The 72,089-nt window shown below is 40.2% G+C and overlaps 3 protein-coding genes across 3 annotated transcripts in view; all 3 read left to right on the forward strand.

The window, feature by feature from the left end:
- The window catches only part of LOC148216615 (F-box and WD repeat domain containing protein 10B-like), an 18,774-nt gene extending 3,425 nt beyond the window's left edge, over positions 1-15,349 (forward strand). Inside the window, 9 exon segments of the mRNA XM_088133698.1 lie at positions 4,859-5,062; positions 5,945-6,072; positions 7,378-7,481; positions 8,055-8,180; positions 10,861-11,064; positions 11,311-11,432; positions 12,352-12,500; positions 14,025-14,181; positions 15,234-15,349. Of these exon segments, the coding sequence (XP_087989824.1) occupies positions 4,859-5,062; positions 5,945-6,072; positions 7,378-7,481; positions 8,055-8,180; positions 10,861-11,064; positions 11,311-11,432; positions 12,352-12,500; positions 14,025-14,181; positions 15,234-15,349 (1,310 nt within the window).
- Positions 15,350-24,118: 8,769 nt separating this feature from the next.
- Positions 24,119-34,638, forward strand: LOC103054375 (cytochrome P450 2C4-like). The gene is made up of 9 exons (XM_088133464.1): positions 24,119-24,315; positions 26,115-26,277; positions 27,532-27,681; positions 29,111-29,271; positions 30,327-30,503; positions 31,320-31,461; positions 32,606-32,793; positions 33,060-33,201; positions 33,328-34,638. Exons 1-9 carry the CDS (start codon positions 24,142-24,144, stop codon positions 33,528-33,530), a joined length of 1,500 nt encoding a protein of 499 aa, XP_087989590.1. The 5' UTR covers positions 24,119-24,141; the 3' UTR covers positions 33,531-34,638.
- Positions 34,639-42,527: 7,889 nt separating this feature from the next.
- LOC103054127 (cytochrome P450 2C5-like) lies at positions 42,528-58,657 on the forward strand. The gene is made up of 9 exons (XM_088133465.1): positions 42,528-42,980; positions 45,696-45,858; positions 47,725-47,874; positions 48,506-48,666; positions 51,803-51,979; positions 52,664-52,799; positions 57,413-57,600; positions 57,872-58,013; positions 58,147-58,657. Exons 1-9 carry the CDS (start codon positions 42,804-42,806, stop codon positions 58,347-58,349), a joined length of 1,497 nt encoding a protein of 498 aa, XP_087989591.1. The 5' UTR covers positions 42,528-42,803; the 3' UTR covers positions 58,350-58,657.
- The last annotated feature ends 13,432 nt before the right edge of the window (positions 58,658-72,089 follow it).

Here is a 72,089-nt window from a genome sequence, read left to right on the forward strand (position 1 = left end):
AGGAAGAGCAGCTGCTGGAACAACATGGCAGGCACCTGTGCTGCCTTCTCTCCCTCCCATTGAGCCTTTCCCTCAGCGACAGCAGGCAGAGGACGCGGGTGTGGGAGGAGAACGGAGGAGATGCGTGTTTTGGAGCTCTGCACCCGCCAGCCAATTGAGCTCAGCAGCCAAGGGAGAGAAGGTGTTTTCCCTGCAGAGGGAGTGGATGGTCCAGAGGAAGAAGTATGGAGGCCCAGCAAGGCAAAGCACAATGTGGAAAGGAGCAAGAGCTCTACACACTGGCCATGAACAGAGGAGAAAAAATAGAAGAAACCCCACAGAGAGGAACTAAGGCAGAATAGGTTGTATAAGAAGAAATCATTGCTATATAATAGTAATACTATAGAGTGAAGTACGGTAATAGTAAAGAGGAAATGTTGTAACAATAATAGAATAGTAAAAAGCACATTTCATATTGCTTCTAACAGTGCTGAAAACAGGACAAGATGGAATCTGATTATTTCAGAAGCAAGAACAGTTTCCGAAGAAGAGAAGGAGCCAAAGGACTGTAAAGCATCCTTGAACGTTCCGGAGCCAATGGGCATTCTAGAACCTTCCAGAAAGAAATGGGGAGGGAGATAGTTGTCTCAGGTATTTTAGAAAAAGTCCTACCTGAAAGAGAATCCCAGCTCTCCTGGACCATCTTTCCTGGTTCTAAAGATTCTGCATATCTTTCTACTGTACAGAGATAAGAGATCACGCCACATAAGTCTCTGCTAGGGAAGGGAGAATGGTGCTCTTTTGCCTTGTATGTATCACAGGTACTGTAACTTATTCTCTTTCCTTCTATCCAGTCCACATTTTTATTGCAATATTCTGCTGCAAGCCATCAAAGAGCTTTAAAAAGCTCAAATGCCAATTAAACTAGGGCACATATCTCAGTTTCAGAAGAATTAATGCCAGTATACTGTCTCAAGTGTTTGAGTGCTGCTCTAGATCACCTGGCAACCTCCACAGCTGGATTATGCCTCCACAGTTTCTTGACATTGGTCATGCTGTATGGGGTTGACAGTTGGGATCCAGAATATGTGAAGGGTACCTGGTTGTTTATTTCTACTTGTAGCCCAATCTTGGCGGGAGCGCTGAAAAACAAGAGGTCGGTTGCTCCTGTCTTCCCATCTAGAACCATATTTTGTGAAATTGTTCTGTTTTCACTTTCATTTTGTTCCTACTCAATTATTGTCATCTTTCAATCTGTGACAGAGGAGACCCAAGAAGAAGATGTAATGCAGAGCAAATCTGACACGCATCCTCTGGTCCCTCTGAAGTCTGCTCTTCTTTCTCCAGTGGCTGAAAACCAGCTTCCCTCAAAAGCAAGCAGTGTATTTGGTATTCTTTGATTTTTATATACAGTATATATAATATGTAATATAAGTCACTTTGAACATGCCCATGTTTGGGGTATCCTCTTCTTTGTCATAACCTCATTCATAACTTCCAATAGTTGAAGGCTCAATATGTCCTGGAAGGTTTTGTAAAATTCCACCCCAAACATGGACTGAAGCATACATCACACTTATACCAAAGGAGGACACTGACCCACAACAGGTTAAAAATTATAGACCTATATCTTTATTAAATTCAGATTATAAAATTTTTGCTTCAGTATTGGCAGAAAGACTAAAAAGATATTTAAATAATTTTATCCATGCTGATCAAAACGGATTTTTGCCAAAGAGACAAATTAAAGACAACATGAGAGTAATTCTGGACACACTGGAATACTATGAGGCACACCCTGAAAAGCAAATGGCCTTGATATTCTTAGACGCACAAAAAGCCTTTGACAACGTGAATTGGCGATTTATGCTATTGCAATTGGAACAAATGGGCTTTGGTAGAAAATTTACCCAAGCCATTGAAACAATATATCATAAGCAGACCGCAAAAATCATGATAAATGGAGATTTAACAGAACAGATAGACATAACAAAAGGGACGAGACAAGGCTGTCCACTATCGCCCTTGTTGTTTGTCTTAACATTAGAAGTGTTGAACAGGAATATAAGAGAAGAGAAAGAAATAAAAGGAATGAAGATCAAAAAGGAAGAGTACAAATTGCAAGCCTTCGCAGATGACCTAGTATTTATACTAGAGGACCCATCGGAAACAGCACCTAAATTAATTGAAAAGATAGAAGAATATGGAAAAGTAGCAGGATTAAAAATAAATAAAGATAAAACAAAGATATTAACAAAGAATATGCTAGCAAGGCAAAAGAAAGAATTGGAAGAAGTCTTGGAAATACAGGTCACAAACAGGGTTAAATACCTAGGGATATATATTACACCAAGATGTAGTACATTGAAGGAGGATAATTATGTTAAACTTAAACGTCAGATTGCAATAGATCTGACAAAATGGGAGAATTTACAATTATCAATGACTGGGAGAATATCCACTATTAAGATGAATATATTGCCTAGGATGTTATATCTATTCCAGACAATTCCAATTCGTTTAGGGAAAGAGTTTTTTGATGATTTAAATAAAATTGTATTGAAATACATCTGGCAGGGTAAAAAGGCAAGAATAAAGCTTAAATTACTACAAGATGCAAGAGTAAGAGGTGGGTTTGCCTTGCTTAATTGGGAATTATACTACCAGGCGACAAATCTGATGTGGGTAAAGGACTGGATAACTTTAAGAAATAATAGACTATTGACCTTAGAGGGACATGACCTGTTGTTGGGCTGGCATGCTTTCTTATGGTATAAGGGAACGAAAACACAGGGCTACTTTAGAAGGCATATACTATATTCGAGAGGCATTGCTTTTAAACTGGGAGAAGACAAGAAGACAATATTATTTAAAAGTTCCACGTTGGATATCCACTATTGAAGCCTTTTCTTATTCAATAACATATAAAAAGGAACAAACAGTTAGATATACTGAGATATTGAATGAAAAGGGTGAACTTAAAACTATGCAAGCGTTGGAAGAACAAGGTATAAAAATGAACTGGTTTTCATATTTGCAAATACAATCTAGATTCAATAAAGATTTTAAAGCAGAAGGTATTTATGATGAGCTGACTGTTTTAGATAAAATTTTGATGGGTACTGATGAAAAGGTGATTAAAAAACTTTATGGACATTTACTAGAATTTAAGATGGAGGAAGAACAGGTTAAAGATACAATGATTGCATGGGGGAAAAATTTTGGATACGGAATTGATTTAGAGAAGTGGCAAAAATTATGGTCTCAAAACTATAAAATGACAATGTCAACTGCATATAAAGAAAACTTGTATAAGATGTTTTACAGGTGGCATTTACCTCCAGCAAGGATTGCGAGAATGTACAAGAACAAGTCTGATAAATGTTGGAAGTGTCATCAGAAGCCCGGTACATACTACCATATGTGGTGGACATGCCCAGAAGCTAAAAGATATTGGATTAAAATCCACACATGGTTGGAAAAAATGATAAAACAACATATAGACTTTAAACCAGAGACATTCCTATTAGGAATTATACCTGAAACATATAGTAAAGAACTGAAATATTTGATTGTAAATGTTCTGACAGCGACTAGAATTGTATTTGCTAAAAACTGGAAAAATGAAAAAGTACCTATGCAGGAGGAAGTCATTAAGAAAATTATGGAATGTGCAGAGATGAGTAAATTAACATTTGAAATTAGAGAGCAAGAAGATAAACAATTCTATATGATATGGGATTTGTTTTATCAATGGTTGGATGAAAAGATATAGTAATGTAATAGATCAGCAAATTATATAATAGAAACTTGACAAACTGATATAAATTATAATATATATATATATTATATATATTATATATATAATCAATGGATAAAAATGATATAAATCTTATTATGAAAGCTGGTGTTATAGACTAGTAACAAATGAATAATAATTGATAACTGATAAATATATAAATATGTGTTGGATAGATGACATGAGATTCTATATAAATGATGAGTGAAGATTATGAAAGGATGGCACAAATGATCGGTAACTGGCTGACACACGGTTTAAAATGGAAGATGGTTTTTTTTTATGCTTTTTATGTTATTGTTTGTTTGTGTTTGTTGTAAAAAATAAAAAAATTATTAAAAAAAAAAAAAGTCACTTTGAACATGCAGATTTCTTCAACGCATTTATAGCCATAAGAACACTCTTATTTGCATTGAGTAAAGGAGATGGAATGGCCAGCGCAGTATGGTCCATCTATGACCACGCCTGGATTTGTTCTATTTTTCTCAGCATGAACTTTCCATAAGGAAGTAGAAATGCAGTTTTGGATTAGACAGAAGACCTGTATAGATCTTGTTCCACAGTGGCTGACTACTGCACGTGCAGAGGTGAAACCTGTGCATGGGAAATGGATTATGTAGCTTACTTCTCCCCACAAGCATTCCTCTCATGTTCCCCTATCACAGATTTCACATAGGATGATAACAAGCGGAGGCAGGTGAGGTAAATCCTGTGGATTTGGACAGTGTTTTGCAGTATTTTTCAAACTTGGCAACTTTAAGATGTGTGAACTTCAACTCCCAGAATTCCTCAGCCAGCATTCTGGGAGCTGAAGTCCACACATCTTAGAGTTGCCAAGTTTGAAAAAACACTGTTTTATTGGCAGAGGTTTTACAGGATGATAGCTTGCTTTCCTCCCCAGCCTCTCTTCTAAGAGGTATAGACCTATGCCGCTTTCCTCTCCTGCCCCTGGTTTACTATGCGGGCTCTGGTAGTTCATCTATGAACCACTCAGGTTTTGCCTTTGGGCTCAGGTTAATGTATTATTGCCACTGCAAATTACAGCTTGTGGCTTTGTTTTGTTTTTTATCCTTACCACAGGTCATCTCCATCTACAAAAGATTTGGTCCAAACAATCAGATATGCTCTTCAAAAAAGCACTACAAGACCTGCAAAATGATAATGACTATCTTTCAATACTGACTTTGCACCCAACCATTTCTCCTGCTTTTCCTCAGCAGTCCCCCAACAAATTCAAAGACTTCATCCGGTATCTGCCCATCCACTTATCAAAATTCATTTTGAGTAAGGATCTCATATCTCCTGAACCTTTTTAGAGCTTCTCTTCTTTATGTTGTAGCCCCCAGTTGTGGGATGCTTTGCTTTCTGGAGCCTATTCAATCAACCCAGCTTCCTAATTGAGGGAAACAATTCTGAAAAGTTATTGATACTCCATGTTCCTCAAAAGTTAACAGGTATGCAGGTCGATAAACAGAGCAATCAGAGGTGGCCTGAAGACGGAAAAGCAGGGAGTGAATTGTCCAATATTTCTACCAGACCCAGAGAACTAAAAGGGCTGTCCAACACAGGGTAGTGGTGAGAGGATGAGAGGGTAGAGGATGAGAGCTTGCCAAGATGAAAATAATCCAGGTTATGTGGAGGTTTAGGAATTCTTCAGTGGACATGCCCAACTATTCAGCAAAAAGCCCTAAGATACTCTAGAATCAAGTACCATCACGGCTGACTCTGAGAAATGTGGAGTCCCAGTGTGAAGACTGTTCAGACTTGCAAGACTGATGGATACCTTCACTGGTTGCATTTGTTGTTTTAAAACTGTTGATGGCAGATGGAACCAATTTTTAATTTAGAATCTGGAGCATATTGTGTTTATCTCTGATTTGTTTTTGTCCCTATTGCTCAAAAGTCTCAGAGATCCAGAGGTAGAAGTTATGATGCAGTTTGCTGTCTGTTTAATGAACTAGCTCCCTTATCGCTCATTCATAAACCTCCACATAACCTGGAGGATTCTGCTTATAATCAAACCATTTTTAATTTATTCTAAGTAGAGAACATACTGGCAATCTGAATTACCACCCCATTCTCCTGCTGGGCTGATGGAGCCTATAGCTGATGAAATGCAGTAGCGTTTTGGTCAAAATCAATATGCTTCTTTTTCGGATTTTCCAGGAATGTTGGACCTGAAAACCTTAGCACAGTGTGCTTATGTAAGTCCACATTGGAACTTTTTGGTCAAACAACTTAAGTGTGATGTAGTAGCAAATCACGCCCTCCGAAGTCAGATTTCATTTTTCCAGGTATGTATAGGAGACTCATTTCCTCTTATCCATAGCACTGAAGTAGGTGGAGAACATTCCTTCCTTGTGATTGCTTCCAAGACCCAGAGAGCTTCCTTTCTGCTTAGAGCTATTGTCCTCTTCTTCTTCCTCCTATCTGCATCTGGGAAGGCAGCTTTTTAAGCTTGACAATTGACCAGCTTAACATCTGTAACAGCCTTCCCATGGAAACATCTGCCTGACTTATTGGTGTATACTCTAGAAAGGGTTCAATGACTTGCTGTTCATATGAACTTTCTACTCATTTACAACATTAAATACTTGCCTTGTATTCTGGGATCTTCTGATGATCCTATTATCTAGAGTGGGTGTTTCCTTCTTCCTATGAACACTGGAAACTGTGGTTGCAGGACTGGTATTACCATTAGGCAAAGTGAAACAATTGCCTCAGGCAACAATCAGCTCTATCCCCTCAAATTATTATGCTCCCTTCAAGTGGGGCAGAGGGTACTGTTTTATTGCCACTCATAAAATAAGAGTCAACAGCCAGCCTAGTTGACTTTTCTATTTGGGATCTGCAAGAGGAGACAGTCTAGGATAATCCCTGTGGGACCATTTATTTACTACTTTAGAATAGAAAGAACAGTCAAAGAAGAGCAAACTTCTTGCAATTCTGGCATACCTGTACACTGATGAAAACTTGTTTGAGGAGCAAATGAAACTAACTGGGCATGCAGACTGGTTCAGTACTGTATGAATGGAGAACAGTGAAGGCGAAGTTCTTTGGTTAGGGTGAGACACGTACCTGCATATATTTATGTCTGGTGCAAATGGAGGTTACATAAACTGATATTTATCAAGACCCAGGACTGTGCAAAATTCCTTTGTGCTCTTGCTTTCAACCTGGGGAAGGCATTTAATTAATGTCAGTTTATAGATTAAAAGTTGCCTATAATTTCAAGATTACATGCTCGTGGAACTTTGAACTGGCATACATTTCCCAGGAATCTGCCCATCTCTCTTACAGTAAATGTGATGTGGGAAACTTTGTGAAGCCCCAACCATACCTTATTCCTCAATGGCTTATTTTCTTGCTCTAAATTAGATGGATTGTTCCAGATGATATCATTGCTGAAATGTCCCCGCACCACTAAGTACCGTATATTGAGCAAAACCATCTCTACATCTGTTCCTTACCTTCCACAAAGAGCCCTGTACTGTACTATTGCAGCATTCTGAATTTACCATTTCAGGGACAACTTCTTTATTTAAGGAACGGAATCCTGAAAAGTATTATGGTTTTGCAATTTTGCTTATCTCTTGCAGGGATCATGTCCTAAAGGAGCAATTGCCACCTATGCCAGAATAGTAAAGGTTGCTATTCCTCAAATCACAGCAAATGGTGACATCATCCCAAGCAGAACTAAGAAGCAATTCAAGGTAGATTGTGGGTGCTTTGCATTCCTGGAATTCTATGGACTGGCCGGTGGGCAATTCCAGGACTTTATGCAGTTATCATGTATAGGTGGCAGTGCCTAGTGGATTGTGCCTGGGCTTGAGAGCTAAGCTTGGATAAACATCATTTTTACTTGCATGGGAGACCACTCCAGGGAATTCTAGGGCTGCAGACTAAATCAGGAAGTCAAAAGATATCCTGGAAGATGGCAGTGGCAAATTACTTCTGTACTGTTGCCCAGAAATGAATGAGTCCGTGCACAAGTTAGTCTCAAGGCAATGTTACCATTATTTAATTATTCATCACTGCTATGTGACAGATGGAAACTTTTGAACACAGACAGGTAGAGCTTTGCTTCCCTGGAACTATATTGTTTCTCTTTCTAAAGGAAGAAAAGTCAATGTATAATTATGGGAATATGCATATTCTTTGTTCTGGTTAAACTGCTGAGGAGGAGAAGGGGAGGGGAGAGAAAGAGATCCAGCACCACTTCTATCTATCACCATTGCTGTTTGCTTTGCTTTAAGGATTTTGACTTCCAACAAAGTTCATATCAAGACCAAAACATTGAATACTTGCAGAAAGCATACCATGGCCAAGAGACAGAGGCTGTCAAGTTAGAGGAAAGGAATATCTTCTGCAGTGGCTACAATGTTCGTATTCTAATAGACAGGTATGTGTCTGTGACAGAGAACATACATACCCTCATCCAGTTCTCATTCATCTCACCAAACCCCCACAAGAACTGCCTCACAAATATAGCCCTACAGCACATGGAACCTTTTGCGTCCAAGGAACTATCCTTCCAAGGGTCTGGGATGTGGCTGATTGATAGATTGATATGTTAAATATCTCACATTTCTTCCAAGAGCTCAAGATGGCTTATATGGAGACCTTCCTTCATTTTACCCCCACAACAGCAATCCTGTAAGGTAGATTGAGCTGAGAGAATCACCCAGTCTTAGTTCAACACCTTACTAGTACACCACACTGTCTCTCACTTGTCTTTCAGGGGCCCTTCTTGCTATGGTGATTCCATGTCAATGTGCAGCAGACAATGAACATTTTTCACCTTCCCTCTCCTTTCTCCTTCCTTCCTTTAAAATAATTAAAAAATAATAATCTGGCAACATTTTTGAAAGACAAAATGAATATAAATACTATATGTTTGTCCTTGGGTAGCTCAGCCAATTCAGTAGATGTAACTGGGAAATTACTTGTCCTGGAGCATCATATTGTCTGTCTCAACTGGTATCAAGCTTCCTTAACTCCCCTCCAATATCCACGTCTCTCAACCATGTACTGTATATTTCAAGTTTGTTTTATCCACCCCATAGATAAGGCATAGTAATTCATTTCTGGACACATTCATTCACAAATAAGCATCCTGCTGTTTTAAAATGTGTCTTAAGGTTCTAGCAAAGAAACGATTTTGTGAAACAAGGCAAAAAGATCGGAAAGATGAGAGACCAGACAGAAAATAAACAAACTAGGAAACTGGAAATACTACTTTCTTCCTCCTTCTTTCCTGGAGCCAATATATCTCCTCCTAATAAGTTTGCAAAAAACATATTCATTTACAAAGCCTACTTAAATCTTGCCCATCCCTGATGGTTTTTGCCCATCCCACCAGTTCTAGCAGAGTGGGTGTGCTCCAGTTCTCCTTGGTGAAGCAGTGTCACCTAGTGGGTCCCAGGAAGTATATTTTCTCTGCCATGGTGCCTGCCTTATGGAACAGCCTCCTCCCGGAGATTCCGACAGCCCTGACTCTGGTGGCCTTCTGATCCTGGCTTTTCCCTCAGACATTGGGGCCAGGATGTTGATGGAGCCCTGGCATTTGTGTACTGCCATTTTGGTAAGATTTTTTTAAACGGATTTTTTAATTGGTTTTGATTGTGTGTGATGCTTTTACCTTTGGTTCACTGCCCTGATGTCAGCCTTGTGGGGCAGACCAAATAGGAAACACAACCAGATGAGCTAATTCTACTTCATTGTAAAGCTGCATTGACAGAACCTTGCAAGTCTGAAAGTACATTTCTCCCCCCATCTCCTTTACAGCCCGAGAAACTAGGGAGGGTCTCTTCTGAGCCTCTTGCCCTACCCAGTATCCAGCTGCGGGCTATGCTGCCTCTTATCTGACCGTTCTCTTGGCAGCATCGCTTTGCCCAGCCTCCCAAGGTCAACCCCACATGCCATTACACCAGAGTTCCATTGGTTGGATAGGCAGCCATATACATTTGTTTAATAAATAAATATAAGGAAACTGAATATCTGAGGCTTTTCTGAAATAAAGACACTGTACATCAGAGCTCCCCATGTGGGCATATTTTGGTCTGGTGGGCATATTTGAACTTTTGAAGACATGTGATAGGCACAAAATGGTCAATATGGCCAGCCACAGTACACCTGTATGTCAGAATGCAAACAAAGCATTCAAGCACAGCAGCCCAGTATTTTATTTTCCAAGATTTTCTCTGGGGTCTATAAGGTTACGCTTAAGGTTGGTGCTCTCCTCTGCAGCCTCCTGATCTCCAATTGACTATTTTTTAATTAAAAGAATTTTAAAAGCATAGCATTAGGTACGCCAGGGAGCTTGGCAAGGAAGAAATAACATGACAAATTGTTTTCCTCTGGGCACCATTTGGGGATCCAAACTGTACATGTTTAAAGCCTATTGAAAAGGGGGGTGCTGTTTTCCTCATAAGTTTAAATGGCCTCAACCAACTGTGGTTCATCCACATCAGATCCATATCTGGGGAGAGAGGCTGAAGATAATTCTTCCTCACATTCTTTTAGGCTAGAATGCCTATACCCCCAGAGCAAATGGTTATATTCTTAAGATCAAGGAAGATTAGGAGTAGGGCTACCAGATATAGGCTATGAAAATTGAGAGCACCAGCAGATGGTAGCACAGAGATAAAGTTGTCTGTACATCTGTGCTGCCATCTAGTGATTATTTCAGTATTTGCAGTTCCAGAGGCTTGATCTGAATCCTACTACTTTGTTTTGTTATGGGGTTTGGGTTTGTTTTTTTTTCCCAGCAAAATATGGAAAGTCAAATCATACCAAGTTGTGATTCTGCTGAACTGTGACCAATCTGAAAATCTTTGGTAGAACCTGTGAAACACAGTATTTATTGTTGGTGTTTGGTGCATGCCCTTAAGGGGAGGCATTTTTCTCACAAAGGTGTTGGAGGATACATTTGGAGGCCCTGCTTGGGAGCACCTTTGTCTGGGAATGATGCATTTTGGTTTTTTTGGATCCCACCAGTGGAAGCAAGGCAAGGGCAATACAGAAATTAAGTCTGTTAAAACAAATCAGGTTCCTAATTCAAGTTTTGCTTTCTATTTCAGTCGGGATTCCAACAGAGTGATTCACTACAGTGGTGGAAGCATGCTGTCCATTGGTTCTCTGGATCAAAAATTCTGCTTTCTGGATATACAGAAGATTAAATATGTCCCTCCTGTCCTCTCTGGTCACGCTGGTAGTATTAGAGCGTTATATCTCAGTGAACAGAAAGGATTCCTCCTGAGTGGCAGCTATGATCTCAGTATCAGGTGAGTGCTTTCGTTTTAATGCTCTGAGCCTTTCTTCACAGCAGGATGGTTTAATCTCCCTTTTTCAGAAGTTAGTTTCTGCTCTTTGGGTTGAATGGTGCTGCATCAGTGACACATGGCACATGAGTATGAACTCATGTTAAAAGACAACAAGGATCAGCTCATTTTATTCTAGTTGTATTCTACCTTGTTCTAGTCCTGTTTGTAAAGTTGTCTGCTTATCATTCTCTCGAACTCCTTTTTTAGAATGTGGAACATCAAAACTGGGGCATGTGTGAAAATGTTTATGGGCCACAAAGGGAGCATCACTTGCTTGGATGTGTACAAAAGCAGATTTGTGTCTGAATCCAAAGATTACTCAGCAAAATGTGAGTAACAGCTTTAATCCCTCTTTGAGAAGTAGGAAAAAAATCAATGACTTTAGCTAAAATGCTAAATTTTGTAAAATAAGGTCACTAGTAGGCTCTACGATGAAATAATGCTCACCTGATAACAGACCAGCCATGACTTTTCCCAACATAAATCAGGGGCATGTACTCAGCCCAAGACCTACACTAGGCTTGGCGTACCATGCAGAGAACCACACTCCAAAAGTCAGTGGGGCCATATTTCCCCTTGTTTAAAAATGTTGCTTTGTTCATTTTTACTTTAAAATGGTAGTTTTTCTGGAGTTTTAGGAAGCAGCTCCTTCCACCCTCATCAGCAGAGGGTGAAATTACATTCTTGTTTTTCCAATGTTATAGCACCCCCAAGAGATAAGAAGAAAACTCAACAGCTCTTCTCTTCTCTTCTCTTCTCTTCTCTTCTCTTCTCTACTCTTCTCTTCTCTTCTCTACTCTTCTCTTCTCTTCTCTTCTCTTCTCTTCTCTTTAGCTTAACAAAACAGAAGAGAAAAGACATGAGATTAGGTGGGACCAAAGGGTGTTTCTTTTCCTTGTTCTTTGAGCAGTGGGTGAGGGGTGGGGGTTTAAGGGATACTGGTACCTTAAGCTTTGAAATATAAATTACTCTGAAGGGGGGCTGGGTGGAAAAATGTTATGGATGCTTTGTGCTTAAGGAAGTCACTTCACCCCTTAACACTTCCCCAAGGCCCCAAATGTGAAAGGAAATTGCTTGAAAGACCCACCCTCTCTAAGTGACCGCAAAAGGTTTGCTAGCCAGAGGGAGTGTTGGAAATCAAGATTATGCTTGAAACTAGCATTTGGCTTTGCAGATACACCAGTTTCTCATCTAAACAGGCTTAGAGATGTACTGAGAAATTACTATATCTTCGTGTGTTTCTTACAGTGTGGGACATGAAAACTGGGCGATGTATTAAAACCTTTACACACAAAGGTTATGTTTGGGCTGCTAAAATTAATGACACTCATATTGTGAGTTCCTGTGACAAGGGCATTGTGAAAGTGTGGCATGCTGAGTCATATGTACTAATCAAGGTATGGTTCTTCCAAAACAACATTGGGCTTGGAAAATAATCTGGCCCAATTTCTCTCACATTTAAACTAAGGGAAACAACCAGCAGTGCAATTGTAGTGAACAAGCTGGCAGGAGTAGTGGAAGAAACAGAAAAATCTAAAAATATATTTCAGGGCAAACTCCCTTTTAGGCATCAGGCCATAAATTAGATATGCCAAGGACAGATTAATCTCAGCCCTGAACCAATTCTCCACTACTGATTTAAGCATCTTCAGCCATCTTTGAAGTGGTATAAAGTCTGTCCTCATTACTGTGATTTAGGTCAACCCTGGCTGGATAATTCTACAACATGCTATAATCACAAATTTGGAAATAATCTTGGGATCTTGTGGTTTGTAGAGTTTTTGGAGGTTCCTAAGAGAATCTAGGATTAGGCCCTTCAGAACTGTATCAACAGTTTCCTCTCTATTTCTTCCAGCAAAGGAAAAGTTCTCAAACAAGCAAACAAATGAAAAAAAAAATCCCCAAATAAACAAAAACTTGATGAGCTGATTATCAAAAACAGGTTAAAGGTTTTTGTTTTTTAAGTTTCATCTTGGACAATTAACATTTTGTAAGGGCAAAAGACTAGCCCTTAAATTTCCAAAAAAAAATGGGGAAAGAAAAAAGAAGAAGAAATTATCATTATCATTATCAATATTATTTCATTCCTGGATCAGAGCAGCCTGAAAACAGGCCCAAAGAGAAATCAAAAGGATTTCACTACTTTCTCTACTTTTTCTCTAACAAGTTCAGTGGTTAATATGCGAAAGTTGAGGCCGCCCTGCTCCATGGAGGTACCAAGGAATGGAATGCTTCACATTTTTCTGTGCCCACCCAGCCTATCCAGAGGGCTGATTGTTCTCCACCAAGACTTGTCTTCTCGGTCATAATACTTATTTCTAAGGTATAGGTCCTTAGAAATAAGCATGTGTGAGACATCTGCTGGGGATATTTTTTTATCAGCTCTGCATATGAAAGACCATCACGATGTGATTGAGTCACTTATGGACATTTTTATATTACTGTGTATACTTTATTATTTCATTTTAAGAGGTTACTACTGGGTTATTATCTTATTATGTCTAATATTTTTTGTTTTGTACAGTGAACGTCCAATTAAATTTAACACACAATAAATAGTAATCATTCAAACCTTAAAAATACTTCCTATTTTCTTCTCTTTGAGTAGGAAAAAGCAATACTATCTTGCTTATTTTCCAATCCAACAAAGAACCTAGCTTTAGTGATATTTTTCTTTTTGGTTTAACAAGAGAAATCCATGGAAAACCTTTCACACTTTTAGCTGTAAGATTTATTGGCAAAGCAAACAATTAGCCACAATCAAAGGATGCCTGAAAGTATATCAAAAGCCCACAAAAACAAGCCTTTCTCCTTCTCCTTCTCCTTCTCCTTCTCCTTCTCCTTCTCCTTCTCCTTCTCCTTCTCCTTCTCCTTCTCCTTCTCCTTCTCCTTCTCCTTCTCCTTCTCCTTGTTTTTTACAGGTTTTAGAAGGTCACCTAGGTCCTGTAAAATGTTTGACATATGATGAGTGGCATCTTGTGACCGAAAGCAGTGATGGATATATTTTGGCATGGAGCATGCTGGGAAAACACAAGTGATGTTTAATGGCTTTCAGACACCCCATGTAGGTATTGTTTGGTATAAAATACATTTTGTATTTTACATTTCACCAATCACTCTATTAAAGAACCAGTTTGTTCTTTGAAAGCACTGGGAGAGATATTCTGCTGGTATGAGGGAAGGTATCATCCCAGTTGCACGTCTCCATCCTGGCTGAACAGGAGATGCAATCAAGGTCGTGTCCCAGAGACTGGAGGCTGGAACCAGATGGGAAAAACAGGAAGCGGCTCCGCTGTTAATTCAGAAGCCAGCTGATTCGAGGATTATGCCAATCCTGACTCTGAATATGGTTCTGCTGTCCCTGGAAGAGGAGGCCTGCAAACTGGGAGTGTTCCTGGATTCATAGGTCTTCTCAGAAAGCAGATGGAGGTCATGGCCAGTACATACATATTACAAAATAGATATAGATAGCTTTACTAGGAAAGCTGAGGGAGAATGTACCAGTCTCTCCTTGTCTGCCACTTCACACTTAAACAGCTCACATAATGTGGATAACTAACTGGTTTCCAAACAGGAAGGAGATAATATTTCTCTTTTAATCTGTCATCACTTGCTTCAGCCTGGGAAGGCAATAGGTTACTGACTAGGCCCCATCTAATTTCCTCTTCTCTGCATCCCACTTCCTCATTACTCTGATCGTTCCTTTTGTTAGTGTTTAGAATAAGATCCCACTGGAACACAGGTCTGAAACCAATATAAGTCCCTAATTCAGGCAGCTCCCTATTCAGCCCACATAATGTGTAATTAATGCCTTAATGCTCAGACTTTGTTTTGGTATTTATTTTTTCACTCTAGACATTCCAATTTTTTCTTTGGAGTTACTTTCTTAGTAGTCCAATCATTTTTCTTCTTAGAATGATTTGTGAGGACAAGTGACTTTGAACATTTTTAAGTTCAAAATACTGAGTCTGGATGGTAACTGGAGGGCTGCTCACAAAGGAAGCAAGGATGAACTTGGAAGATCAGACTTGGAAGATCAGAACTGGACTCCAAGCAGATTCTGGGCAGCCCAGAGTTATAGATGGCACCTAAAGGAATGTGAATTTTAACTGTTCACATGTGTTGTGTAGAGAGTAAGGAAGATGACTTTGACAGAGATATGCAGGTTCCATTGCCTAAGCAAAAGGTACTAAATCATTTCTCAAGTCCAGAACATCCAGATAACATTTGGACGTGGCTCACGTAGACCTGTATCTCAGTGAATTAGGGAATTAGCACAATCAGACTTGAAAGATTCTGTTATTATGGCCAATGTCAATAAAAGTAGTTTTAGCCGTCCCGTGGAGTTGATTTCATGACCTGGTCTACCTAGTGGGGCTGACATCAATCTTGCAAGTCTGATTGTGCTATATCTCCTTCTCCTTCTGCGAATTAGGGAGGTGACTGTGCCACCTCCAAACATTATCTGAAATTTTACATCCATTTTATCATACAGTTTTTGTTTGTTCTCTCTCTGTGTCCTGTCTAATTAGAAGTTTTTATACTCAGCTTTGGATGAAAAGTGAAATAACCTTATGCTTGTAATGCTGAGGTCCTAGATGGCGATTAATACTTTTCTCTTTACTTTTCTATTTGTGCTTTCAATACTTTAGGCTTTTTAAAGAATAGAATGTTGATCATTTTAATTGTATTATATAAACATTACTGCACTGGAAACTGCATTGAAATGATACGATGTATCAAGATTTATAACATTACAATAAAAGGGAAAAAAGAATAAGCCTTCTCTTTTAGCTACTGATCTTGTTTGCACTAAATAGAGAGGTAGCTTAACCAATTATAGAGCCAGGAATGTCCAACTTGTAATATGTGTGAATGTGTTAAGCAAACATCAACATTAGTGGGGCAGAAGAGAATCTGTTTCAAAGTAAGACAGCCTCTGTTCTTACTGGGGTTTGCTGTTCTGCAAACACTAAAACCTAACCAACCATGAAGTGGTTTTTCAAATTCCACCCCGTTAGCCTTTCAATAGCAGAATCAGATATCAATCAACTGAAAAAGTATGTCTTTCCATTATCTGGTGGGGACTGGGTATCTCACAAACACTGTTTGATATCAGCACACAATCAAGGACCAAATAAACATTTCAAGGTAACTCCTACTGTTTGAACTACCCTGTTTGTTCATGACTCCAGTAGTGTCAGTGAAACATAGTTCATTACTCATACATGGTAGACCACTATAAGGGCAAGACACATTCTAATTTGCCGCTTGCCAAGATTACAGGTCAAGGAATAGTCAAGTAAGTGGCTAGTGGTCTGCACGTGACTTGAAGGGTTAGAGGAAGCAAATGATTTAAACATGTTTTTCCAAAAGTGCATGTGTGATCCTAATCTGGGCCTTAAATTCTGAGGAAACATCCCTAATCACAAAAGACCATTGCTACCAAAGAATGCGTAATGAATTGCATGTAATCTCTTTCTGACTTTGCTCATTGATCCTGTGTGTACTGATGATCCTGTGTGTACTGATTATTTTGGGTCTAATCTTGTTGCTGAATTATAGGTGCCTTGGATGACTGGGCTGAGGTTTCTTTGTTTCTGCTGCAAAAGCATCACAAGTATTGGCTGAGAGAACCCCAAGGACTCCACAGTTCGACCCTGAGCTCCATATATTTTCTTCTATTGGCATGACAAATATGGCAATTGTTCCTTAAGATAATTATTTTAAAGCAAATTTCATTGTTTTAACTAACCAAGCTTCCATATGATTCTTCCTTTAGTTCCTGAGAGGAATTATCCTTACCATATAGACTGAATCAAAGTATCCAGCCGTGGTTTGTGGATCTGCCGTAGTGAAAGATCTTTTAGTGGCTAATATTTAAAACGATGTGGATAGTTTAGAGAAATTGGTTGGAAAACACAATAAAATGTCATTTTCCTTCACTTTGGTTCCCCTTTCTGCTCTGTCACATCAGGGGGAAACCTTTGTTCACGTTACTTGGTCAGGGATATTATTCCTTAATAATAAGGAGACTAATAAAGGGATGTGGGGGTGGGGCGGGTGCTAGGCTGTGTAACCAATTGCAACTGGAGCTGTCGCTAATGTAGAAGGAAGCACTGCAGATCATCTGCTCAAGAGGGCTTAAGATGGGTAAGATCAGAAAGCAGTCATTTTGAACTAAAATTGGAGAACGTGGGCATTTGCAATGGTTTGTGAGTGTTATAGGACAATAGAAAATATTAGAAAATATTTAGAAAATACAGGGTTATAAGATTAAATGCTATTTACTCTTTTATGAATAAGTTACTATTATAGAAAAACCATAATTTAACATTAGCTGGTGAATTATCGCCTGCTGGGCACAGTAGACCTTCCTTTGTGGTGTCACTTTAAACTACCTCAAGTCTACTGAAGCAAATTTAAAACATTTGGGGAACTGAACATTGAGTTTAGTTTATCTCAGGGGCTTCCTGGTAATTTATTCAATTGAAACTGTTAACTATTTGCACTATATTTGAGATAATGAGTATGAATGTCCCTTCCTTACAAATAAGTAGGTGTCCACTTTAAAACAACAACTCTTTTTTAAGAAAAAAAATCTACTACATATTAGTTGGGGACCTCAAAAAGTGGTTAAGGAGCGTGCATTCCAATCAGCTTTCTTTGATCACATAACCTGAAAACTGGAAGATTGACACATGTGGTTTTGATTTGTGCTGCTAGAACATGTAGGATCACAAATGAATGTGTGCTCAATGAATGTGATTGAAGAGAAAAATGGAGTAATTGGTATGAAGAGCATTGAGGTTGTTTGGTCATATAGAGATAATTCAGTGAGGATCAGATTGCAACACATCAGTTCTCTCTCCCCATTCCTGCCCAATCATTACATGACCAAGAAGGAAATAATAAACCCTATCCTTCAGGTCCAGTATGTGTTGTTACAGAAGTGTTATCTATAGAGAATCTGAAAGTCTGTTTCATTTCCTGGATATTCATTCATGCTCATGGTACTGAACTGGGTGGCCATCAATTTAAATAGTTGCATAACTGGCAAATATTCATAATTTGAATGACAAGTTATATGTTATACGTTTCCCCAAAAAGCATCAAAATAATAGCTCATATACCTTGACCAAAAAGGAAATAGTAATATTGTCTTCCAAGTCCAATATGTGTTCTTATGGAAACAACAACAACAACAACAGTAATAATATCTCCCATACACAATATGGTGAGACATAATTTACAGAAACCCATACTGGATCGATATTGCCTGAGTCAACAAGGACCGTGCTAGGTGTTCTAGCTCCTGAACATCTGGTGACAATTGGGCTACAGGACTCAGGACTGTTGGCTGAGCAACCAGGGCCAGCAGCTGCAGAACTACTGGAAGAAAAGTTGTTTACCTATCACAAATATACAAAGACTGAACACAAAGAAAGAATGATTTGCTACTACAAATCAAGTCCAACAAGAAAAGGATATTTGAAAAGAATGCATGAGTTCTGGAAAGGACAACATCCAGAATCAGAAATAACAGAATGGAGGCTAGCAGATCAATGTCGATTTATAACACAAAATAAAGTATTCACAGAAGTAGAATTGGAAGAACTGCAAAGGACTACCCAGGACAAAGAAATCAAAACCTTGCCAGAAGTAGCTCAGAGAGTAGAGCCTTCTCCTCAGAAAGAACAAAGCCTTCTAACTAAAAAACAAGAGGAATTGAAACAAAGAATAAATGAGCTTCTAGAACAGCACAAAAACAACAGAATAAGGTTGCCTGCACTGAAGCTTGTTACAAGGAGACAGCTAGCACAAGCATTAAACGATGCCAATACTGTAATATGAAATATAAACACCAGTTCACTGCAAGAAAGAAACCAACTGATGTATAGCACAGCTGCAGTTATAACTGAATACTTTGGATGCAAAATCAATAAACAAGAAAAAAAAAAAAGCCAAACAGTGTACCACCAAAATGGAAGATCAGGTGAGAAAATAAGATCAGCATGCTAAGATCAGATGCAAGCAAGCTAGAACAGATGAAAGAGAAGAGGCTGCAAACAAAAAGACCAAAGAATACCTGATCAAGCAATATCACCTGGAAACATGGAAGATCAAAGAAGCACTGGAAATTATAAAGCAGCAAATAACAGCCATAGCCAATACGAAGCTCAAATTGCACATTACAGGCAGAATCTCCAATTTCAGTCAAATCAAAAATGTTTCTACAAATCCATCAATGGAGAGACTGCAATGAACCAATCAACACCTGACAAAGAAGAAACAGTGCAGTTCTAGGAGTAGCTATGGGACACCACAAAGAAATACAACAAGAATGCAGCTTGGATAAAGGAGGTGGATTAGAATAATAAAGAAGCTGTAATGAAAGAACTTGTAATAACGGCAGAAATGGTGGAGAAAAGGGCAAGGAAGATCAAAAATTGGTCAGTATCAGGTGAAGATGAACTGCATGGTTTTTGGTTGAAACATCTGACTGCTCTGCACCCACTCATTGCCAACATACTGCAATGAAGTGAAACTGAAGGTTGGTTAACATCTGGCAAAACCTACCTGATAATGAAAGATCATTGAAAGAAAGGGGCAGCACCAGGCAACTACAGGCCAATTACCTGCTTATCAACAACTTTCAAATTGCTAACTGGTGTGGTAGCTGATGCAGTCCAACAGCACTAAAAGTAGGGAGACAAAAGATCAGCTCCTAATTGAAAGATGATTTTGGAAAACTGTAAAAGAAGGAAGACCAACTTAAATGTAGCTTGGATTGATTACAAGAAGACATTTGACTCTCTGCCACATGACTGGATAATCAAATGCCTAGAAATAACAGGAGTCAGTAGAAACATCAGAAGCTGTGTACAAAGATCAATGGCACAATGGAAGACACAGCTGCTAGTCAATGGCAATAGACTGGGAGAGGTTAACACCAAGAGAGGAAACTTTCAAGGAGACTCACTATCACCACTATTGTTTTTCATTGCATTGATTCCTGTGTCAACAATACTGAACAAGTCAGGCCATGGCTATCAAAGATCAAAAACATCTTCAGGTTATCCCACCTCCTTTACATGGATGATCTGAAGCTGCATGGAAAAACACCATCTGAAATGGAATCATGGCTCAACATGGTCCAGATATATAGCCAAGATGCTGCAATAGAGTTTGGACTGGACAAATGTGCCACCCTTACCAACAACAGGGGAAAAATAGTGAAAACTGAAGGAATCAAAATGCATAGTGGAAATAATATCAAGAGTCTGGATGAAGAAGATCTCTACAAATATCTGGGCATCCTGACAACATCAAGCACACTGAAGTCAAGAAGAAGGTTAGTAGTGAATACATCAGAAGATCTTAAAGTCCAAACTCAGTGGCGGAAATACAAGAGGAGAGCCTTCTCTGCCATTGCCCCTGCCCTTTGGAATATTCTCCCCCCAGAGGTGAGGCAGGCCCCTACCCTCCCGGTTTTCAAGAAAGGACTTAAGATCTGGCTCTGCCAGCTTGCATGGAGTAATGAGTTTTAATCAGTCCTGGGAGTAGCTGGCACCCTGATGTCATTCCTTGAGCTATTAGCCAATCCCATAATTCCTGGAATTTATTTATTATTTATTTAAGACTGTTTTTATATTATATTTTAATTGATTTCATCTTCTCTATAAAGCACCTTTTAGTCACTTTTTAACAAGATGGTCAGTGACATATTTGATATAAATAAATAACACCTGGCAATTCGAGTCATTAGATATATAGCTGGAATAGTGGACTGGACTCAGGCTGAAATAAAAGCCCTGGATAGGGAGGCCAGAAAAATAATGACAATGAATCATGCTCTTCATCCACACAGCAATGTTGACAGACTCTACTTATCAAGGAGCATAGGTAGGCATGGAATGTTACAAGTACACCAGACAGCTGAAGAAGAAAAAAGGGCACTGAAGAATATCTGAAGGACAGTGAAGAGGATGCACTGAAGCTAGTACACCATGAAGGCTTACTGAATACCAAAGAAACCAAACTGACATATAAGAAAGACCAAATGAAGAACAGAAAAGAGATCTGGCAAGGCAAAGTATTACATGGCCAGTACACAAAAGAAAACTAGGAGGCAAAGCAGATAAGAATGAGACCTGGCAATGACTAAAAGCAGGAAAGAGACAGAGGGACTAATTCTGGCTGCACAAGACCAAGCCTTAAGAATAAATGCATATAAAGGCAGAGTTGAGAAGACAGCAACAGATAGCAAATGCCGTCTGTGCAAAGAAGCTGAAGAAACAGTGGACCACCAAGTTAGCTGCTACAAGAAGATCGCACAGACTGACTACAAACAACAGCATGACAAAATAGCAACAATGGTGCATTGGAATATCTGCAAGAAATGCCATTTGCCTGCAAGCAAGAACTGATGGGACCACAAAACAGACAAGTAATAGAAAATGAAGAAACTAAAGTGCCCTGGGACTTAGAATTTTGGAATTCAAACAAACAAGCACCAGCCAAACAGCACCACAGACTTAACAATTATTGATAAGAAAGACAAAAAAAGTCTGGATAGTGGACATTGTAATACCTAGAGACAGCAGAGTAGCCGAAAAAGAACTGGAGAAAATCATAAGGTACACAGATCTGCAAATAGGAATAGGACAACTGTGGCAAAAGAAAACAAAGATAGTATAAATAGTTATAGGCACCTAAGGTGCAATCCCAAAACACCTGGAGCACCACTTGAAGACCATCAGCATTGACAAATTCACCATCAGTTAATTGCAAAAGGCAGCTTTACTTGGAACAGCTTATATCTTGCAATGATACCTTTAACGCCATCCAACAACATCTGCCTATCCCGGGTCCTTGGAAAGGACTCAATAGATGGATAAAAATGCTAAATCCAGTCTAAACATCTGCCTGACTGTGCAACCAACCATAAAAAATGATAATGATAATGATAATGCCACCAAATCAGAAAGACTCAAGCAACATACAGAGTTAAAAACATATATATGCAAGACCAAAAATGGAAAAACCAATACATTAGGGTAATATACATGCAAAACTCCAACCTGGAATCACCAACCAGGTGGGATCACAAATCATCCCAGCCTCTGGTCTCTTTGAAAAAGAAAGTTTTAAAGTTTTCCTAAAGGATAAGAGGTTGGGGCCAAATGAACTTCAGAGTGAATGGTATTCCAGAGAATGAATGCCTCCAGGTTCTCAGAAGATGGCCGTCTTTAGTCAATGGATGGTGGAGTATTTGCTTCTTAAACTGATCATATAGGACAGGCAGAGACAATTAGGAGAAGGTAGTGCTGAGCCCTTTGGGATGACAGCTAGCACCTTGAATTGCCTCTGGAAACCCACTGGTGAACAGTAGAGCTTGCAAAGTAGGAGCGTCAGAAGATGGTACATCCATAAGTACTCATGCAGCTGCATTTGAGACCACCTGCAGCATCCACGTGTTCTTCAAGGACAGCCCAGTATACAGCAGTCCAGATGGGATTCCAGTGGTTCTGGACGAAAGTCCAGAAGTAATCTGTGTAACCCTCCTGGAAGTCATGGTGTGAGGAAAATGAGGAAAATATATCTTTGGGTGAAAGAAGCAAGTTTTTAGCAGCCTTAGATGAATGGGATTGCCTTAATAAAATTGAAACATAAAGGAATGTGCAGCACCCTTGAAGCTGACATAAACTAGGCTGATTGTAACCCCTTATCACAAACATCCCCAATAGCAACATAAGGGAGGATGTCTTCGTCCAGGCAGTTGGCATCTTGAACAATGTGTTTCTTCCCCTCTAACACTATTACTTACCTTAGAGATAGCAGTTGTCCTGTCCTTGTAGATAGTGGCCAAGAACAGGGACAGAAAGTAACTAGAGAAGTATTGCTCCTTAAAATATGCCTGCATCATCATATGAATATGTATACGTATGTGCTCTTTTCCCTTCCCTTCTTGTAGAACTGTATAAATATCAGGGCATCCATTTTGCCTACAGGGGAGCATCTCCCACTAACCTTTGGTGGGGTTCCCCTCCAGTATGTACTGCCTAATAAACACTGCAGTGATGCCTTGATTATTTTGCCTTTGTGTCCTGTGTTTTGATTCCACAATGGTTTAAAGCACTTTGTATCTAGTCATGCTCATAGTATTGAATTCAGAGGCATAACAAGTTGGTGAAAGAAAAAAACTTAAGTTCCACAGGGTTCAATCAGCAAAAGTTAATTAATTGCTCTTTCACATTCTGCCATAGAGTCAGCAAAGAAGAGGGAGTGTTTAGAATGGACTATTATTTAAAGGATTTAACCCCAGTTTGAAAAATTCCAAGGTCACAGATAAACTTAAATAAGAAAAAAGAAAAATAGATTGTATTAAAAATCTTTACCCTTCAAGCTGCAAGACCTGGTTAGCCTTGCAAAGGGGGCTGTGTGGCCCACAGACTCCTTGGAATCCACAAGTGAGTCTCCTCACCCCATACATGTAAATCCTTTTTGGACATTTACTCCAGAGATGTTTGAATTTCCCATTTCCATTCATTCTGAAATTATTTATTTCCTTCCCAATTATGAGATTTAAAATGATGAACTTTAAATCCTAAATGCCATAGTCAAAATCAAGTATTTTTATAATTTTTTTTTCCAAAGTCTTCCAGAAAATTTCCTATGCTGCTAGTGGCCACCAATTTTCTTTGGAAACAGTCCTCACCTTGAATAGTTACATGAAAGGAAAATGTCTGTATTTTGAATCCAACCTATATGCACTCCATATTTTTCCCCAAAAAGTACAGAAACAGTAACTTATTTGTGCCCACAGTTAGAAGTTATGGAACTTGATAAGTAACTCTGCTATACTAATAGAGGTGAAAGGACAAATGGAACAGAAAGTAAACAAGGAGGCGTGCAAAGGTTACGGGAAATCTGGAACTTAGGTTTGATTTGTTCTCCAGTGGGCCTCCTCCTTTCAGTCTTATCTCATTTAAACAATTTCTGGGATTTTTGAAGAGGAAAAGAACACAGAGAAGGATGGAGCTGACATGGGCAGGAGCTCTGCTGCTTCTCTGTATATTTTTCACCCTTTTCTCATCCTTCCAGATCTACAAGAAAAAAGGGCAGCTGCCCCCAGGACCTACTCCATGGCCTTTTTTGGGGAACCTCTTGCAGCGAGATGTACTACCTATTAGAAAATCCTATAAAAAGGTAGGATTAGCTAACTATTGTATTTCTTTGCTGTTTCAGAAGGTGATTACTTTGAAAGAATTCTGTACCTTTCCCTAATTTTAGTAATTTCATTAATTCTAGAAGCATCCAATTTTATTGGGGATTCCTGTGTATCTTCAGAAGGAATATTAGTTTAAAGGCACCTTGTAACAGCCTGATAAACACACAATGGAGGTTACAAAGTTCATTAAAAAATAAGTAGTAACAAGAAAAGCTTTAGAAAAATAAATCTCTGGGCCTCAAATTTGTATCATTTGTATTAGCATCAAATTCATTGAAACTTCCTCTTCCTCTAGCTATCCTGTCTGATTCCAGATTGTTGAAATGCAGACATAACGTAATAATGTCCTAAAAATGAAAGACAAGGGCTACTTCATCTGGGCTCCAAAAATCCAGATAATCACTAGATGCCAAAAAAGACATAGAGCAACACTAACTCTTTGCTGCACTATAGTGGTAATCCAGTTTGAATCCCATTTATGGTAGCCCTACCAAAGATGGTTTATCTTCAGGAATGGTAGGCAGTTTGCTCCCATTTCCATCCTTCCAACAGAACAGTTATTCTCTTGTATGCATGATTTTTTCACCTGAAGCCTCTTCTTTTTTATCATACTGCCTGTGAGCAAAATTCCACACACTTCAGTGGCACTCTGTAGCATAATCCTTTCAAATTGTTTGAAGCACTCCTACATCTTCTTCCCTTATGTCCACTTTCCACTCGTTCTGTTGGGAAATTGATCTACATTTTAATATTTTTCATAAGAGACGTGCATTTTTCTTCCTGCAGTGGTTTTATTTTCACTCTCATTTTTTTCACTTCTTCCCTTTGCTTCTGTGTCCATTTTCCCAAGGCCCATCCTTGACACTCCCAAATAATCACTTGACCTACATTGAGAACCTCTCATCAGCTTTGGGTCTTTCACAGATTCTCTCAATCTTACACCATGGATATTTAGAATAATTTTGCTTTAGACTGATATTCATTCCTTTCCCATGTGAACATATGAATAGATTTAGGCTTAAGCCACATACAGGCCTTTTTCTAAGCAGAAACATATTAAACAATTAACATTCTCATTATCTCATTCCCACCCCTCTATTCATGCCACTTAACAGAATATATTTTTTCCCTGAATTACATTTTTTCCAGAATGTTTCATAATAATAAAAAATATTTTTTCTTTCCCGATTATCACTATTCACTAAAGTATAATTTTTCTTACATTCCATGTTAAATCTTCCATATTTCATGGTAGTTTTCAGCTGGGCCCATAAATATTGACCTCCACTTCCCATCATAATGTTGGTTAATTGTGGATTTCACATAAGTTTTTCTAGTAAGCTAAAGAAGGAGTAGTTTAGATTATCAGGCTTAGTTTTACCTTTGCAACGTATAACATTTCTTGTTAAGGATAAAAAGAGCACTGCTGAGTTTTGGTACTTTTTGGCCAGGATGTCACTAGTGCAGCCAAAGCTCAATTTTACCTTGAGCAGCTCATGCTACTCTCTGCAAACTAGGTTCTCTAATCCACAGATAACCATGAAAGCCAACATACTGTTGCCCATATCACATCAACTAGGAGATACATGCAATGTGCTGGAACCTAATCATATTGATGTACTCTGTGGATATTAAGAGTTATTGAAGCTTTGCTTGAACATGCTGAAGGTCTCTCTGTGACAAATTTAAGAAGTCTTTCAAGCATGCTTTAGAATAATTTCTCCAAAAAGTACTTTATCACCTAATTACCTGGGTTTTCATCTAATTCTACCTTTAGCTTTCTGAGAAGTATGGACCTATATTTACTGTGTGGATCACATCAAAACCATTGGTTGTACTTTGTGGATATGAGGTGGTAAAAGATGCTTTGCTGGATCATGCAGAAGAATTTGGTGGGCGAATTCAAATGCCCGTAAATAGGCGAATGGTCCAAAATAAAGGTTGATTCTCTTTCATTTCCTTATTTGTTATTGTTTTTAAGTTTCTATAATTCATTTCAAATTATATGAATGGCATTAATATTATTGACAGTTATGGAGATTTCACTTGAAATGAGGTTTTGTAAAGATGTTGATTTGGTCATGGCTCTTGGAGAGGGAGGAAAACATTTTTTCACCATTTCCCTTCCACTGGTCACTTTTGAAGTCTGCTCAGGTAGTTCCTTACATGCAGGGGGAAAAACAACAACTCACCTCTAAACTATCCTTTAGGAAGACACACAGAAATGCTTTCCCAAAGGAACCACTATTGACTGATGTCATCTGGACTAATGTTGAAAATTAATTTCATGTACCTTCAAGAGTAGTTTGGACTCTGAAGAACTAAGAAGTAAGATAGAAAGAATATTGACCCCTTTGAACATTGGTGTTGGAGAAGATTCCTGAAATATCATAGATAGCTAGGAAAACACAAACAAATGGATCTTGGAACAAAACAGCTTATACTCAGAGCACAAATGACCCATCTCAAATTTCCATACTTCAGACAGATTGTGCAAAGGCCCAGCTCTCTAGAGAAGGCTGTAATGGTGGGAAAGGTGGAAGGAAGGAGAAGAAGAAGATGGCCATCCACAAGGTGGATGGACTCAGTTACAATAGTGAGGAGTGTACCATTGGAAGTCCTGGAGGACTAGGTTAGGGACAGATCATCATGGAGAAAATCTATGTGGTTGCTAAGAACTGACAGTAACTTGATGACACATAATCAAGTAATCAAGTAAGCAAGAAATGGGAAGTGCCTTCTTTTTGCCAATGAAACTTCTTCTGCACAAAAATACCAGAACTGAAGCAACTCCAATTTTCTTCTGCTTACTGAAAATTGCATCTCAGTACAGAATTCTGCCCATGTCTGGTATAGAGATTTCTTCCTATCCATATCATACCTATAGAAACTTGTGATTTTCACAGCCTCATTCATTCTTCTCTTAACATGACAGTAGTGAAGAATGGAAAGATGGAAACTATGTAGTTCAGTTAATTAGCATTTCAAGCATCAAGGCTTGTTTACTGTAAGAGTGGGGAGGGAAAATATTGTGATGCACAATTTATTGCAATGCACTGCCCTGTTTCAACTATGAATGAGGCAAAGATCTGAAGGGGGAAAGTGCCTGAAACCATCATTGATATCTAAACATGCTCCTCCACAAAAGCTGACTAACAGACATTGTGATCTCTTTCCTGTGTCTTTGGTTTCAGGTCTGGCCACCAATGATGACAACAAATGGAGGGAGCTGCGACGGTTCACACTGTCCACCTTGCGAGATTTTGGGATGGGGAAGAAAAGGATGTCTGAAAGGGTGCAGGAGGAAGCCCTTTGTCTAGCGGAGGAAGTGGCTACCACAAAAGGTCTTCTAGAGAAACTGAAAGCTCTTCTCCTTCAGAAGAATAATTTCAGGAAGTGTATAAAAAAGAAGCTGGAAAGGGGTTTTGTACTATGTGAAGTTGCAGGAAAACTAGATTCTGAAATGAGATGCAAATCCTTCTGCATTTAAGTGCAAAAAATAAAGAAAAAGGAGGATAGGCAGTGAAAAGTGAGTGCCCCCTCCTTTTTTCCCCAGTGGTGCTCAGGAGCAAAGGCAAAAATACACACAGAAATACAACAGCTTTCCAGCTGTTCCTTCTTCTTTTCTCTCCAGAGTCAGCCCTTGGCTTCATAAAATTACAAGTTTGCGCAGAAGTAGTGAAATCTTACTGTGGATGCAGTAACCAAGAGAACATACAGTAGGTGCTAGGAAGCTATTTAATGTGGTAATTGCATAAAAAACAGGCTAAGCCTGTTTTTTTCTCTATGGTTATGTTTAGCCAGGTTTTTTGGATGGATGAGAAGGAGAGCGAGATGGAGGGAACAGAGTGCTCAGTTAAAACTGGAAAAAGAAGCAGAAACTTTTTTTTAAAAATCATTTGAACCTAATGCTAAATCACACTTCAGGCAAATTCAACAGCCAGCAAAGCACCTCATGGATGAATGAGACAGGTAATCTAAGGGCAGTAAGGAAAACATGGATAATAATTTGCTCTTATAGGCATGAAGCAGATAACAATAGGTGGTTTGCAGGAGGGGTGGAGATCTTAAAGGCACTGTGGATTTGAATTAAACGGCCATAAATAGTCTTCATTTAGAGAGTGGTGGCACCTTTGAATATCATTCTGAATGGAGAAATCTCTGGAATGAGAAGGGAAAAGAAATGGAAAGAAAAGAAAGTGGGGTTATTTTAAAAAAGAGATAGATAAAAAGAGGAAACAGAGAGAGGGGGGAAAAGAGATTAGGAGGAGAGAGGGGCAGAGAGAGAGGAGAGCTCAGTTAAAACGGAAAGCAGAGCATTCAAAGAGGTGAAACAGGGGAAGGGAGAAAGTGGAAAAACCAGCCATGAGCAGAAAGAGGCAGAGGAAGGAGCCCCCAGCAGGGAGGAAACAATTCTTGACAGAGGAAGACAGCAATGAGACTGTGAAGAAACTCTAGTGGTAACATAGGCTGGGATTTCATTAAATTACATACAGGCTCTGCTGCTTAGTTAATTTTATTGTCAAAAATTATCAATAATGGATTTAATGGATTCCAGAGTGGAATGTGGAAACACTCCTTTGTATCTTGCTTAAGAGGTTATAGGATTTTTAAATAGTATTCATAATCAGTTCTTAGGACAGAGGGAAAGAATATTCATTCAAACCTGTTTGATCTGAAACATTTTTTGTTCCAGTTTTGTGGTGAGATTTTTGGAAGGGAATATCCGCATTTTCTCATCCCACTCATACCTTTCTGTGGCCTTTCTTGCAGGGCAACCTTTTGACCCAAGAAGAAGATTTACCAGTGCTGTTTCTAATGTGATCTGCGCAGTCGTCTTTGGCAATCGATTTGATTACGAAGATCAAATCTTCATAGAGAACCAGCAGATTATGGAGTCTCAAATAAGATGGCTTCAAAGTTTCCTAGCACTGGTATGGTAGTTCTCTCTGTTGCTTCTCCTGTCATGAAGCCCCACTTTTACTAGCAGCTTTGTAGGTGTGTGCAAATGTTCAGGTCTGAGATATGAACACTAGATGTGATGAGCTACTAGGCAGGGGAAGCCAAATCTGGACATCAGTGAGACGGAGCCATCCAAACACCAACCAATTCCCAGTTCACCTCTCCTGGCTGGGCTTACAAGGACCATTCCCTTCTCTGGTCGTCAGAGCAATAATTCATTTGGGCCCTGACCTGCATGTTTCTTGTACTCACTCACTTCTTACCTTGCCAGGGAGGTCCAAACATGGAATTTCACTGGAGGGGGCCGATGACTCTCAATGTTAATGTTTCACTGTTACCTTTCAGCCCTTGACTGAAAAGTTAACATTGGCACCCATACATACTTCCTTGTTGTTTCTGTAGGGCTTCAAACAGATGACAACCATATCCATTTTACCCCCATGCCATTAGATTTGTGTTATAAGGACAATATCAGTATTCCAATTGAACTAAAAAGCGATATTATTATATTATGTATCTTAAAAAAAAACTGCAATGCTACACACACAGCTATAAATAGTATTAGCAGTACTAATTATCATGTCAGATTGTGGACATGTGCATCTCTCCTTATCATTGCTTTTTGAAACAGCTCCCATATCTTTATGCTCATAGCTAGAGTCCCTCTTCCCCATTTCAAGGACTATGACCATTTACACAATTATCCATTAGTGTGAGGGATGGGGGGGGGGGCTAGGAAAGCAGTGAATGAGTCACTTGACAGATTATCTCCTAAATGGAACTCAGCTGAAGTGACGAGAGATCTGAGGGAAAGTTTTTCAAAGAGACTAACTTACTATAAATATAAATTCCTATTATAATTGCCAGGATGCTGTATTTACTTGAGACTAGATAGCTTACTGAAATCCATGTAGTTCTTGCCTTCTTGCAATATCACAGTAAAAGTTACTCTCTGAATATTTGGAGCATTAAGCCTCCAGCATAATGGTCTGAAAAGGTATAGTGTTTAACATGAGCTCTGTGACAGGTGTACAATACTGTTCCAAAAATAATGGATTACTTTCCTGGGCAACACAAGAAGAGTTTTGCTGATGCTGAAAAAGTCTGTGATTATATCCGTGAGAAGGTGGAGTTCCACAGGAAGACGTTGGATCCTCAGAACCCCCGTGACTATATTGATTGCTTCCTTATGAGATTGGAGAAGGTAGGCTATATAGCATTCCTGCATAATTGTCTAAGTATCATGAGTATTCTCCAATATGCATCTAAGATGAACCTAGTTCATCTCATATGAATAAAGATGAAGTTATTTATTCTCCACCTTCTTTTTTTACTCTGGGACTCCCCTCTCATGGCCATTTGTTGGCATGTATTCCTATTCCAGGCTTAATTGTTGCTAAAGGTATCTATACTATTCTCTAAATTAGGTCAAACATTAGAAATGAAGGCTGCTATTTTTAAGACAGAATTCTCCTTCTGAAAAAAATTGAGTATGCATAGAAATTTGTTTTCCATGCTAATTTAACTTTTTACAAGGTATTTCTTTTGAGGTCTTTTACACACACAGTAGGTGATATGCAGATAATTAACTACAATTTCCTGGAATCATCTTGTAGAAGCAATTTCTATTAGGATTAGTCCCTGAGATGTAACATCCAAGTTTCTATGGTCAGATTTAATTCTGTCTTCCAAGCACATACCTTAGGAATTGCTTTAGCCCAGCTCTAAGTAACAACCTTAGTCAAAATCAGAGTATCTGTTCTTTAATTTTGGCCATTACTTGCGGTAAACATTTGATGGGTAGACCAGGGAGGCAAGCTGTTTCTTCCCTTGCATCAATTGCTGATCCCAGAAATACCTTAAAATTGAAGAGCTTTTCTATCTATTCTAAAGGCAGGTTAAAGGCTGAATTGAGTTTCCTTTAGTTGAAAGAGACAGTATGAAGAACTTCATGAACTGCTTTATCTCAATTCCAAATACAGTTTTTATTCTTCTTTTTCCCCCTCTGTTTTCCTTTTAGGAGCAGAACTCCTCTGAGGTTATCTACACTCCTGACGATCTTGTGAGTGCTGTGTTTGGACTTTTTGTTGCTGGGACAATAACCACAAGCCTGGCCTTGCTCTACAGCCTCCTAGTGATGGCTAAATTTCCACACATTCAAGGTACAGAAATGCCCAAAGAAACATGTCAGGGCTTTTATGGCTTCCACTATTAATCCTACAAAAAAGAAAGTAAACATATTAAGATGCTATTGAGTAAAGTAAGCTCACTGCAGCTGCATTTAGGCAGTTTTCTTGGGAGTATTATAGAAGTGCTTTGCCACTGCCTTTTTCCAAAATGGCTTTTTTTTTTTTAAGATTTCCCAGTCTAGCTAACATCCCCTTGGAACAAATGGATCCCCCACCAAGTCTTGAGATTTCATGAAGAAGCAGCTACTGACAGACAATTCTAATGAAATGATATCCATTAGATCATGAAGAGGCTGAAGTGATTGAATGCTGTAACAACAGCAATCTTTTTTCCGCATACAGCCATAGGGCAAATCAGTCAACTGCATTAATTTAGTACGTGCTTTATGGAATCCTAGTATGAATGAGCAAGTTTACGAGATTATAGTTTTTATTAAGGATCATCTGTTGCAACAGTATAAATGAACATGCCTTTTAACTCAAGGTATCATCCTTGACATTTTGAACCATGCTGCTTCAGGCAATGGCAAAATGGTTATGTACAAGAATGAGTAATTATGACATAGATGAAAAATTATAAAGTTTGTTACAGAATATAATTAATCTTAATCTATGAAACCTCCCAAAATTGATTGACAGTTTTAGCTTGAAGCACTAGTTCTTTGGAAATGGACCTTGAAGTTTTGGGGGGAATGAGTGCGTTCTTTTCTGCTGGCATAGAATATTAATTAATGTGTACCTATAATAACAATTTAAGAAATTAATTTAAGTACAGTAGTTTTTCTCCTCACTACTATTCACTGCATCTTTGGGTGGAGACTGTATTCTTCAGAAAGCCCGTATGGAAATGCTTGATGTTTGCTGGCTCTCAGCATGTCTAGTACGGCACAGAGACACAGATAAACAATATGAATCCCATCTCATTAGACCAGAAAAATTGAAATGCTCTCCACAGGGAAACAACTTTGGAGGAGGAGGAGAAGGAGGAGGAGCCATTGTCCTGTCTAGAAGTGTCTTCCCTGTATGTTCTTTGAAAAAGAAGTGGTAGCTGACTGCAGGTGTTCAGCATGAGAAAGAAAAAGGCTGTCAATATCTTCTCAATATTTTTTTCTCACAGCTAAGGTGCAACAGGAGATCGATGAGGTGGTGGGTGCAAACCACACTCCAAGCATGGAGGACCGGTTGAAGATGCCTTTCACAAATGCCGTTATCCATGAGGTTCAACGGTATCAGAAAGGGAGCCTTGAGTTCTTTCCACGGGCAACAACTTGTGACACAAAATTCCATGGTTACAACATTCCCAAGGTGTGGTATTATAACTATTGGTCAAGATATTCTGGGGAATAGAAAAAAAGATGGCTATTATGTATCCAGAGATCCTTCATATCCAAGGCAGTTTCAATAAATATGTGTTAAACCAAATATCTCTCCCTTCCCTCCATGCCTACAGAATGTTTACAGAGTGCTCCCCACTGAGCTATTTTATTTGAGGCAAGTGAGAACTGGAGGCTATTCCTTCTCTACATGAAGTAGTATCAACTAATGTCATCTGTTTCTTCGTCTCCCTTTAGTACACGGCTGTTACTCCAATGCTCTCGTCTGTACATTTTGATCCTCTCCATTGGGAGACTCCAGAGAAGTTCAACCCAGATCATTTCTTGGATGAAAAGGGCCAGTTCAGGAAAAGAGATGCTTTCATGCCATTCTCAGCAGGTAGAGTCCTCTGGAAGACATTGGATAAAGTAACATACTTACTTATTCCATGCTATTCTTTTATCAGTCACAATTCCAGCAAGTGTGCTTCCTAAATAAGCTTTGTTTTCTTCTTTGCTATTGCAGGGAAGCGGGCCTGTCCGGGGGAGGCCCTGGCTCGGATGGAGCTCTTCCTGTTCTTCAGCACTCTGCTCCAGAAGTTCACCTTCCATCTGGTTGGGGACACTAAAGACGCAGATTTAATGTCTTTGTATTTGGACTTCAGAAATAAGAATCAATACCCCCTTATAAGAGCGGTTAAACGTTCATTGGACGCTTGTGTTCAATGATTAGGAGAAGGAAAGAAGCTGAGGATCTGATGGGTGACAGCTTTGCCTTTCTTTCCTTTGCCATCCTTGCCTTGCCTTGCCTTGCCTTGCCTTGCCTTGCCTTGCCTTGCCTTGCCTTGCCTGTGGTTGTGGTTGTGGTTGTGGTTGTGGTTGTGGTTGTGGTTGTGGTTGCCTGCCTGCCTGCCTGCCTGCCTGCCTGCCTGCCTGCCTGCCTCCCTCCCTCCTTCCTTCCTTCCTTGTTCCCTTCCCCCTTCCCTGCCCTCTCCTCCCATCCCTGCCTGCCTGCCTTGTTGGCCCATGTTGTAACCAAAATACAGCTGTTTTTGTGGCCTAGGAACTGGACTGGCCAAACCTATATTAATAGATACTCAAATAAAGCATGTCAGATAACTATTTGTCAGGTTTATCCCAGGGAACTCCAGGAGACCATGCAGATTCAATCCAGCAAGGTTTATTAGCTACAACCTCTATCAAGAATCTTCCCAGACTGGAACCAGTTCCCAGGGTCTGTCATTAAACATAGCTTGCATTTCTCAGGGAGGTGCCAGCCTCATCCTCTTATCTCTTTCCCATGCTTCGGGAGATGAAAGAGCATTCTTCACTCCCCAATTTTGGCCTCCACTATTCCAGTCCATCACACTATTACATTTAAAGGCAATCTTAACATTCATGTGAAATACAAATACAATTTTTGTGAAGGACAATTTATTTTAATTTTGATGCTAAAGATACTACTCTTACCTCTGCTCTGCTGACATTTTATGGCCCAATTAGCAATACTTCTGAAATATTTCTCTAAGCTATATTCTGCACACTATCAATATGTAATTTGTACTGGAGATTTCAATTTCATTCAAGATTCTCAGTTAGAAGTACTATGAGAAATTGATGTTGTGGAATAACGTAAATTTGAAAATAACAAGGAAGATCTTTCTCTGGTATGCTTGAATTAAATACAAGATTATGTCATGTTAGTTTATATCTAATGGTTGCTTTAAATACTGAGAGAAACTGTGTTGTATATGACTTCCTGCCTGGGAAACAGGTGTCAAACTTGTGAATGCTGAGTGACACCCATTTATAAAAAAAAATAAAAATGGAATCATAACCTTTTTGTATCCTGCATCTCTGAACTAGGTAAAAATATAAGCAATCCCTTTTCAACTCTAAATACAGTAGTCCTTGACTTACGACCATGATTAGGACCAGAACTTCCATTGCTGAATGTTGCGATCGTTAAGTGAGTTGTGCTCGATTTTACGACCTTTTTTGCTACAGCCGTTAAGTGAATCGCTGCAGCTGTTAAACGAATCATGTGGTCATTGAGTGAATACAATCCATTCCCCCATTGCCTTTGCTTGTCAGAAGCTGGCTGGGAAGGTCACAAATGGCGATCATATGACCCCAGGAAGCTGCAACCATCATAAATAATGCTCTTTGCCAAGCACCCAAGTTTTCACCATGTGACTGCAGATACACTGCAACAGTCGTAAGTGCAAGGACCGGTCCAAAGCCAATTTTTCCTGTGCTGTTGTAACTTTGAACAGTTGTTAAATGAATGGTCATAAGTCGAGGACTACTGTAGTCAGATAAAAATATCTGATGACAAAGTAGATAAAAATAACACATCATGACTTATAACAATCTGTTATAGAAGAGCCCATAAATAAGAATATCAAGTTCTGTGCACAAGGTAATCTCATAAACCTCTAATTTAGAGGTATTATGTTGCAAAGAATTTCCAAGTTGCTAAAAAATAAACAACTTATTCTGCATGTACAGAATAAATATCACAGACAAGAAATAAAATTGGGTCTGATTCATACAGGCTTACTAACTTTTCTATAAATAATTTTGAGTATGAAGAAAGAAGTTAAAAGTACTTTAAAAACAGAATTTTAAATGTATCAATCAAAAATTATTGTCCCCTCCATTTATAATGTTCTAACCTTACTACTCTGGGAGGTACTTCTGGCATTGGAAGATCTACGCTGCTCATCTCAGAGCCTGTGGAGTGGTCCTGAGGACATGGGGCTGGACAGTGACCCATTGGCTCCCCTCTTCCAGACTTAGGGACTATCATCTGGCTGCCCACTTCTTTTCCATTTTGTTCCCTTACCAGGTGGAGGGAGGATCTTGGTTCTATGCTGTGTGTTGGGGCTTAGTCCCACAGCAGCTTCACATCCCCTCCATAGGCTCCCAAATGCCAGGGGCAGGTGTGGCCATAAAGGAGTGGGAGGGGCCTTGCTGTGAGGGCTGTGTGTGGCTGTGTGTGATAATGTGAGTGGCTGTAGCGGAGGTTTGTTTGTGGCAGGTGTGGGGGCAAATGAATGCCCTGGCCTGGGAGGAGGATGCAAAAGATGAGAGGGATCTGGGGGAGAAAAGAGGGTGAGCAGGAACATTGGAAGTGTGATGGGCAGGGGAAGATACGGTGGGATCTGGGAGTGGAGCATCACTCAGGGATGTCAAGCTCGCTGATTGAGAGTGATCCCGTTGTCCAGCCCCAGGGTCTTCCCTCAGGGCCAGGTTAGAGGATCCTGTACTGGGCAGTAGGAATAAACTCAAGGAACAGGAGAAAGAACCACAACCAAAGCCACAGTCAGGTAAATGAAATCTGAGCCCAGGGCAGAAATGTAATTTGAGAAAGTGTAATCGCAGTGAGAATAACTTTGAGAGACAGGAGGAAGAGCCGCAGCCTAGACAGTGGTTTGATAAGGGTAGTACGGTCTACCTTAAAGGGCTGACAGGTCCTTGGTGGCCCTGGACTCCTGGTGCTGCTGAGTGCCAGGTCAGTCTGTAATAAATCTGTCCTCATTTGATTGTGAATATGGCAGCATACCTGGCTCGCATTGCCAAGTCCTGGGTGGCCCTAGAGTGGGAAGTTTTTCTCTTGCAAACTATCTACCTGGGTTTTAGGCTTGGTACCAGCTGAGACTTTAGGCATGGGGAAGTGGTTGACAGTTGTCATTTGCACGTTATTGAGGGTTTGGAAGCCTCTGGTACTAAAGTAGATGTGAGGCCCTCTGGTTAAATTTGGGCTCTGGGGAACAATTGGGATTGCTGCTGGTATACTTCCTGTTGCCCAGCATCATGCCTGTTTGAGCTGCTAGATTCCAAGGCTAGGCTGACAATAGAGACCCTGAGGCTATTGGTTCTCAGGGATTTAAACTTCTCATCTGGTGGCCCTGAGCCCAAGGTAACTAAGGAGTTCATGGCCAGCATGGCAACCATGGACATCTCCCAAATCATTGGACCCAATGCATAACAGGGATCCCACACTAGTTTTTGCCTTGTGGGAGTTGCGACCTTATCTAGATTTGCAGGACATTGTTATCAGTCCATTTCCATGGTCAAATCATTCTCTGGTTGCTCTTTGGTTTGTTGGTGTCACCCCACCTCATGGGGAGACAGGGCCTGTTAGATCAGCCCGCCTGAGGTGCCTGATGGGCCTTGATGGGTGTCAGAGGGAGCTTGGATTTTTCCCTGAGGATCTGGTGGGCCAACCAGCCGAGGCCTCAGTTGCAGCCTGGAAGGGTATGTTCCCTCTAAGGTATGTGTGTGTGCGTGCTACTCCTCAAACATGTTGCATACAATAAAAAAGTCAAGCAAACACAACATTAAATTACACCATCATCATCAACATCATCCTATCCCAGCAACAACATCTGCCTATCCCAGGTCCTTCGGAAAGACATGATAGGTGGATAAAAATGCCAAATCCAGGCTAAACATCTGGATGACCATGTGACCGACAATAACAATAACAATAAGTGGGCATAAAATTGAGAATTCAAGCCAGAATTGAGAAGACAGCAACAAACAGTAAATGCCACCTCTGCAAAGAAGCTGAAGAAACAGTGGACCACCTTGTTAGCTGCTGCAAGAAGGTCCCACAGACTGACTACAAACAACGGCATGACAAAGTAGCAACAATGGTGCCTTGGAATATCTGTAAGAAATACCATTTGCCTACAAGCAAGAACTGGTAGGACCACAAAACAGAGAAGTGATAGAAAATGAAGAAGCTAAAGTGCTCTGGGACTTAGGATTAAAACAAATAAGCAACTGCCACGCAATACCCCAGACTTGACAATTGTTGATAAGAAAGACAAAAAAGTCTGGATAGTGGACATTGCAACACTTGGAGACAGCAGAATAGCAGAGAAAGAACTAGAGAAAATCACAAAATATAATTACCTGCAAATAGATGTAGAACAACTGTGGCAAAAGAAAGCAAAGATAGTACCAATACTTATAGGCACCTTGGGTGCAATCCCAAAACATCTGAATCACCACTTGAACATCTTTGGCATTGGCAAAATCACCATCAGACAATTGCAAAAGGCAACTTTACTTGGAACAGCTTATATCCTGAGACAATACCTTTAACAACATCAAACAACAGCATCTGCCTATCCCAGGTCCTTGGGAAGGACTCAATAGGTGCCTAAAAGTGCCAAATCCAGTCTAAACATCTGGCTGACTGTGCAACCAACCACCATCATCATCCTCATCAACTTCACCATCTTCCTCATCCTCACCCTCATCCTCATTACCATCATAAATTTAGCTTCCATAAAACTCTGGCTTCACAGGGACTCCTCCACAAGCTTGCCACTTTGGCTTAACTGCAGCAGTGTGGGTCGCTTGGTGCCACCACAGTGTGAGTTGAGGAGAAGGTCCTGAGGGCGGGGCCTGTTGCCCGCCTCAGCAGGCAGGTGGTTCTTTCCCGGCCTTGCAGTCGCAGCCAACCTGCTCCAGTAGAGACACGCCAGGTCCCACCCCTGAGCCTTCTGCCCACGAAGGAGCGTCTCCCTTCAAAAAAGCTTTAAGTAGTATCTCTTGAGTTTCGGGCCAGACAAGGCCCATGATAGTTGTTAACTTTATAAAATCTTCAATTTTTAAGTTAAGAATAATTAAAGTTTAAATAAGTTCCAAATACAGCCAGAGAAGAAGACAACAATGGGGGTGGGAATGAAAGAGAGGGAGCTATATAAATGCTTTTTGTATAATGCTCTTCTTTCTTCTTTTTAATTTTTTCCTTTCATTCCAATGTCAGATTCAAAAAAGAACAAAGAAAGAAACAATTTTAAATCTTCACAAAAGATTGATTGCAGTTATCCGTTGGAGCATAATAGGAGGGAAATTGAAATTAAGCATTTCTTAACAATATTTTATTGATTTTGTTACTTTGTGTTTTTCTCCATTTTTATTATATATAATAATGTATATTGTTTTAGAACAATGACTACACAGTAGTGAGCACTTTGTTCAGTGTTTTAGAGATTATTAGCTTTTTTAAAAAATGTATTTAGTTTTCTACAAGGAAATGCTGGACTTTAACCAGGGACATGTTGGTAAAAGTTTAACAGCAGGGTCACAAAATTGCTGAAAATTTAACAATCAGCTCTTGTGATCTGGCTCCAGTACATCACTGACTATAACCTTCATGACATTTTTAAATTCTCTCTCTTATTCATTGGAAATCTCACCTATCTTTGTCTCTCTCTATATCATCTATATCTATATCTAAGAATTAGCCTCTTACTTTTTCTGTTTTTAAAAATGTTCAATTAAAAAACATCATACCCCCCCCCCATTTTTTAAATAAGTTCAGAATATATCCAGAGAATAAGTAAAGAAATTAAGCAGAAGAGAACTGGTACTTCATTTAAATCCATATGCCTGAATGACACTGTTGATATCACTATAGCAAAGTCATATGGTGTGACTCATGTTGCACTGTGTGAATTTTTTCCTATTATGAAGAAAATTGAGTTGTCTGATTTGTTGTGAAGCAAAAGCTCAAGGAGAAGTTTCAATGGGAAAAATTGGGGCCAACATTTGGAAATTGGACTTCCTAAAATATCATCTCTCAAGATTCACATTGATAGTGTACAGAAACTCAGAAACAAAAATCCACTATTTTGAGTTGGACTGAGGAACTTGTTATTAGAAAATCTTGAGGAAAAGCTTAGGAGACAAATAAATGTTGAACTCAAGCGTTCAAATCCCAGTGAAATCAAAATATTGATTGATAGTGCCTTACTTGCCATTAAAAGCAACGCTTCAGGGCTTTCTGTTGCAGATACTAATGAACACATGGTAAGACATGTAAGCATACCAGAAAGCTGGAGAAGTAAAAATTATGCGTTTGAATTTCTTCGAATTATTAGGAGTATCGTCCAAAATGTTTTATGCAAGAAATTGCATCAGAAATGTTGTACATTTGGGCTGCTGATGAAAGTACTGATATTTCTGTCACCAAACATTTGGTAAGTTACTTTAAATATTGGCCTACCATTGATTTGGATTACAAAACCTAATTTGGTGATATTTTGCAATTAGATAAATGTAATGTTGTTTCAATTTTAATTGCTATAAATGAAATAAGCTAGATTTAAAAATGTTATGTTATGATTGGGCCTCTGTGATGTTAGGCAGAAATAATACACAGCAGCACAGTTGCAACATGAAACCCTACACCTAATCCAGCAACATTGTGTAGCACCTCATCAAGATTTAGTGATTTCTGACAAATGGAAAGAAGTCACATTGCTGAGGGACATTGAAACTCTGATGAGAGCTGTCTATTCAGAGTTCTGTAGATCTGTATCAAAAGGAGTTAAACTTCAGCAAATCACTGATGCTTCTGAATACGATTCAGTGGTATTCAGGCCATTGAATGAAATACACTAGATGCTGAGATATTTTGCTGTTCAAGCTGTTGTTTGAAACTATGATGCTCTGTTAGAGTATCTTCAGGAAGAAAAGAAAATTAACCCAATTGCTAAATAGTACTATAAGAAGCTAAATAATTTCAAGTTTAGGCTGTCAGGTTCGGCCAGCACGGCGCTTCGGGGAAGCTTGCAGCCGCACCGCACGAACTCCGCCAGTGCGGAGGGAAAGAGGAACTGAAAGCGCCGCTAATTAATGGGCCACCTGCGCCCAGCCAAACAGGAAAACCGCAGCGGAAGTTTTAACTCCACAGTGATAACGGCACGAGCCAACAATGAGCGGGGCCGCAGGCAGCGAAACAAGATCACCACGCAACTCAGAACCCTCGGGCTTGCACGTAACAGGGGGGAACCAACCCACGCCGGAGGGGACTGCCAATCAAGGACAATGGACCCTGGTCGAACCTGCCATCATGGACAATTAAGGGGGATTATTGGGGGGCTGATAATCCGCAGCGGTAATGCGATCGCGGGGCGAAAAAGCGCAGGAACGGGGGAATATAACGAGTGATGCAAATGTACCAAGCCAGTCCTGGCTTTGCTTGTAACCGCTACGTTACGCATGAGTAAACCTCTTTTGTGAACCACACGTGTCACGGGAGTTTCTCTGTCGAATGGGGCAAACCTTACATAGGCTAGCTCTGAAAGTTTTAAATAATCTAGCATTGTTGTCTCTGCTTCTTCAGAAGAAGGATCTAATGCCTCTTGAAGAACATCATCTGGCAGGAGGCAAACTCAACAAGAGACCAATACCTGGGAAGCTCAATTCAGTGGAGTGAAAAAGTTAAGATCCTATTGGAAGCACAAAGCAATGGTACTGTAGATATCAGTTCTCTTATCACATTTACAAATCTGCTCTGTGTTTGCCTGAATGAAAGACAAAGTTCAAGCCTGGGCTGCCTTTGATAGTGGGTCAACTATCAACTGTGACTTCTCTTTTGGAATTTATTTTGTAAATTTATTTATTTAGCAAAAGTATAGGCTGCCCATCTCATATACATGACTCTGGGCAGCTCACGATTAAGACAGGATAAAAAAAAAAACAATAAAACAACTGGTATTAAAAGGCACAAAAATGACATAAAAATAGCAGCTGAGAAGACTCATAAACACACAAACTAGCCATGACATGGGCTCACCCATGCTATCAGGGCCCCAGGCCATTTTGAACTAAAACCGAAAAGTTCAGTTTTATATTGCTGAACTTTTTGTTGTTTATGAAGCAAATTAAAGGGTAAGAATAGCAGTTTTGGTAAAGCAGATATTTTAATTGATGCAGTCTCACCCAAAATAAATATGTAATACCATCCAGTCATATTTGTCATAACTGTTTCCAAACAGAATGATAATTAGTTTAACAACATTCATATTCTTTATAATCTATGCATCTAAATAATGAAAGCTTATATGGAATGAATAGCTCAACTGATTTAGAGAAAATTTTTTTGAAATTAGCTGGTAGTCTAGAAATGTCCCCAAAGTCTTATCAGTTTCTAAAACCAGATGAAGTAGATTAGATAACACAAGAGCCATGTTACAGGGGGTCCTTGTTTAATGACCACTCATTCAGCAACTGTTCAAACTTATGATGGTTCTGAATGAGTGATACTTATGATCTGTTCTCAAAGTAACAGCTGTCCCAGAGCCTCATGGCTCTGTAATCACATTTTGGGCACTTGGCAACTGGCTCACACTTCCAACTGTCAGTGTGTCCTGCACTCACGTGATTGCGATTCGAGACCTTCACAGCAGGCTTCCAATAAGCAAAGTCAGCCGAGAAGCTGGCAGGAAATGGCAAGTCGTGGTCACATGAGGTCCTTGCATGGTCCTCAACTGGGACTGGAACTGGAACTGCCATTGTTAAGCCATGCAGACACGTGGTTTTTCAACTTATGACTGCATTGCTTAATGATAGAGTTTCCAGTCCCAATTAGCATTATTAAGCAAGGATTACCTATTTCTGCAAATATGTTCATTACCTATTCTTTTTCCTTTACTTCTACTCCTTTGACTTTTCCATTATTTCTTGAAACAACTTTTTGAAACTGAATCTAAAGTGCCCTGCATGGCCCCATTAACTGCAATACTAAATTTCAAATGGCAGGTCATGCACATTCAGACAGGGTCAGAGTACATGAATGTTCATAATTAACCAGGTTTACTCTGGCAGAAGAAATAGTCCATTGAAAATTAATCCATAATAAATAAATCAATAACACAGGAAGGTTGGAAGCAACCACGAATTTGGTTTAGGGTGGGGTTTCCAACTTTCTCTCTCAGGTTTGGGGATTTCTTCAGATCAAGCAGAGTTAGACTGCATAGATGTTCATGAAGAGCTGAGATTTCAGTCTCCAGAACCAGGGAATATAGACTAGAACAAACGAGTTACTCACCTTGCTTAATCAAAACAAAGAGCGCATAGGAAAGGAAGATTAGGAAGTTTATACACAGTCTGGACAGGAGCCCCCCCCCCCCAATTCCATGCTCCCTTAAGCTGTTGACTGGATTTCTGACAAGCAGAAGTTCACAGAGAACGATGGTGTTGGTTGGGGCAGCAATTCTGATCCTTCTCAGTGTGCTCTTCTCTGTCGTCTTTGCGTCCTTTCAAATGTACAAGAAGACAGCGGAGCTGCCTCCAGGACCCACTCCGTGGCCTCTCCTGGGGAACTTATTTCAGAAGAATAGCCTGCCTTTGTACAAATCCTATTCCCAGGTAAGAACAGTTCTTGTTGTGCTGGTTCCTTGCCCTTTTCTGTGACACAAAGCGAACACTCACTGCCTGGAAGGAAAGGATGGATAAGCAAGGACACAATGTAAGTTGTCCTCTACCTGGCCTTGTGTAGTTCTCCATTATTTCCCTACAGGAAAGACAGATGTCTGTAGTATTTTCCTGCCCTTAAATGTAAAAGAGAATTAATATATCGCTTTATTCTCCTATTTTTGCTATTTATTTTTCAGGAAGAAGTCTAAGGTTGGAACTGCCTTAGGGCAGCTTAGTCTAACACCAGAACACAGTACCTAATATCCATTGACTTTTCATTGGAGTGCATTTGGATGCATTTGGATGCATCTAGGATGCATTTGGGGACAAAATGCATGTGAGCATGGTAGTTCTGCAGTTGCAGATATATTAATATAGATATATTTTATGGTCCTCACTACTGTGTTTTGCACCTTTTAGCTAAAATTAAATAAAATTCAGTAGAGAATATTGTAGGTGCATAATAGCTGTAGTGGGTGATACACAGCCTTTCCAGTTCACGCAGCACTTTTCTTTTGGCTTCCTGGCAGTCCTAGCTGTTATCTCTGACCACAACCCACCCAGGTTCCAAGAAACCTTCCCCAGGTGCAGATCTTTCCTGAAGACCCATCCATTTTGGAGGCTTAATTTTGGGCCAAACAGGAAATCCCACTTTCATCCTGGTTTCCCAACATGTTGTTATTAGAGGAAAATCTGAAAGGAAAGCCAGCAAGCGGCCTGATTCCTAAGGGGCTAGCCCTCTGTGAACAGGCGTCATTGCTGAGGTGCCCCCTCTTACATTTCCATAGACAAGCCTGGAGCAAGGGAACCCCCAATATGCACGTGGGGACAAATATGCCTTCTGTACAGTAACCGCATTCTCTCGGTGGGCCTGTGGAATCTTCCTCTCCTTTAAAGGCAGCTGTTTCTCTTCCTTCTTTCCTTTCCCACTTAATTTGTCAACTGCTTTTGTTCCAGCCCTGCCAGGGCAACGTACATACAGTAAGTCTTCAGTAGCTTTGCTAGTCTGCAGCACCAACACTTTTGCTGTGTTACATAAAAATAGGTTAACACACTCTCAAAAGCATAGGATTATTATCTGCAGGCACAGAAACTCTTTCTAGTAAATTAGAAAAAGTATAGACTAGGTTACCAGCTTTGGTAGTACCTGCAGCATAGAAAATATTCTCTGCTAACTGTAAAGACGATACAGAGTGTTTTGGCACATTTGGGTCACTATGCCACAAAAGCAACCAGACCCCAATTCTAGCCAAAGAATGTTTATGCTGTCCTATTGTGAAGTAAGCATAGATGTACAATTTTATTTTATCTTATTCAACCTATCTGTTGTTTCTGTTTTTTTTAGATAATTTTTATTAATTCATTTTCAAACAAATAATGTAAAATAAAATAAGTATGAACAATTTATCATCCACCAAAATAAAACAAAAACATTACACAAAGAAATATATGAGAAAGCAAACAAAAAAGAAAAAACTGTAATTACAACAATATCCTGAGTTCACCTGATCTTGTCATTCTTTAAAAAAAAATGGTAAGCTTTAGTGTTGAACAAGTCTGTCCAAGAATTTTCTCTGATTAACTGAATATAGAACTTTCTCAAAAATTGCTAAATCACACATCTCTTATTTATGTTTCTTGAAACATAACCACATGTGGCTTAAATGATTTAACATAGTTAATAATTCTTGTTCTCTTAGTAAGATCTCCCAGACCGCTAACATTTAAAGGAATAAGTCTACATAGGTCTCCCTTTGACTACATTCTTTTGAAAATTTCCCAGCACAAATTATAATTTCTCAAATCCAGGAAATCCTCTATAACTTATTCCTCAAAAAATCGTTCACTAGGTTATCTGAAGCTTTGGATACAACATTTAGTGCTACTGTTCTTTTTTACTACTTATTCCTCCGTTTCTTCCCTCCAAAACTTTTTAGGCTGATAGTGAAGCCTTGCAGAAGATTCCTTCACTGAAGTTTCTCTTCAGTCCAAGGTGGAAGCTGATGAAGGTCTTCTTGGTCCCCTTTCCTGCCCTCTCAAGCCAAAAAACTCTTATGTATACCCTCTACAACTTTTTTTCCATTAACAATTTTAATTTCTTCCTAACTTGCTGCAAGTACACTTACAAAGTCCTCTAAGAGTTAATACATTTAGTTAAGTTATTTCACTTCTGCAATTAATAGTGGTCCTTTATCTTATATTCTATTGTGCTTCATCATGACCTCCTCTGGAGCCAGGATGGATGTGGTTTTATCTCCATATATAGACTGGTTTTAAGACATCTATCTGTGCAAACATCTTAGCTCTCCTTGATTTCTCATATCACAGCCTAATCAGTTTAAATTTTCAGCCAACTCCATTTGTATTAACATGGTTACATCAGAAATATTGGGAAAATGGTGAAAGATCTGGCCAGATTCTGGCAAATCTCTTGAAGTGGGGAAAAATGAAAAAAAAAATGTGGCAGTCATTAAAAATTAGAATAATAAGATTTACAGGTCTCCTGAAGAGATACATTTTCTATTTTTAATTTTTTACTGAGACTAGTTCAAGACTTTTACCATTATGCCACACTGTTTCTCAAAGGATAATTATAACTACCTGTTACAGTTTACTCAAAAAAAAAATGTGGGCTAATTCATCAGACCTTTTTATTTCTGCCTTCAGCTCACTGAGAAGTATGGCCCTGTCTTTACTGTTTGGATGGGACCAAAACCTCTGGTTGTGCTCTGTAGTTACGAGGTGGTGAAAGATGCTCTGGTGGATCACGCAGAAGAGTTTGGAGGGCGTCCTGATGTCCCCTTTGATGAGAGAGTAACAAAGGGGCAAGGTAGACTCTCTTAGCTTCCCTCATTTGCTTTGACAATGCTTTCACTTCTAGATGTGATGTATCTTACATGAACCATGGGACACAATCAAGAACCTTGGAACTGGGGCACGGAGAAGAAGCCTCCATCTTTTCCTTTCCTTGCCACAATCCCCACAAAAGCTACTATGAGAATCCCAAAGAGGCTCCCATTGATACCATCTCTTTGGATGCAAACTGAGAGATGATTAAAAAAGAAAAATTACACCCCTAGAAGAGAAAGGTGCAGCCAAGGTCCCAAGGCAATTCACCCCGTGCTTTCCATAAGAGCACAAATAAGCAGCAAGTGGCAACAGCCGACTGACCTTGTCTGGGCTTGAAGATAAGCATAGTTGGGTATGATTGTTACTTGGATGGGAGACTCCAGCGGATGCTAGGAATGAAGGATAGATGGGGAAATTCAAATATATCCCAGGGAAAAAAATATTTTTGTGTTGTTGAAAAGACAGTCATAAGGACATGTTCATTAAGTCACCAGAACTCAAACCTGACTTCACATTAATTATATTTATATAAATAGCAACATTTGTAGTTGGTTGACAATTTATTAAGAGATCCATGAGGACAGAAAACCCTCAGTTCTACCTATGTTACACCTTGAAGAGAGGGAAGCTGAATAAAATGATAGAAGATAGAAAGATGATGATGATGATGATGATGATGATGATGATGATGATGATGATAGATAGATAGATAGATAGATAGATAGATAGATAGATAGATAGATAGATAGATAGATAGATAGATCATTTTGTTCTATTTTGGCCATTTGCCTTAGTGGTCCAAATAGGCTCACAGATGCAAAGACATAATCAATCTCTAACAGTTCAGTCTTCAAAAAAAAAAGGGGGGGGGTGGAGAGAAAACAAAATCAATTAAGAATACTAATTTTCCTATGAAAAGGTTATTGTCAAAGAAATACACAGGATAATATTGCCACCAGAATAACCACCAGACTGAGTGTAATCTTTAGTTTCTTATTTGCTTTGGTAGCAATATTATAATTAGGGGAAAAAAACCTGTTAAATGTTTTCTGGCTTTTTCTATCTCATGGAATTACTGAAAGAAGTGTCTGGATTCCTCCACCAGATATTTTGACCTTCTAACCCAGCAGCTGCCAACAATGTGGAGTAGAAGTAAGGAACAAGGAAGAAGATGATCTCATGTGTACTTCTTCAAGGTTGCATTTCTTTGTCTAGGCTGCCTGGGAATGTCAGCACTTCTCTCCCAGCAGCAAGACAAACTCTTGCAGAACACGGATGTGACCTTTCCTCCCTTCCTTCATAGAATAATGTGGTTGGAAGGATCCACTTAAGCCATGGGGTCCAACATCCTGCTTGCACTGGAGTCCAAATTCAATCACCAACAGAGCTACCCAGCCTTTCTTTGAACAGGTCTAGACAGCGTGTGCCTTCTTCAAACATGATTTGGAAAAGGGGCTTCAGACCTCACTGAGGGCAGCAATCTGGCTTCTTTCAGGCTTCCAGGTAAGTCTGCAAAAAGGGCTGCTCCTTTCACAGCCCAGTTCCCATGAATGAATGGATGCCTTAAAGCAGGAGCAGCAACAGCAGGAGCAGCTTTTTCCAGGTTCTCATGGAAGCCAGAAAAAACCAGTGAATTATTGAATGAATAGAGCACTTCCTCTGAATCATTTTTGAATCATGCAGGACCTTCCTATCCAGTGAAGAATAAATCTTTACCTTGCATGATAATACTTCTTTACAGAAGGAAGAGTTGTCATATGGTGTTGAGTGTCAGTCTGCCTCTCCATTTAAGTTTGCTTCCTGAATATGAAATTTGGCCCCTTCTTGTTCACCTCCTTCTTTGCAGGAATTCTTAGCAAGAACGAGACCAAATGGAGGGAGCTGCGCCGGTTCACCCTTTCTACCCTGAGGAACTTCGGGATGGGAAAGACGGCCATGTCCGAGAGGGTGCAGGAGGAAGCTCTGTGCTTGGTGGAGGAAATAGCTACCAGACAAGGTCCTCTTTGGTCCAGCTTATTCCAGAGAAAGCCAAAAGAAAAATGGCTGCTGAGGCTGTTGTCAGAGTTGGGATGGACTCTTATACGGAAAGCGATTCAATTTGTCCTTCTCAAGGAATGCAGCATGAAGAGAAAGGGGAACAGTATTGCACCATAGAGCTGGGCAATGCTATTTCCCTCTATGTATTCTGGCATGGAACAACTATCAGCCAAAATGTTGGTTTGCAGATTAAACTTTAGCATTTTAGATAAAGTTCGCCCCCCCCCCTGTGATCTTTGATGCAATCATTACACTGATAGTATCCATAAAACTCAGCCAAGATGCTTTGATTCATCCACATGCTAAGCCTACCAACAACAGGTGGGTTAACAGATATCACTCAAGGCCTCTTGCCCCATTTTGTCACAAGCTCCACCCCTTGTGTGCATGCAGGCCACATCACAACTTATATACAAATGGGACAGTGCTTGTGTCCCAATGAAGTGAGTCTGCAGGTGTTCTGGGCGAACAGATTAAAATGTCCAGTACTACAAATTTCATTCATCTTTTTTTCAAACTTGAAATGAAATCTGAGAAAATGGATATCCTTATTGTCACCTCTTAATGATTTGGTTCTATTGTCTTTGCAGGGCAGCCTTTTGACCCAAAAGGGATCAGCCTGAATGCAGCTTCTAATGTGATCTGCTCTGTCATTTTGGGTAATCGATTTGATTATGGTGATCAGACCTTCCTGAAGCAGCTGCACACTTTGGCAAATCAAATGGGCTATTTTAACAGTTTCTTAGGACTGGTAAGTTACTCCTATTCTTAAGCCTCCCCTTTTTTAGCAAACATCCTCCCCAAACAGCTTTTGTGAATACAAGAGGAACATAGAGAAAATTCTAAAAAGGGCATATAATTAAGGAATCTCCCATGTTGAGATGAACTTAATGCTGCAACTCTACATTGTTATGAGATCATGTAGAAATAGTTAACATTACAGAATTCTGAGAAATGGAGTAGAAAATGTGAGCAGACACAAGGAAAAGGGCAGGATATTAGGAGCAGACCTGTGCAAATCAGTCCCAAAGTGATTTGATTTAGTGCAATGAGACAGAATGAGAAAAATATTTTTTGGAGCTAATCTAAGATCAATTTGATAAAATATGGTCCACAAGCTAAAACAGACGAATGTGTGCAGAGATGGTAGACTCTCCAAAAGATGTTAATCCTGCAAATTTCAGCAGGATAGCTTCAACTGTTTCACTGCAATAACTGCACTTCCCACTGTATCTCTTTTAAGGAGACACAGCAGGTGTAAGAAAACAGCTGAGCAACATTTTAGTTGTCCAACAAAGAGCCCAGTGCTTAAGGATCTCCTGGTCTTTCCTTCCTGGATACGCAGGGGCAACTCTCAGTGTGACATAAATTCCAGCATTGTGGATTCTTTGTAACACTCTGTGTTAAGAGGACTTCACAATGGACTTAACCCAATTGCAAATAAATGCCAGAGTAGCTGGCAGGTTGTTGACATTCCCTATGGATGCAAGGAGAAGTCTCAAAGTGGTCTGATAGAAATCCTGTTACTGATCAGAAGGAGAAATGTAAGCTTGTAGGTAGAGGTGAAAGGGGGAGATAGAGGAAGAGACTGACCCAAAGGAAGTGGCTTTCATAGCCCCCCTTTCTCAAAGTAGTATATTTTAGCCAACACCTCCAAGGGTCAGCTGGGCATCCATCTATACACCATTGAATGGCTGGAATCTTGCCCAAAGAACCAAAAGAAAAGGTTTCACTCCGAGAGGCATTATGGGTCAGCACTGAGGTGTTATTCAGACTGCCGATAAACAAATTGAAATGCCAACCCAGTTGCCTTAGTATAAATGGGATAGAAAATTCCATTGCACAAGAGAGAGCAAAGGGATGACTTGTTGCCGCATTGCAGAAGTTGAGAGCTGAGGAAATGAGCAAAACCTGTCATCAAGCCATGTTAGCCTTGACTTCGGGCCCTATTATGTGCAGCCTTGCTTAGCAATGCATATTAGGCAATCCCTAAACAAACAAAGCAATACTCATTTGCAGATAATGTTAATTCATAGGCTTGATCCTTCATTGCAAAGCAGGATGCATTTTGGAAGACAAGTATTTTGCTAGCCTTTGGGCCCATTCCTTTATTCTGTTGCAATTGAAACAACATTTTTAACACATTTTACAGTAAACTTTGGGTGGGGTGCAATCATAGTGTTATCTTTCCCTCCTCCCCCCCCAAATCATCCCCCCTCAATCATCTAAATCTGATGAGCTATGTTTTGTTATATTGCCCTTAATATAAAGATGTCTGGTTATAGCTAATAAGCTAAGTCCCCATCTAATTAGGTTTTCAGGTCACCAAGATTCATGTTAGTATTGTCCGACCAATGTGATTTTACTTCTTTTAATGTGGCTAAGTTTTGCTTTACTATATATAAAATATGTCCTATTTTGAACTGTGTCAATGTTATAATGTTCTAATAGTCTATTTCATTTTTATTTAGTTTTATAAGGATTTTATTTGCTGCCTCAGAATTTATCTTCTTCCTGTCTGAGTTAGTCAGTGAGTTTAATAAAGTTGGTTGGTTAGTTGATTGATTGATTGATTGATTGATTGATTACGACTATGTTGCAACTGTTCCTTCTATGCTATTTAACCCCACAATGGTGTGGCCATTTCCTTCCAAGTTGGCACTGCTCTTACCCCTTTAACCAGTCCTTTCTTACGGATTACAATCTGATCTATGAGAGCCAATGCCCTTGTCTCTTCTTCAACCTTCTGGAAAATGAAGCAGACATCCAGAGTACTAAGGAATTTGGGGGGTCAGGCAATTTGGGCCAAGTTAGTTGTTCAGCAGATGTCTGTGTAGTGGAAGGCTCCCATTTTTACAACATAGCAACCAATGTTGTAAAGGGCCATCATATACCATTCCCTTTTCCCTGTGTATTTTCCCTTCCTTATCTCTCCTACTGCCATACATACATGGGAATTTCAGAGCCCACAAACTCCCAGATGCATTTCCTTTCTGCTGAAAATCACCTTTCACCTTCCTCCCTGTTATGCTCCACACGCACCTCCCGTTCCCCTCCCATTCCCAATTTAGCAAATGCACCCAGCATCACACATGCTTTCCAAGAACAAAAGGAGTGCTTCCCTTGCAGTACCCCATGTTAGCTGCCACACCTACATCACAGTGTTGTGGCTGTGAGGGAGAATAGGAGGAGGGAGTGCTACGCATGCCACCTTGAGTTCCTAAATGAAAGATGGGAGATGAGTGAGTACAGAATAGTTATTGCAGCTCAGCCATCAAGGAATTAAAGGTCATTTGGGTCTGGGCCTCGCAGAGGCTGAGCTCTGAGCCTTCTCCTTGGCTCACCCTCTATGTTAGTTGACACCCTCTCTCTAGACACCCTGCATGGCTCAGAGGCATTTATGTCCTTTACAGCTTGTCCTCCTGGCTGGATGTGGCAGAGAGAAGCCAGCAAGCCCATTTCCTCTGACCATGTGCAATGTTGAGTGGCCTTGCCTCCAATGATGCAATGCGAGCGAGCTGCCATCAGATCTTGGGCATCAGATCTCTCACCTCTGAAGTGCAAAGCAAGGCTGCAACTCAGCCCATGAGCTGGACTGCAGGACTTCACTGGACCTAGGAATCATAAGCCAGAGTCTACTGGTCCAGGGAAGTTTGGAGTCAAAAATTTAGTTGGAAGGGTGATTTATCAGATCTCCTTTAAATCAAATCAAAGATCTGCACAGTCCTATTGCCCATTCTTGATGAAGAGTCCCTCCTATTCCTGCCTACAGCATTGTGAACAGTTACACCATTACCCATTAGCCAAGTTCACTGGAAAATTCCTCTCTGAATTTTTAAGCATTTGGTCTAAAAAGATAAGGCTGTACAATATAATCTATTTTACAGGTCTACAATACTTTCCCCAAATTAATGGGCTATTTTCCTGGGAAACACATCAAGATTTTTTCTGATTCTGAAAAAGTCTGTGATTTTATCCGTGAGAAGGTGGAGTTCCACAGGAGGACATTGGATCCTCAGAACCCCCGTGACTATATTGATTGCTTTCTTATTAAGTCAGAGAAGGTAGGTATATTAAATGTTTTTATTATTTGTGCAACTCCCAAATATCAGGAGTAGTCCCAACAAGAAACCAATTCTCCAACTTCTCTCTTCATTCTTGGACAACCTCTACTTGTCCAGTTCTTGATGTATACTTCTTTCTATTTGTAGTTGCTGCCACTAAAGGCTATATTAGGTTCCTAATACTTAGTTCAATATTTTTCCCAACAAACCAAAATAAAATGTAAAATCTGTATCCCCCCCCCTCTAAAATTTGGTTTTCCAAAGACATTGTCTTAGAGGTCTTCTACAAAGAGGAACAAAGATAGGTTCTTGGAATCATCATATACAAACAGTTTCCATTAGAATTAGGTCTCAAATACAACCTCCAAGCTTCTTTGTTTGGACCATTGTGTTTTCTGAACATACACCATCAGAGCTACTTTAGCCTAGCTATGAACAATAACCATAGTCTAAGTCAGAGTACTCCAACAGTCCAGTGTGGTAAATATACCATTGGTGGTCAGATAATGATCTGGACTAGCTGTTTTTTGCATCAGCATTAAATGCCAACAAAGACATACCACAGGATTAAAAATATATTCCAAAATCAGTTTGAGTGAATTAAGCTTTCTTTAGTTTGACAGAGTATCATGAAATATCTCAATTTCAAGTAGAATTTTTCCTTTTCTCTTTCTCCTTCCTCAGAATTCCTCAGAAGATTTTTATACCATTGAAGATCTTGTCATGTCTGTCTATGTAATCTTTTTTGCTGGGACAATAACCACAAGTGAAGCTTTGTTCTACAGCCTTTTGGCAATGGCTAAATTGCCACATATTCAAGGTACAGATATACCCATGAAAACAGCAAAGGCAATTATGAATACCATTATTAATCTCCCAATAAAGACAGAAAGGTTATTGCATCTGCAGACAGCCATCCCGTGGTGCTGTTTCAAGTGTAGAAGGGATGGATATGGAGCCACCTTTACAAGGCTGCAGTGAGGAATACTCTAGTCATCTGGTCGATAAAGTCACTTGAATTCTGCCCAAGTTAGACTCTGGCCTTGATGCACATCCCTTGGAATTGGCTGAATCTGAGTGTGGCTTTGTTATCTGGGCAGAATTGGATCCTGTTAGTCCAGAGGAATTCAGGGTTCTTGGAGCAGTGAACTTGGCTGTGTTAGACCCATGTTCCTCCTGGTTACCTAAGGTTTCTTGGGAGATGACATGTGGTTGGGTCTCAGCAGTGGTGAATGCATTCATGAGAGATGAGATGGTCCTGCTGATGCTTTCATTCTGTATGGGGTTGGGCAGAATTGGTGTGCAACTTGGGTGTCCTCCTGGATTCATGGCTCCTGTCTGAAGAACAAGTGGCAGTTGTGATCAGAGGGCTTTTACAAATCTTTGTGTTGTGTGCCAGTTGCACCCCTTCCTGAACCAAGCAAACAGTCACTCATGCTTTAGTCACCTTCTTTGTGGACTACTCCAATGTGTTCTACATGGAGTTGCCCTTAAAGAATATCCAGAAACTGAATTTGTCAGAATGCGGCAGTGGGAGCAGTTATGGGGGTATTTAGATATGCCCATGTTATACCTTTGCTTTGTGAGCTGTACTGGCTCCCAGTAGGCTTCTGGGTGCAATTCAAGGTGCTGGTTGCCGCCCATAAAGCCCTTCATGGCATGAGGCAAGGCTTTCTCCAGTTATCTCCCCATCCCATCAGATCTGGCAAGAGGTGCATGCCCTGAGTCCTACTGATTAGAGAATGTCACCTTGCCGTACCCAGGAAGTGCGCTTTCTGTCACAGTAGCTGCTCTCTGGAACACCACACCACCCAACATTAGCTTAGCCCCTACCCTGTTGGCCTTTTGGAGAGCCTTTAAGACCTGGCTATTTCACAAGCCATGGGTATTGGAGGGTTAGTTGAGACCAGGTGGATTGGTTGCTGGTTTCCTCAGATGCCATATTAGTTTTATTTTTCTCTTCAGTTATTCTTTGGTTTGTATGGTTTTTAAATTTTGTAAGCTTCCCAGATGCAGGAGATCAAGGCTATCAGGAAGGAGGGGGTGCATTCCAGGAGGGGAAAGGCGGCAATAGGCAACACATTCTGCAGGGGGAGCATGGGAAGTGAATGAGGTTCAGGACAGCCACTCCCTAGAATCTCACAGGGCATATCCACTAGTTGCTGTAGTGTAGATGTAGTTTGGCAAGATCCTGTCTATAAGGTGTAAGCTAATAAAGGGACTGGACTGGACTGGACTAGACTGGACTTGACTATTTCATCATCGTTCTTGGGCTGGGCCTGACATCAGAGTTGCATTAGTGTGATTGGTGGTCATATAAACCAATGATATTAATAAAATAAAAAACAAAGAGTCAAGCTCTGCTTATAGAAACTGCATTTATGCAATTGTCTTGGCAGTGTCAAAAACTTTGTTTGACACTTCCAGGATGTTATTCAATTTTCTAGTCTAGCCTACAGCCCTGGGAAATTCATGGGTCCTCCACCAGATCTTCTAGAAAATGAGATTTCATAAAGCTTTTGAATCAGTCTAAGCTTCCTTTTATAAAGGATAGGACAAAGCAGACAACTGAATTAATTCACAATTGCTTTATGGAGTTCTATTATTAATTACATTTAAATTATTAGATTAATAATGCCAGGGCGTTCAGATGGATGTGTGTACACATTTTTATTAGCAGATGCCTAGGCACCTAAAATTGGATAACTGGACCAAAATGAGACAATTAAACAATGGCTTCTTCAGAGGCCAAATCCTCAAGCCTGGGGTTCTCCAAAGACACAGGCATGTCATGCTCTCATAAGAACAGGGAGTTAAATCTAAGACTACTTTGGTTCAAGTTGCATCAAATGGAGTGTTGGCATAGTCCAACAGCAGCACCATTTAAATGCCTCTGAATCATCTGTGAGAAGAGTCACAAATACAATATACAGTGGTACCTCTACTTACAAACGCCCCTACTTACGAAATTTTCGAGATACGATCAGCTCCGGCCGCAAAAATTTACCTCTACTTAAGAACTTGCCTCTACTTATGAGCCATTTTCCGCCCATTCCACGTGGTCCGTGGCCATTTTTCTGCCCATTCCATGTGGTCCACGGCCGTTTTTCCGCCCTGCCGCGTGGTCAGTGGCCGTTTTTCCGCCCCTGACGCATGGTCCGCGGATGCCGGAACGAATTAACAGTAATTACATTGAACCTTATGGGAAAATTTACTTCGACTTGCGACCAACTCGACTTGCGATTAGAGTCACGGAACAGATTAAGTTCGTAAGTAGAGGTACCACTGTACTTTCCCAGAAGATGGTTCACTATTTCTGAAGATGAAAACATTGTCTAGTTATCACAATTTTCTATCTATCTGCTTTAGTAGAATATGTCCACGAAGTTCACTAGAGCCCTTTGAGGGAGACTGCTATGTGGTATGCAGTATACTTCTTGTTACAGCAAGTACAGTGGGGCAAAAAAGTATTTAGTCAGCCACCAATTGTGCAAGTTCTCCCACTTAAAAAGATGAGAGAGGCCTGTAATTTTCATCATAGGTATACCTCAACTATGAGAGACAAAATGGGGAAAAAAATCCAGAAAATCACAGTCTGATTTTTAAAGAATTTATTTGCAAATCATGGTGGAAAATAAGTATTTTGTCACCTACAAACAAGCAAGATATCTGGCTTTCACAGACCTGTAACTACTACTTTAAGAGGCTCCTCTGTCCTCCACTCGTTACCTGTAGTAATGGCACCTGTTTGACCTTGGTATCAGTATAAAAGACACCTGTCCACAACCTCAAACAGTCACACTCCAAACTCCACTATGGCCAAGACCAAAGAGCTGTTGACGGACACCAGAAACAAAATTGTAGACCTGCACCAGGCTGGGAAGACTGAATCTGCAATAGGCAAGCAGCTTGGTGTGAAGAAATCAACTGTGGGAGCAATAACTAGAAAATGGAAGATATACAAGACCACTGATAATCTCCCTCGATCTGGGGTTCCACGCAAGATCTCACCCTGTGGGGTCAAAATGATCACAAGAACGGTGAGCAAAAATCCCAGAACCACATGGGAGGACCTAGTGAATGACCTGCAGAGAGCTGGGACCAAAGTAACAAAGGCTAAATCAGTAACACACTACGCCGCCAGGGACTCAAATCCTGCAGTGCCAGACACGTCCCCCTGCTTAAGCCAGTACATGTCCGGGCCCGTCTGAAGTTTGCTAGAGAGCATTTGGATGATCCAGAAGAGGATTGGGAGAATGTCATATGGTCAGATGAAACCAAAGTAGAACGTTTTGGTCTAAACTCAACTCGTGTCTGGAGGAGAGAGAATGCTGAGTTGCATCCAAAGAACACCATACCTACTGTGAAGCATGGGGGTGGAAACATCATGCTTTGGGGCTGTTTTTCTGCAAAGGGACCAGGACGACTGATCCATGTAAAGGAAAGAATGAATGGGGCCATGTATCGTGAGATTTTGAGTGAACACCTCCTTCCATCAGCAAGGGCATTGAAGATGAAACGTGGCTGGGTCTTTCAGCATGACAATGATCCCAAACACACCACCCAGGCAACGAAGGAATGGCTTCATAAGAAGCATTTCAAGGTCCTGGAGTGGCCTAGCCAGTCTCTAGATCTCAACCCCATGGAAAACCTTGGGAGGGAGTTGAAAGTCCGTGTTGCCCAGTGACAGCCCCAAAACATCACTGCTCTAGAGGAGATCTGCATGGAGGAATGGGCCAAAATACCAGCAACAGTGTGTGAAAACCTTGTGAAGACGTACAGAAAACATTTGACCTCTGTCATTGCCAACAAAGGATATATAACAAAGTATTGAGATGAACTTTTGATATTGACCAAATACTTATTTTCCACCATGATTTGCAAATAAATTCTTTAAAAATCAGACAATGTGGTTTTCTGGATTTTTTTCCCCATTTTGTCTCTCATAGTTGAGGTATACCTATGATGAAAATTACAGGCCTCTCTCATCTTTTTAAGTGGGAGAACTTGCATAATTGGTGGCTGACTAAATACTTTTTTGCCCCACTGTATGTGAAGAAGGCCCATATATTTACTGAAACCTTTGCCAATCCACTTTATTAAGTGCCTCAACATTTATTAAGTAATGTAAGATCCTTTTCAACCTGTATATAATTGGTTGTGAAAATACCTTTAAAGCCTTCTTCCAGATACAGCTTTCAAGAGTTGATATGGTTTCCATCGAGAAATGATTTCTGAGGAGAAAGAATCATTATTTTGCCTAGAACTGTCATCTCTGTATGTGTTTTGAAAAAATATGCTTGTATCCAGACAGAAAGCTGATTGCAGGTACAAAAATTTGAGAAAGTAAAAGGCTTTTGCTCTCTGTGAACAAGTAGATTTAACCTTCCAGAATCATATCTCCTTAATATATGTATATATCTGAAATTACAGCTAAGGTGCAACAGGAGATTGATGAGGTGGTGGGTACAAACCGTACTCCAAACATGGAAGACCGTTTAAGGATGCCTTTCACTAACGCGGTTGTCCACGAGCTTCAACGGTATCGGAAAGGGAGCCTTGAGAATTTTCCGCGGGAAACAACTTGTGACACAAAATTCCGTGGTTACAACATTCCCAAGGTATGGTGATACAACTATTTATGAAGGTACTCTAGGGAAGAAAAGAAAGAATGACTTAAATCCTTCATATTCCAGGCAGTTTGAATAACAGAGCAACTCAGAGAAATATGTATTAAAACAAATGACTACGCCTTCCCTCCATGTTTATGGAGGATTGGCAGAGTGGTACTCACTTATTGCTTTTATTTTAGGCAAGTGAGAACTGAAAGCTCTTTCTTCTCCGCATGAAGTAGCATCAACTAATGAAATATGTTTCTTCCTCTTCCTCTAGCACATGGCTGTCACTGCAATGCTGACCTCTGTACATTTTGACCCTCTCCAGTGGGAGACTCCAGAGAGGTTCAACCCAGATCATTTTTTGGATGAAAAGGGCCAGTTCAGGAAAAGAGATGCTTTCATGCCATTCTCAGCAGGTAGAGTCCTCTGGAAGGCATTGGATGTGTTCTAAAGTAACATGCTTACTTGGTCCATGTTATTCTTTTATCAGACACAATTCCAGCAAGTATACTTCCCAAATAAGCTTTGTTTTCTTCTTTGCTATTGCAGGGAAACGGGCCTGTCCAGGGGAGGCCCTGGCTCGGATGGAGCTCTTCCTGTTCTTCAGCACTCTGCTCCAGAAGTTCACCTTCCATCTGGTTGGGGACAGTAAAGAGAAGGATTTAATGTCTTTGTACTTGAACCTCAGGAATAAGGATCAATACCCCCTTATACGAGCCATTAAACGTTCAGTGAACACTTGTGTTCAATGATTAGGAGGAGGAAAGAACAGAGTTTGAAAAAACTATCATTTTCAGAACACTAGTATTAAGAAATTCATTCTTTCTTTAATCACTTCTCTGCAGCAGATTTTTGAGAGCATTGCTGGATATTAAAGAATGTTGAAGAAAACACATCTTCTAAACTACTTCTCCTTCCTATTTCTTAAAATGTTCTACATAATCAGTTACTGATCACTGTTTTTTAGAGTTCATGTTGCATATTTTTGGTAGCAATTTGTTGCTTTGCCCAGGTTACATTCGTAAAAGTAGTGTTTTAATAAAATGGCATGTTATTGTAAGTGATATTGGAAAGTCATGTTCACTATCCACAGAACATACTATTCAGCAATCACAAGAGCTTACGATAGTACCTCTGTGTTGTGTTTTGGTTTGGCAGAAATTTCACTTACCTGGAGAGAGAGATGCCTCAGGAGGCCTCATTTAGTGTAGAGCAGTGTTTCTTAGCCTTGGCAACTTTAAGATGTGTGGACTTCAACTCCCAGCCCAGCCAGCAAGTCTGGCTGGGGAATCCTGGGAGTTTGAAGTCCACACATCTTAAAGTTGCCAAGGTTGAGAAACACTGATCTAGAGGATATAAACCTACCTATGTCTAGACCCTTTGAAATGGGAAATTCTCAATGCAGATTTACTGCAATGGAAGACTGTCTGCCTCTTAAGGGTGTCCAGGATATGGAGTCTCCCTTGTACTAACTTGATGAACATGTCAGAAAAGAAATATACCACCACTAACCTTTTTTAAAAATAAAATATTTTTATTATTTTAATTGCTAGAATAAACAGAAAGAGAAATCTTTTAATTGGATGCACTGCCACTGAGTATTTTTAGGAACTCCAACTCCTTTTTGCAATGACTTACAAACTTTTAAAACATCTTTAAAATCTTTGTGGCTCTCGGCACAAGAAACATTCTATAGACAAGAAATAATAGGCAAACAGAAATGGTTAACATGTCGTGTGATATTAGAATTCTGCCAATGGGAATACAAATAAAATCAAGAGAAGAAGTGATGGCAGAGGGACATAGTTGTTAATGGTTTTCTTATTTACAGTTACCAGAAAGATTTAAAGTAGATAAAATAATTTATGGTATTGAAGATTGTAAGACTGATTTTGAAAGAGAACCGTGTACAAATGATGAACATGTGATTGCTAACATTTATAAACTTTTGTTGAAATTTGAAACAGAACAAGTTAAAGAATGTATGAGTGTGTACCAACCCCTGCAGCACCCCACAATGGAGGGGCGATGGGCTGGACCTCTTGCTCCCAATCAACACCAGTTGGGATTGACCTTGGAGGAAGGAAGGGAACCATTGCAAAACTGTGCTGCCCACTCCCAACTCCCTAAGTCGACTCAAAAGGATACCATAGTATTGAAAGCCACTGAGAGATCAAGAAAAGCAAGGATGGATGCACTACCCCCATCTCACTCCTGCCAGAGATCATTCATGAGTAGAGATGGGAAGGCCTGGAAAAAAGCCGGAAAAATTGGGAAAAAAACAGGGTTTTTTCCGTTTTTTTCCAAAGCCGTTTTTTCCTGGAAAAATTGAAAAAAAAAGTGTGTGGAATATGTTCTTTTCCAATGATAAATGATATATCTATGACATGGTATTCAAACTATATAACATGAAGACCTTAATGAAAGATTTCTGAGACTTTTTGTAAAGTCTTAAATTATTGCAAGTTGTCTCAGCTGAAGACAAGCAAGTCGTGGAATAGAATTCAAGTAACACTGTACTTCTCAATGCAGTTCTCAAACAGGAGAAATATGCATTTGTGCCACTAGGGGGCGCTGCAGGGAAAAGCCTCCGGTTTACTTGTGTACCTCGGACCTCCTGCAGTCGAGTAATTGTTGGTATACAGGAGATGATCCAGTATCAGTCCTCCTCTCAGGCCTTAACTGACAGGTAAGAGGGTCTAATTTGTCTGACAAATTAGTTTCTCTTTTGTAACCCTTAAATGATTCCTATTAATGTTCTCCACCACCACAGCATAATGTTTACCTATAGTCTGGTCAGTAAATGGGTTTTTCTTTTCCTCCTCTCAGTAAAATGGTGAGACCAACATCTAGAGTTTGGAAACATTTCCACAGTGCAATTTCTGCTGAGAGCAAAGCTCCAATTTGCAACTATTGTGAGAAAAAATATTCTTTTCCAAATGCTACAAGGATGACAAAACACATTCTTGCGTGCCAGAGGTGCCCTAAAGACATTAAAAAATACTTTATGGAATTAAATGATGAGGACCAGAATGAAAGTGCAAGTAGCTTTTCCTTCCGGAGTGCTAACTCCAGAAACACTATTTCTGCCGCTTTTGGATCATTACAAAGTGTTTCTTCACCAGCAGCATCTTCAAGTAAAGAAGTGTTGCAAATCACTGCCTCACAAAAATGCACCATACCTTCATTTATAGATACAATGACACCTGAAAATCAGGAGAAAATTGATCATGCCCTTGCAAGAGCAATATATGCTTCTGGATCAGCATTGTCAATAACTGAAAATGCATATTGGGCAGGAAGCTTTTAAATTATTACGACCATCATATCATTTGCCAAGCAGACATTCCTTGAGCAAGCCTCTTTTGGAGTCAGAATATGAGCGTGTGATGGAATCTGTACAAGGAAAAATCAGTGAAGCATTATGTCTTGCAATATTTACAGATGGATGGACAAATGTTCAGGGAGAAGGAATCATCAACTTTGTGATAACAACACCCCAACCAGTCTTTTATAGAAGCATTGAAACTGGAGAGAACAGACATACTGCATAGTAAATCAGCAGTGAAATATGTGCAATTTTAGAGAAAATTGAGAGTGGTAAAGTATTTGCTTTCCTGATTGACAATGCAAGTACAGTGGAACCTCAGGTTACGAACGCTTCTGTTAACTAACTTTTCGGGTTACGACCAGCTCCGGCCGCAAAATTTTGCTTCGGTTTGCAAACTCCACCTCGGGGTACGAACAGGATAGGCGCCCATTTTCCCTTCCGTGACACGGTCCGCGGCCATTTTCCGCTCCTGACACGTGGTCCGTGGCCATTTTTCCGCCCCTGACACGTGGTCCGTGGCCATTTTTCCGCCCCTGACATGTGGTCCGCGGCCATTTTCTGCCCCTGACGCGTGGTCCGCGGCCATTTTCCCGCCCCTGACACGTGGTCCGCAGCCATTTTTCCGGCCCTGACACATGGTCTGCGGCCATTTTCCGCCCCTGACAGGTGGTCCGCGGCCATTTTCCGGCCCTGACACATGGTCTGCAGCCATTTTTCCGGCCCTGACACATGGTCCATGGCCATTTTTCCGCCCCTGACACTGGTCCGCGGCCATTTTCTGCCCCTGACACGTGATCCGTGGCCATTTTTCCGCCTGACATGTGACCCGTGGCCATTTTCTGCCCCTGACACGTGGTCCACAGCCATTTTTCCGCCCCTGACACGTGGTCCACAGCCATTTTTCCACCCCTGATACGTGGTCCACGGCCATTTTTCCGCCCCTGGCACGTGGTCCGCGACCATTTCCCGCCCCTGACACGTGGTCCACGGCCATTTTTCCGCCCCTGACACGTGTTCCACGGCCATTTTTCCACCCCTGGCACGTGGTCCGTGGCCATTTTTCCACCCCTGACACATGGTCCACGGCCATTTTTCCGCCCCTGGCACGTGGTCCGCGGCCATTTTCTGCCCCTTACACGTGGTCGTAGGGAGGGGGACTCTCCCTCCAAGCAATAGCCGCCTCCCTGTCCTCCACGCCAGAACGGATTAACGGTAATTACTTTGAACCTTATGGGGAAATTTGCTTCGGGTTGCGACCAATTCGGGTTGCGGCCAGAGTCACGGAACGAATTAAGTTCGTAAACCGAGGTACTACTGTAATATGAAAGCTGCATGGGAAATCATAATGGACAAGTATCCACATATTACTGCAATAGGATGTGCATCTCATGGACTAAACTTAGTTCTTAGTGACTTCATGAAACTGGACACCCTTCAAAGGATTTATAGAAGAGCTAAAGAAGTTATCAAATATGTAAAAGCGACTTATGTTGTCGGTGCAGTCTTCAAGAAGACGCAAGAAGAAAAAAATGCACAGAATAAAATAGTGACATTGAACCTCCGTAGTAAAACACGTTGGGGTGGATTGGTGATCTCTTTTGAAAGTTTACTAAAAAACAAAGAAGCTCTTCAAGCAACAGTAATAATTGAGGATCTTAAAATTCCCAGAAATATAAGGAACACTGTTCTTGATGAGGATGTGTTTTGGGTTCAGCTGCAGAACTCCCTACAGATTTTAACACCAATTTTTTCAGCAATCCATTCACCTGAATCAGACACTGCACTTTTGTCAGAAATTCCTAACCACATGGTGTTTCGCCAAAGACGGAAGTTCTTTTTAGAAGATTCAGAAGCAATGAAAACACAAGTGGAGAGAAGTTAAATGATCTTTATTAATAAGTAGGGATACATTAACAAACAAGCAATTCTTTCTTCAATCTGTTAACGGGAGCCCCAGTAACAATAATAAAGATACCCCAATATGGCCAGCGTGCAGCACCCCTCCAGACCAGGTCTGCATTGAAGCTCTCCAGATCAATACGTTAAAGCCTTTTATTCTTAACTGAGAGGAATACTACGTGCAGCTAAGGATGGCATGATGATTAATTGCACCTGGTGTGTGCACGTGTTATGATATTTCAAATTCCTCCTCTTGATAAGCTAAAACCTGAAACGGGTGGACAGCAGCCAATCTCATCATTCCTGGTATACTCCTCTCATTCCAAGGTTGATACCATCCTTATCTAGTAACCAGTGCAAAATAACTGAAAAATAACATTGTGCTCAAAAATTTAACTCTTAATGAAGTTTAATATCTATTATGGCCCTGAAGACCCCAGGAGCAGGAGAGACAATTGTGGCACACCAGTCCTGTCTCCTCGATGTACAAAAGTCTTCTGAACTGTTTCCTCTACACATGGCTATGATAAAAACATCTGTTTTTGAAAACCTAAGTGCATCTCCACTTACAACTGCTGAAAAAAGTAAAGTGAAAGATTTTATTAAGAAACAGGAAAACTTTTGTTGCCGTCCAATACATGCTGCTGCAAATCTACTGGATCCAAGATTCAAAGGCAGTGGTGTGAGTGATGAGAAACAGCTGCTGCGTTTGACTGGATTAGGAAACAAGCTGCGCACTTAGGACTTGATGTTGGAAAGTACTTTCAAATGTTGCAGAATATAGAACATCTTCAGGGATTTGGGCCAGGAATGCATTCTGGGATTCTTCAAAACATATCCCTCTTGCAACATGGTGGCAAGGTCACACAACCTCTGACACCTCTTGCATCTCGCTCACTGCAGATTCCTGCATCTTCTGCTGCATGTGAAAGAGTCTGGTCTATGTTTGGTAATATTCATACCAAATCAAGAAACAAACTGACCTGTGAAAGGGTAGAAAAGCTTGTTTCAATCCGTGCAAACCTAAAGTTTTTAGAAGTCCATGAGAAAAATGACAAAGAGGAAGAGGAAGAAGAAACGGAAAATGATAGCAGTAGTTCAGAAAATGAGATAACTGCATGTATATGTTGTGTCTTCTGTTTCTTTTTTTTTAAAGCACCACTCAAAGGGTAGACCTTCTATGGAGCTTAAATATTGAGGTGGACCTTAACTTTATTTGCTGTTGGTGCTAAGGGGCAAATCTGATTATTTTTTATGTCGATGGTTTCTTGCTTTTTTTGTTGCTTTTGAGGGAAAGGGGGTGGTTACCTGTTTTATTGCAAGCATAAGACTTTTATATACACTGCATTTCACGCAATTTGTAAAACTACTCCACACTGAACTTTTTTTCAATTTTTCCAAAATTTCTATTCTTTCCAGAAAAAAATAGGGAAAAAACCGTTTTTTTCTTCTGGCTTCAAAATTTCTAGAAATTTTACATCTCTATCCATGACTGTGACCAATACTGTTTCCATCTCGAATCTGGGCCTGAAACCTGACTGAAAAGGGTCCAGATAATCCATTTCCTCCAGGATCCTCTGAAGCTGCAACACCACCACCTTCTCAACCACTTTCTCTAAAAAGGGGAGGTGGGAGATTGGATGAAAATTGTTATTGGCATTGACTGTCTGGAGGACCCTGTCCACTTCCTTGGGTTCAACAGGATCAAACTATTCCCAGATAACAGAGTAAATCCATATCCTGGGCAACTCTACAGACCATGCCCCATGCTTGTCATCCAACTGGGACCGGATGTGAGCAATTTTATCCTCCAGATGCCCAGAAAACTCCTCTGCCCACCATGTAAATGGGCCACTGGGCCTCCCTTTCCCAAAAAGGATTGGGTAATCTTAAGCAGAGCTGCTGGGCAGCATTTTCTGGATGCAATAAAAGTGGAGAAATATTGATGTTTCACTGCTTTTACTGCCACAAAGTAGGCCTTAATAGTGTCTCTAGCCCGTGTTTGGGCATGTTTGGTCCTTGTTTTCCTCCAGCGGTGCTCTAGGCATCTCTTAATCCTTTTCAAGATCCTCAGCTCCTTAAACCATGGGGAGTCTCGATTGGTTAGGAGAGGTTGCACAGGCACAGACTTGTCCAAGGCCTCAGGTGCTTTCCTATTCCAGGTAGTGGCCAAGCCCTCCACTGGACCATGCAGCAGACCCTGGGGTATAACCCCCAGCTCCCTTTGGAAAGTGATTGGGTCCATCGGTCGCTATGGGTGGACCAGTTGAATAGGTCCTGCCTCCCTGTGGAAGGGGATAGCACAGGAGAATCTCAGGGCCACCTGACCATGACAAGGGGGACAGATGTAATTCCCCCTTCAGAACTCATTGCCACTGCTCTGACAAGAAAGGCAAGTCCAGTGTGAGACCATGTCCTGTGTCGGGTCACAAATAATCTGGGAGAGACCCACAGCCGCCATGGTGGCCATGGACTCCCAAGCTGCTTCTGAGGCATGCCCTAGGGATGGCAGGTTGAAGTCCCCCAAGACCATAGCTCTGGGGAACTCCACCATCAACCCCGTGATGGCTTCCCGTAGCTCAGGCAGGGAAGTTGCTATGCAACATTTATACTATGTTATAATCTTAAAGAGCATTTTTATAAAATGTACTGTTGGTATATTGCACCAGAAAAATTATCTAGAATGAATAAAGGTATTTTAAATTTATGTTGGAAATGTGAACAACAAGAAGGGTTATCTTATCATTGTTGGTGGATGTGCAAAAAAACTAGAAATTTTGCGGTTCAAATATACATAGTGATTCAGAGGATTTTAAAGATCAGCATTTAACTGAAACCAGAACTTTTCCTCTTGGGACTGATGGATAAATAGCTAAAAAAGGTCATGGAACATTGTTTTTACATATGACAACTGCAACGAGATTGTGTGCACAAAGATGGAAAGATTTGGCAATACCTACAATGGAGGAATGGTTGGTGAAGATGACAGAACTTGCTGAAATGACCAAATTGACTTGTTTAGAGAAAAAAAAAATTACGTTTATGGGTGATTGGAAACCCCTTATGCGCTTTTTGCGTAAAAAAGAAAAAAATGAGCTGCATAAAAAGGGAGGGGGAGTGAATCACCAGCGAGGAGCTAGGTTCTGGCTGACAAAAATCTCTTCAGAGAAAAGGAGAGATCTGAGGTTCCCATTCTAGAAAATGGGAGGGTGACATTCTGTTTTTCTAATACATGCTTCAGAATGTCTCAAGGCGGGGTTATAATGAAAAATATTACTATTTTACTAAAGTAAGTAAAATGTTACTCCTATGGAAAGAATCAGCAGAAAGTTAAGAAAATTTGGAGGGCAAGGTATAAGGAAAAAGGAAGAGAGGAAGGTGGTAGAGTAAAAATTGGGAAAGGAAAGGAAAATAGTTCATATAAAAGAAAGGGAAGGGAACCACTGATAACCTTGTGTAAAGTAAACCATAATTACAGGGGCCATACATCCTTTATTATAAAGGACAGTCCTTTATGTGAGAAAGCTGTCCTTTTGATTTATTTAATTATTTATTTTCTTGGCTTTGCTCTTGAATTTTCCTTTGTAAAGCAAAGTTATGAACATTAACATTTTATGCTTTCAGGTTTGCCTCTTTTTCAGATTTGTCCTTTATTTTTTTCAAGAAATACGGTGACTGCAAATATAATTCATGTAAGTTGCCATCAGGGACTGTACCTCAGAACTTTAAGATATCCCTTATGACCCACATTATCCACTCTTTCAAAATAAAACTTTACTTTTTAGAAACAAGTAACTTTCCTTTGAGGAAATGACAGAGTATAGAAACAGCTCTCCCTGCCTAAGATCAGGGGTGGCCGTAGAGTATGATTTTAAAAAGCTGAAGATGATAGCTACAATGGTGTGACTGAAGCTCTGCCTGTTTTTAAAAGCAGTACTCCATTATAAGGGAAGGTTGAGGAAAGACAAGAAAACAGCAGTATACGTTTGCTAAGTTTAATCTTTTGAGGTGGTGGCAGCCCAACTTTTCATCATATTTCTTTATGAAAAAGGTTGCCCTTTGTAATGTATGTATGTATGTATGTATGTATGTATGTATGTATGTATGTATTCTATCTATCCATTTAGAAAATGGATACAGCCACCCATCTTAAGTACATAACTCAGGACTCACTCTGCAATCAGCCTGGCATGCTGCCTAAGATAGGGTTGTGACTTTTCCTTTTCCATGAGACATTTCCATAAGCAATGTTCAAGTGTCTGTTTCAGGTGAAAGTTCAGCTTCTTGTGTAGGTAGCCATTTTCATATGCATGTTAAAGAAGTGCCACAGAGACAACATAAGATTCTTTATGAAGAGAAGCATGAGGTGGCATGAAGACATTCTTTATGAAGAGAAGCAAGAGTAGAAGCATTCCTCAAAGAAGCCTTATGGCCCTGTCCAGCAGCTCCGACTGGCGAAATTGGAAGGGGCTGCTGTGCATAGGCAGCTACTAGAACAGCCAGAAGAAGAGCTTAACCTGCTGCAAAATTAAGAAAAGCAGCTTCAAGCACCTTATATAAACCTTCATTGAAATGAAAAATCCCTTCAAAGCTCTGCGTAACTGTTTTATATAACATATATGCTTTAGAAATCCTCCACTGACTTCATATAAAACACTAGTCTGTCTCCCTCTTATCAAAGCTGTGCAGCATTTCAGGTTGATTCAAAAAAGTGTGTGGAGTGTGTAATCCGAGAAAAAGAAGCAGCTCATTTAGAATTGCAGTTATGTACTACATTAGTGCCCCCAAGTGTGCAAAAGCCTACTTTTGGAAAGAAGACTGAAGCCCTGTGGGGCTCTCTTAAGAACAGTACCACCATACCAGATTCCAAAGGCTTTTTATTTATATCCACACCATATAAATTTAATAAATAACCTAGGAAGATTGCGGAAAACCTTGAATTAGGATTTGGTTGGAGCTCCAATGGGCACTTTTCTTGTCATCTCTTTGATCATGTTCTTGGATTTCTTCAGAAGAAACAGAACTGGATTGTATAGCTGTTAATAAGAGAGTTGCATTTTCTGTCTCCGGGGCCAGAGAATATTGATACTGACATGAACAAATAAGTTACCTATCTTACCTACTCAGAACAATTCATACATAGGAAAGAAAGATGAGGAAATTTGTGGAAAGGTGATACACAGTCTGGAGACTGGATTTCTTTGGGCAAGTGTTTTTCCCCATCATTTTTCTCTTAAGCAGTTTCTCATATTTCTGGCAAGAAATGGATCACAAAGAAAAATGGAGTTGGTTGGGGCTGTAGGTCTGCTCCTTCTTGGTGTGCTCTTTCCTGTCTTCTCATTCTTACAAATGTTCAAGAAAAAAGAAGAGCTGCTCTCTGGCCTATCCCGGGGAACCTATTCCATAAGGATATCCTGCCTTTCTACGAATCCTATTCTAAGGTACAAACAACTCTTGTTCCACTTTTTCCTTGCCCTTGTGTGACATAGAATGAGCATTTATTGCCTGGAATGAAAGGATGGATAAACTGAAAGCACAGTGTTAATTGTTTGGAAGCTTACTCTACAAAACAGAATGCAGGATGTCAGTTGGGCTTCAGAAAATTGAGCAATAGTGTTTTCTCTGTGTTAAATGTATCTGTAACAAAATGTGTAATTGCATTCTATGAACATGGGAAAGTAATATGTGTTTTTTTCAAATATATGAGGGAGTGCGGCGTACTAGTCTAATATTGATTGATTTATATCCCAAAATTTCTCCATAAATGAAAAGAAGCATGCATAAAAGCATATCTCTTCCTTTTTTCTTTTTTTTTTTTGCCCAACCAAAAACTGATCTCCCCAGTCTTAATTCATCATTTTAATCACTACACCACATTGTCTCTCTAAGGATGATTTTTTAAGAATAAGAATAATAGTTTCTTCCTTCAGCTCACTGAGAAGTTTGGCCCAATCTTTACTACGTGGATGGGACTAAAGCCTGCGTTGTACTCTCTGGATATAAGATGGTAAAAGATGCTCTGGTGGTTCATGCTGAAGAGTTTGGAGGGTGTCTTGATATCCCCTTTGATGAGAGAGTAACCAAAGGTCAAGGTAGGCTATCTGAGCATACTATGCTTCTTTGTTTTCTAGCTTTAACTTCTAGAGTTGATATAAGTTATATGAACCATGAGCAAATATGAACCCTGGATCTTGGGGTGCATGAAAAAGAAGCTGATTTCTTTCCATGATCCCCAGAAAAGCTACTGTGTACATTTCAAATGAAGCTTTCATGTACCATAATGGGAGCTTCTTTTCAGATCATGCATATCCACAGGGAGGAAAGGGCACAAGAGGGGGCATATAATGAGACATACATGACTATATCCTCACACAAATGCCAATTTACCTAATTTGGTCAGATGTCAGGACACAAGTACATAAGGATGGCATTTGTATGATGGCATCACCCCAAGTGTATAATCATTTTGGTTTCATCATGGTTTATGCAGGATGTCACTTTTCCATAAGATAAATAATCTGGCCATAGGTTTATATGCTTCTCTAGGTGCAACACTTGGTTGATCTTATCTGGGCTAAGTAGGGTTGGGCCTAATTATTACCAAGATAGGTAACCTCCAAGGAATATCAGGGCTGTAAGCCTGACTGGAAAGTTGAAAACCACTTTCATACTATGTTCTCATCTAAAATGTAAATCTTTATTCTGCAAAAAAAGTGTTACCTCAATAAGTAGTTGTCTTTCTTTCACAGGATATAAGGCTCCTCTTGCTTCAAAAATGATTTGGAAGATATATTTCAGACTTTACATGAGGCTTTAAGTTGAATTCATGCTAACATTTGGATTTCTTAAAGCAGCAGGATCTTTTTTTCAGGCTTTTGTGGAAACCAGAAAAAATTGGACTACAGTACTTTAATGAACAGCAAGAGGTACTGTGCTCATGCGTGCTCCAAAGCACTTCTTCTGAATCATTTTCAAAGCAAGCTCAGTCTTAATATCCAGTGGAAGCCTATTACCTTCCAAGGTAACATTTCTTTGCCATTTTTCTAAGAAAGATTTTATTAAATGAGAATACAGTGTCAAGGAGGAAAGTTCCTACACCAGTGCCTCTAATTCTCTTTGCTTCCTATACTGTATATTGATATCTGATGGTATTTTCTTTACCTCCTTCTTTTCAGGAAATATTAACAAGAATGAGACAAAATGGAGAGAGCTGTGCTGATTCTGTTAGGATTTTCTCATGGGAAGGATTCATCTCGTTATCTGCAAAACAATATTGTTATTGTTATGACTAGGTAAAGCGTGTGAATTAATTTAGTGTTTTAGTTTCCACATATACTGCTATTTACTGCCACCTATTGGCGTGTGTCCCCTTCATGGATCACTGCCTTGTCGTGGCGAAGGGGCTTGCGTAACTCAGTGAAGCCATGAGCTATACCATGCAGGGCCACCCAAGACGGACAGGTCATGACAGAGAGTTCTGACAAAATGTGGTCCACTGGAGAAGGAAATGGCAACCCACTCCAGTATCCTTGCCAAGAAAACCCCATGGACAATGTTAAAAGGCTAAAAGATATGATGCCGGAAGATGAGCCCCTCAGGTCGGAAGGTGTCCAACATGCTACTGGGGAAGAGCAGAGGGCAATTCCAAGTAGCTCCAGAAAGAGTGAAGCGGCTGGGCCAAAGCCGAAAGGACGTTCAGCTGTGGATGTATCTGGAAGCGAAAAGAAGGTCCGATGCTGTAAAGAACAATATTGTCTAGGTACCTGGAATGTAAGATCTATGAACCAAGGCAAGCTGGATGTGGTCAAACATGAGATGACAAGATTGAACATCGACATCTTGGGAATTAGCGAACTGAAATGGACGGGAATGGGTGAATTTAATTCGGGTGACCATTATATCTACTACTGTGGGCAAGAAACCCTTAGAAGAAATGGAGTTGCACTCATAGTCAATAAGAGAGTGGGAAAGGCAGTAATGGGGTAAAACCTCAAAAACGACAGAATGATCTCAGTGCGTATCCAAGGCAAACCATTCAATATCACAGTCATCAAAACCTATGCCCCAACCACTGATGCTGAAGAAGCTGAAGTTGACCGCTTCTATGAAGACCTACAACACCTTCTAGAACTAGCACCAAAAAAAGATGTCCTTTTCATCATAGGGGATTGGAATGCTAAAGTAGGAAGTCAAGGAGTAATCAGAATAACAGGCAAGTTTGGCCTTGGAGTACAAAATGAAGCAGGGCAAAGGCTAATAGAGTTCTGTCAAGAGGGTTCTAATAGAGTTCTGTTACGACTTAACGACTAAACAACAACAAATTGGCGTGTGTATGCTAGTTACCCAGTGGAGGGGTACGTAGTGGCAATAGTAGTGCTTCATATATGGAAGATCAGAAAAGCAGGAAATAAATGCTACAATAGTAAACCAATGGTTAAGTTTGTTTTGTTATTACAAATAATGCAGATCTTAAAGCAATGCTATGAACAAAAGAATTAGAATAAAAATATTCAGAAACTTCAAATAATGAACAATGAAGAACATATCCTCATGAAATGCATGCTTGATTCATGGTTCTTCCTTTAAATGTTGTTGTTGTTTAGTCATTAAGTCGTGTCCAACTCTTCGTGACCCCATGAACCATATTGCGCCAGGCCTTCCTGTCCTTCACTGCCTCCCTGAGTTTGCTCAGTTTCATGCTCATTGCTTCAGTGATGCTATCTAACCATCTCATCCTCTGCCGCCCTCTTCTCCTTTTGCCTTCAATCTTTCCCAGCATCAGGGTCTTCTCCAAAGAGATCTCTCTTCGCATTAGGTGACCAAACTATCTGAGCTTGAGCTTCATTATCGATCCTTCCAATGAGCAATCAGGGTTGATTTCCTTTAAGATTGACTGGTTTGACCTGGTAGCAGTCCAGGGGACCCTCAAGAGTCTTCTCCAGCAGCACAGTTCAAAGGCATCAGTTCTTCGGCGCTCAGCCTTCTTTATGGTCCAGCTCTCACAGCCATACATTACTACTGGAAAAACCATAGCTTTGACTATGCGGATCTTTGTCGGCAAGGTGACGTCTCTGCTTTTTAATATGCTATCTAGGCTTGCCATAGCTTTCCTCCCAAGGAGCAAGCGTCTTTTAATTTCATGGCTGCAGTCTCCGTCTGCGGTGATCTTGGAGCCCAAATAAATGAAGTCTGTTACTGCTTCCGTTTCCACCCCTTCTATTTGCCAGGAATTGATGGGTCCAGATGCCATGATCTTAGTTTT

Source organism: Python bivittatus, unplaced genomic scaffold (assembly GCF_059951505.1).
Source record: "Python bivittatus isolate LINGU-HERP-01145 unplaced genomic scaffold, Pbiv_v1 ctg000080_np1212, whole genome shotgun sequence".
In the NCBI taxonomy this organism is placed as follows: Eukaryota; Metazoa; Chordata; class Lepidosauria; order Squamata; family Pythonidae; genus Python; species Python bivittatus.

Excerpts from the sequence above, each read along its gene's own strand:
- LOC103054127 (XM_088133465.1), top strand. The coding sequence starts at position 42,804 with ATGGTGTTGGTTGGGGCAGCAATTCTGATCCTTCTCAGTGTGCTCTTC. Across the intron at positions 48,667-51,802 it reads TTAACAGTTTCTTAGGACTG|GTCTACAATACTTTCCCCAA; the intron begins GTAAGTTACTCC and ends TCTATTTTACAG. Across the intron at positions 52,800-57,412 it reads TAAATTGCCACATATTCAAG|CTAAGGTGCAACAGGAGATT; the intron begins GTACAGATATAC and ends CTGAAATTACAG.
- LOC103054375 (XM_088133464.1), top strand. The coding sequence starts at position 24,142 with ATGGAGCTGACATGGGCAGGAGCTCTGCTGCTTCTCTGTATATTTTTC. Across the intron at positions 24,316-26,114 it reads TTAGAAAATCCTATAAAAAG|CTTTCTGAGAAGTATGGACC; the intron begins GTAGGATTAGCT and ends TTCTACCTTTAG. Across the intron at positions 32,794-33,059 it reads ATGGTTACAACATTCCCAAG|TACACGGCTGTTACTCCAAT; the intron begins GTGTGGTATTAT and ends GTCTCCCTTTAG.